General features: G+C 40.8%; 3 protein-coding genes across 5 annotated transcripts; 2 read left to right on the forward strand and 1 right to left on the reverse strand.

The window, feature by feature from the left end:
* The first annotated feature begins 20,226 nt into the window (after nt 1-20,226).
* On the forward strand, nt 20,227-21,830 carry C1GALT1C1 (C1GALT1 specific chaperone 1). Its single transcript, XM_069867354.1, has 2 exons — nt 20,227-20,369; nt 20,442-21,830. The coding sequence occupies exon 2, from the start codon at nt 20,447-20,449 to the stop codon at nt 21,401-21,403; it is 957 nt and encodes a 318-aa protein (XP_069723455.1). The 5' UTR covers nt 20,227-20,369; nt 20,442-20,446; the 3' UTR covers nt 21,404-21,830.
* A 1,896-nt stretch (nt 21,831-23,726) lies between these two features.
* MCTS1 (MCTS1 re-initiation and release factor) lies at nt 23,727-31,155 on the reverse strand. The gene is made up of 6 exons (XM_069867355.1): nt 30,991-31,155; nt 29,410-29,562; nt 28,867-28,964; nt 27,630-27,763; nt 26,540-26,607; nt 23,727-24,839 (listed from the first exon to the last, which is right to left on the reverse strand). The coding sequence occupies exons 1-6, from the start codon at nt 30,999-31,001 to the stop codon at nt 24,758-24,760; spliced, it is 546 nt and encodes a 181-aa protein (XP_069723456.1). The 5' UTR covers nt 31,002-31,155; the 3' UTR covers nt 23,727-24,757.
* Nucleotides 31,156-36,200: 5,045 nt separating this feature from the next.
* On the forward strand, nt 36,201-59,286 carry CUL4B (cullin 4B). 3 transcript variants are annotated; one of them, XM_069867994.1, is made up of 20 exons: nt 36,205-37,329; nt 40,000-40,115; nt 43,122-43,224; nt 44,105-44,187; nt 44,663-44,736; nt 45,769-45,931; nt 46,029-46,118; nt 46,393-46,475; nt 47,584-47,651; nt 48,753-48,871; nt 49,656-49,848; nt 50,926-51,030; nt 51,330-51,440; nt 52,175-52,260; nt 53,069-53,176; nt 53,424-53,537; nt 54,493-54,598; nt 54,675-54,847; nt 55,382-55,534; nt 56,630-59,286. In XM_069867994.1, the coding sequence occupies exons 1-20, from the start codon at nt 36,798-36,800 to the stop codon at nt 56,723-56,725; spliced, it is 2,676 nt and encodes an 891-aa protein (XP_069724095.1). In that variant the 5' UTR covers nt 36,205-36,797; the 3' UTR covers nt 56,726-59,286. The 3 variants fall into 3 exon arrangements, 2 of the variants coding, with proteins under 2 accessions (XP_069724095.1, XP_069724096.1); XM_069867995.1 differs by having other exon boundaries at nt 36,206-37,329; nt 43,122-43,225; nt 44,118-44,187; XR_011338428.1 differs by lacking the exons at nt 55,382-55,534; nt 56,630-59,286 and having other exon boundaries at nt 36,201-37,329; nt 53,424-53,548; nt 54,503-54,598; nt 54,675-54,805.
* Nucleotides 59,287-60,948: the final 1,662 nt, after the last annotated feature.

Consider the following 60,948-nt stretch of genomic DNA (forward strand, 5'->3'; position numbering starts at 1 on the left):
AATCCCAGCAGCTGTATGAAGCCAGGCAAGTCACTTAATCATACTGTGCCTCCATATTCTCATCGGAATAATGCACAGCTACTTCACTGGGGTAATGCCAAGATGATTTCATTAGCATTCACAAACTGTTCCCTACCCAGCAGAGGAAAGTATTAGGGAAATGCTAAGAATCTCTGCTGCTGGGCTTCTCTAAACCAGCTCCTTTCATACATTATGTCCTACTAAGCATGCAAAAGTTTCTTGAAACCTTCTTAATCAAGAAAGCAAATGTACCCTCATTTGCCAAACACAGGCTTGTAATTACGTGGGAATGAAGCAGAAACAGCACATACGTGCATAAACATCAACATGATCAAGAGATAACATCATCATTAACATATCGTCTTGGAAATGACAGTTTGCAGCCAGACAAACAACTGGAAAATCACAAGTGGAGCTCATTAAACATTTTCTTTTGCAAGATTAATGAAACAAAGAGAAGGCTTAAAGAATGCTGCAGTAACTCAAGGGAGAAAAGGAACAGTGGTACTCAAGTGTGCTAAATACAATGTAAACTATCCATCCAACAGACGGATGGACCTCAGGTAGCTAGGGCAGGCATTTAATGGACTGCTGGGCAGCTGTAAATAACCAGCTGACCTTGGACAAGCTGTTTCACGTGCTTCAGGCAGAAAAAATCTCAGTCAGTAAAGATATAAAAGCACATGCTCCTCAGTAATTCATGCTAGCATCCAGAAATGGTAAAGCATCAGGAAGGTGAGCAGCAGAACTGGGCACAGGAACAGAGCAGTCCATAAAATACTTGCTCTTACAATACAGGTAAACTGAAAGAAAGCACAGGGGAAACACGTGGATCTGTGTTAGAATCCAGTGTAAAGTCAAGGTAAAATATATTCCACTGTTGATACGTAATATAGAAGTCATTCTTACTCTTTACATAGCACCGATACATAAACAACTCTAAACTGTGCTGCCATATCCTGATTTAGTTACTTTTTAATTCTTTTTTCTATTTTTTTTTTAATTAAAATAGGTTTAGCTTTCCAATTATCATTATTCAGCATCACAAGTCAGCATTCTAGCTCCCATTATTTTCAATTATGTTTACACTGGGAAATACAGAAACAATCCTACAGTTGTTTCTCTACTTCCAGACTCCATGAAAAGTAGCCTGACATATATTGATCCAGGCACAAATGATTTTGCTCTACATACGGCCAAGTCAAATGCCTTCAAGTCATTTCAGTGGCTACAGATGGTCAAGAGATTATATGTATATTAGTACTACCAGAGATAATAAATATTAGTTCAAGAGTTAAAGACCCAGCTCCAGTCTCAAAAATCATATTGACACAGAATAATTTGAGTTGGAAGAGTCCTCCTGAGGTCTTGCTCAGAGCAGGGTGAATTAGAGCAGGTTTCTCAGGGACCAGTCTGGCTGAGGCTTGAACATCTCCAAGAAGAGAGATCCCACAATCTCTCTAAGCACCACTGCGGCAAAGAAGATTTTCCTTATAATTAACCAGAATTCCCAATGTTCCAGATTGTAACCATTGTCTCCCATCCCCATGCACCTGCCTCTTCCATGTTGTCCAATGAGGCAGTTGCACACAGCAATAAGGTCTCCCCTGAACCTTCTTTTCCTGCAAATATTTCAGCCAATGAACAGTGCTTTTTAAACTACACGAACCCATATGAAAGAAGGTGGTCTTCTCATTGTTCTTGTTACTATTGTATACACAAGTGACCATTCTCTTCGAAAAGCTACGTATTTGGTAGATCTTTCTCTGTGTGTCATGCAAGACAGAGCCCTTTCATTTTAGCAGTACTTAAGACTGGATTAGGTTAAACAGATGCAAAGCATATAGATCTTTATCTAAAACAAATTAAGGATTTAATACACTTTATTAGGTCTGGGAAATATGGGATATTTCTCTAGACCAAAAGCTATATTGCCTCTGTTCCATGATATTGCTACAGCTCAGGTGCTCAGAATTTGTATCAGCACCTTCCAATATCTTTAAAGTTCCAACATGTTGTAAACTAAAGCTTTAATTATCTTCTTGTCATTTTACTGTTGTTGATCTGCTACCTCTATTGCTGTATTAAGTCACAGAACAGTGACATGACATGGGCAAATACTACTGATGGGAATTTGGTGAAAAAATCCCCTTAGTTACATTAATAAGCTTTCCCCATAAGGCGAACTCAGCTCAGGCTGCTGCAGGCTTAATTTCTAATTTGTCTGGAATCTGTTTTGATTTTCTGTCTCCTGTTAAATATAATTCTCTCTGGGCTCTGTTTTATGCATTGATTTTTGCAATTGCATCCATATTACATTGGGACCCAAATCCACAGTTCTCTAATTCAGGTTACACAGAAAAGTTTAGACAAAATAATCCCTTTTTTTTTTTTTTAAGAGAAATACTTTGCCTCTTTGAACAAGAAAGGGACTCAGACTCGTTACAGAACCATTTGTTCCCACAGTCAAGACTATACATCAGGAAGGGATGAACTGTGGACTTTTTAAGAGCATGCTAAAAGAAATTTCTCTCTGGATTATACTTTGCATTTGAGAAACTTACAGTTTAATGAAATCATCAAACTCTTATTTTAAATAGCTGTGCTCCAGAATAGCCATCAGTGCTGCACGGAGAGAGAATACAGAGAAACTCCTAAAACCCCCTTCTGCCCAGACCTCCACTCTAATGCAGCACATGATGACTTTTTCCTCTTAAATAATCACAAGTGAGTCTGGCATTTTTATTTCAAGCAAGGTAATTTTTACTGATTTTTATGGCTACTAGATTAGTTTTAGCATGTATTCATCTCAAAAATTCACGCAGAGAGTCAAAAGATCATTACCACCATGCAGATCTGGTTTCTATTCCTGGCAAGTCATTGAGGGCTTTCTGAAAAATGCAGGTGCAGACAGAGGCAAAGCCTCCTACTCCTGTTCTCGGCTCAGTAGCATCACTGCTGAAGGCAGTACCTGTGTCAGCACAGCACCATACCCAACCTAATCCAGTCATTTCCTCTCTTACATGAAGCTCCACCAGTTACCCTTGTCTTCAACTGAAACAGTAAATAAGCAAGAGCCTTGAGGATTACAATTAAAAACTAACTGGTCTTGAGACCATCCCATTTGTAAGGAGCAAACATTATTAACTACACGTTGGTGTTTTCCAAGCTGAAGTTACTCAGAGCTTGTGGAAGTACTTGGTGGGTACAAAACAGAGGATAATGTGTAAACATTGAGATCTATTAAAGTGGTAGAGATCTTGATTTATATAAAAGCAAATAAGAATTCTAGCTAGAAGCTGACAATTTCTGCTGCTATAGGAAATGCTGTTTCAAAGACAATGAAATCTTCATACCCAAACGCTCTTTCCTCACCCCGTTTACTCGAAGGATATGATAAATAGTTTTGATCCTCTCTTGAATTCAGTTTAAATAAATATTCTCAGTCACAAAATTATTTTATAGAAAACAAGAATACCATCAAGGACAACAGCCTCCCTTCTGTTTCTCCTCTCCCCTCCACAGTTTCTTCCTACAATGAATACACCACAAGATAGAGATGCCTATGCTATTCCACTAATAGTAAGAGATTTGGTTTCCATTCTGTTAAAAACCAGCCTATTAAAGTTAGATGCACACTAGATTACTTGTTTTCAAAATGACAAAAATATAGCCCAACGGGTGCTTGGGGCTTGGTTTTGGTGCAGATTTTTTGAGCATAAGCTAGGGCTCCCTTCTCACCCCTCCTGAAGCAGAGCATCATCTGTATGTTTTTCTGACATACCACTCATTGTCTAAGTTTACTCATTGCATTGATCAAGAAGTCTGGAGTAGTTTAAGTACCCTCACTGTGTTCTCAATTTCATTTCAGAGGTTGCCTTCTTCTTCCCATCATCTCAGATGGAAGAAAGCAGAGCGGTCACTGTGATACGCCTCCCTGTCACTGCACCAACCAGTCACATAGGAAAAGAAGCTTTGGACATTTCTTGAGAAGACCGAGTTGTCTATTGCTCCACCACTGTGATAATTTTTGTGTCTCATTATTTCAAAGCCTTTCCACTTCATTATAAAATTTGCTAGAGCTAAGGTAACTAGCAAAACAGTATTTCAAGGCAGTGAGAATTAATCAATACAGCCTTTACAGCTGAGAAGCACAATGTCACTCTCACCGGGAAGGTGTGGGTTTCATTTCAAGCTGCTCTCCACCCTCCTAATTAAGCACTTTATAAAATCTTATACAAAAAGTCTCAGCTTCCAGCTATGAAAACAAACATCTCTGTTCAGAAACAGATGTGCAAATAACTAGAGTCAAAACAAAACAACCAATATGCAGGAGGAAAAGAAGAAAGAAAGAAAAAATTAGTGAAACATGATAGTCCCTACTCCATCTAGAGTAGTTAGGTTTGACCCACATACACCTGCTGTTTTCTGTACAGCCCTCCCAAGTCTCAGGGTCACTTGTTTGATCTGGCAAAACAAAATGAGGCAAGAGCCAAGAGAGGTTTCCTATCCATACTTTTCACTGCCTAACATCCCATCCCATTGTCAAAGGGCACTTGTTCTGGTACTGGGGTGCTGCTAGAGCACACAGCATGCAGCCTGGCATTCACTAGAAGTCAAAAAGACAGGCTTTTATTTCTAAGGCCACTATTGAAACCAGGAAGCTGTTAAGAGTTAAGGCTCATAATGTTATTTCAGCTTCACTGAGTGACCTGTATCGGCTCTACATCAAACATTCGGTCCATTAGCTGTACTTACAGAAATTTGACTTTCATCCTTGAAATAGGATACTGTGTTCCACTGTGCCTTGCAACTGGGGACAATTTCCACCACATCCCAACCCACACAGAACTAACCAAACCAGTGGGAGCCAGCAGAACCCTGGGATAAACACACTAGAAGCTGCTTGCCAGACTCCTGCACAGCCCTACCGTGCAGTAACCCTATGTCACTCAAAGCCCCTCTATTCATGCAGCTTGCAACTCAGCCTCTAGAATTGAAAGACGCGTCTTACAGCAAGACAACTGGCCCTGATCCTTTCCACTTCCATCTCTTCCACTTGCAAGGGATCACGTCAAGATGTAGAAGAGGCCAGGCTCAAGAACTGCAGTCTAATGGAGGGAACTGAGCCCTGCATGCAAAGCCCTCCTGTGAGACTGCTCCACCTTGCACTATGGGCACAACTGCCCTGTCTTTGGTTAGCCAAGCCAGTCTGCATTTCAGCTTGAGAAGGGTCAGAGCCCACAGTGACACGTCCTCCCTCTGTGCTAGGCTCATTGTCCATACACACACCCCTGACATCGCCTAAGCAAAGTGCTTTGCTCTGCAAACACAGAAGAGTAGCTTCTTCAGCTGAGGAAAACGTGCTGGGCTCACTGTAGAGCTGAAGCAGCGCAGGCAGGCGTAAATTTGGTGGCTGCCTGCCAGCACACAGAACAGCAACTGCAAATGCACAGCACTGTCCTCCCACGGCCGAGATGGCAGAGTTACACACCAAAGGCAGAGAGCAGGAGGGGGCTGGTATCAGGAGAGCCCGTTTGGTCTGAGAAGAGCTCACAGAGGGATACTATGCAGCCTTCAAGCTGCAGTCTGAACAATCCTGCCCTAAAAATAGGAAGCATCTATGTAGTGCATTAATACTCAAGGACACATAGGCACACACCAGGCAAGATATCTATCCTGCTAGCAACATGCTACCTGATGCTAGACAACATGAGAGTTACTAAGCTGAAATCCAATTTTAATCCTGTTGTGGAGTGAGTTCATGTAAGTTCAAAAGGGAGCTCTCTATCATTGTTATAGATCTCATCTCCTGAGACAACGTGAAGCAAGTAAATCAACAGAAGTATCGTTACTAAACCATAGGAGAAATGGGTATAGTGAGGTTGAGTTGGTTTTCTAACTACAGCTTTGATTCAGCTGTTTTTCTCAAGCCTGTCTCATCTGTCATGCTTTCTGAACCGGTACCATTTCAATGCCTAGTTGAGCTACACACTTTCCTCTATTCCTCATTCAGCTTAATGTAGCACTCACATCTTTATGCTAAAAACTGTAGCACGACATGGAGAGAACAGATACGTTTAAGTTTAATGCTCACTATAGCTAACAGTCATTTGTGTTATTAGACAAGTTTGTATCTTGCAATTAATCCTCCTCTGGGATGTTTTCTTGGAGGCATAAATCAGGACAGATTTTTATTTCCCTAACGATTTAGAACACTCTTCTTTCTCAGATACTAAGAATGCAGAGAAAGACAATCACAAGCAATTGAATTACCATATCCTAATGAACTATCATTTGTCAGCTAAGCCAGAGTGACTTTTTCCTTGCGTGTAGCGGGTAAACATCAGAAAGGTTTGAGGAAGGTGATTGAAGCCAGTATGTTTAATTCTGCATTTCCTGAGAGAGCACTGTCAACCACTCACAGCAACTTGCTTACAAATCTCCAACAACTGCATTCTCTTCTCCTTACTCCACATTTTTATTTCAGCCTTTTCCAGATCTCCCAAGACCGGCTACTCTAGCCAGATCCTGCTGAATTTCCCACTGACCTCTGACTGCTGGAGGGAGCCCTAATGCTGAGCAATTCAGCTTTCTGGACCACCAGCACAGGAAGGGGAAGAGGCTTGCCTGGTGTCCCAATAAGACAGAGGGCAGCTCTATAAAAGACATTTTGACATTTTTTTATGCCTCCTTTTTCTAGTTGAGGAATTGCGAATAACTTTGCAAAATATCCTGAGATCCTTCGTGAGAGAATACGATTTAACACTCTGGGAGAAGGAGATGCCCAAATGTGACATCTTGAGTGACTGCAGCATACGTACATTGGTAACCTCAGCTACTAAAAGAAAAAAAAAACCAAAAAAACAACAAAAAAAATCATTCTCTCCTATCCAATAAAGAGTTAAGGGCTCAAAAGAAATACTTTTGGCAATTTTGGGTGCAATATTAGCTCAGATACATGAGTTGAATCCATATGGCATATTAACGATTCCCAGCAAGGAAACAATTTCAGGAGCTATTCATTTAAGCAATAGTTTTCATTACATCTAAATACTGGAAGCAATAAAGGCTCCTACACCCCCAGTAAAACAGATGAGGAAATGGCATAGTATGAAAATCAGAGAACAGGGGACAGATGTCAGACCTCCAAGGAATAGAAAGTAATATTTTTATTTTTCCTATTCCAGCTTTGTGCACATGAAGGGGTACAAACAGGACCTGCTTTGGTTTCTAACACAATATGCAAAGACAGGAGCTTGTATTCCCCCCAGGAGAATACAAGTTGGAAAAGGAAGGTGTTTCCAACAGAGGTGGTGATTCAGAGCACGAAAGATTCCATGCCTAAATGAGGGAAAGGGTGAATAATCTGCTCACCTGGAAAACAGCTGGACTTGCCTCAGCACTGACCCTTTAGATACTCTGCTACTGTTTTGAAACTCCATAATAAATATGAGAGAAACCTTAGTACAAGCAAACTTCCCTATGTGCAGCATGGGAAAGGCAGCGCGTGCTTCACCAGTCTGTCCCTCCTAATGCCCTGCAGCAGTGGGTCCACGGGGGGTCCATGGGTCCCCTATCCCTCTTCTTGCAGAGACCTGACCTCAAAAACAGCTGAGGACTACAGGATGGCTCAAGCAGCCTCTGGCTGCTCCACACAAGAAATATCTTAAGGCTGTGGAGCATAAGTCACAGAACATACATTTCTCCAGACATTGAATTTTTCCTAATAAGATGTGATCATCTTCTGGTTTTGCTGATGTCTGTGAAGACAATAAACAAGTAGCACCACATACTTCAGCAAAACACACTAAGGATCTGATCTTTATTTCTAGAAATATGCATTATATATAGAAAATTTTGTGAGTCTTTTTGAATCACGTTAATTAGAACTGGATCAAACCCAGAATGAAGGACAAATTCTCCACTGAGGCAAAGGGCAACAGTGACCTGGAGCCCTTTCATCTCATTGCCATCAGACCATCCCACTGGTTACATCAGCACTGCACAGAGACTGAGGTTTTGTCGTGCCTCCTGTCACCCTGCATTTGAGTAGATTCAAATCCTGCAGCAGCATTTCCAAAAAAGGGATAGTCTATCACAGGCAGGAACAATCACTTCTCTCTCTCTCCAGGAGGATGCATGCAGATTGCTGGGAAGTCATAAAGGAAATACATCCCAGAACTACTGTAAAATCAGTGAAATCAGTAAAGACTTTGTTCAACTAGCTGTTGAACCAGCCTGTTTGGTGGCATATGGAGGCAGGATAGTACCTACTCTTCAAGGAATTTATATCTACCAAATTTCTTCAAAAGGAATAGTAACAAGACTTCAAATATCCAAAAACGTGGAGGTGTTCAGGAAGCCTACAATGCATCTTGCACTGCTCTCTGAATGCAGCACTGCTAGTGCTCTGCCATGTCCTCTGTCCTGATCCATCAGATGTGTTGAGTGTACTCACCTGAGCTGTGCTTTGAATACCAGCTATTTCTGACATCATCTTAGATATAATATTTTTCTTGTTCAAGCAATTCTGCAGCAATGTTACCCTCAACTATTTCAGCCTTGCTGCCATCTAATCAGACTAAACAGATCAGTACTTGGTTTCCCCGGAGCCTGTAGAAATGGAGCTTATTCTAAGAGAATGCTAAGGGCTTTTGATAACAGCTGAAGTCTCCTCTGCCATCAACCTCAGGAGGGATTAAGAGCGTTGAACATCTGTCATAAATCATTCAGACACTAAGTTCTGGGGTAAGACACACACACGTCATATGCAAAAGCCTAATAATTTGTTTGCAATGTCTTTAATATCATCATTGTAGGGGAGAAAGAATATTTTATCAGAGCAACAAAAGTATCTTTTTTCAACAAATAAACCTACCCAGAGCCACTGAAAGGCTTTCCTTCAGGAGCCACGAAGATCTTCAACATTTCTTTGAGGCTATAAGAGCTTTCTGCAGTGCTACTTTCCTGTCCTATTTTCCAACATCTATGCACTGCCCTTTCCTTCTGGGCACTGCCCTTTCCTTCTGTTCCCAAGTCTGCTTCTGTTCTGCTTCCCTTCTCCAGATCTGGGTCCTCTTTGAACAGCCTTTCTGTTCTAGCAGCTGTGAAAGGAAAAACACACTCCTCTCATCTTTTCTCCTTCCCCATCAGAAGTCCTTTCCTTTCTGCCCAGCACATTGCCAGCGTGGAGCTGCCCTGTGTGGCTGGGGGAACTGCTGCTCTGGATGGCATGTCCCGTACCTAGGGTCAGTGGGAGAGAACAGGAGTACCAGTGCTTCCTCAGGCTGCTTCACACGCCTACCTCCAGCACAAGCCAAGAACACGTCCTGAAACCTTGGTAAAAGCAGAGCAGCAGGGGCTAAATGCAATTCAGAAGGAAAGTCCTAACACCCTGTCTGAAAGGTCGAAAAATATCATCACTGCTAGTGAGATGGTGTTGCTTTTGTGGGAAATTCAGGTGACATCACCTGTCACCATGCAGTGAATGGGCAGCTCAAATGTGCACACACTTATTGCTCTACAAACTGTTTGCATTTCTGCAGAGTATGAAATTCAGGAAGAATAAACAAGCGAGGAAAATTAAGACCTGTTGACTTGTGGTATTGTCAACATTATGGTTCTGCTACAAGTCCGGCAAATTTGGCTGCATACAAAGCATGCTCCATCATGCTGACATATCACAGAATCACAGAATGGTAGAGATAGGAAGACATCTCTGGAGAGCACCCAGTCCAACCCCCCTGCTAAAGCAAGTTCTCCTGAGCCTAGCAAACAGACTATCCAAAGCAAAGGCTACCTATATACCTGCAATGCTAAATCCTGCAACCTGCAACTTGCCATCCTTAGCTGGCAGTTAGAGGAATGTTGTCGGTATATTCTTGGTAAGATGTCCAACCCTGACCACAACAAGAAAAGACAAAGGACATTGCCAGAGAAAATCTGACCTTTCTGAGACTCTGACATATCATGACTACTGTAGGTGTTGGATGGTTCTGCTCCTAAACACTCCTGAAACTGGCCTTTAAATATTGAACAATAAATCCAACGTAGACGCACTGCCCTACACTGAAAGTTTTGCCTATGCCTTAGAGATCCTAGAGCAAAGTTACAACAGGGAGAACTGAGGCCACCATTCTACAAAGACACATTTCCATTAACCAGAATTATAGGGCCACCATTGACAAATAAAGCAAATCTGTTAGCAGAAAGTTAGGTGACCTTGAAGGAAACATCACCTTCTAAGAAACTCCTTCCCATAAGAATAAAATTAGTGTGGTTAAAAGGCCTCACAGGCTTCGTGTCCTTGGCTGCTTCCTTTGAGCCAAGTCATGCATGGCAATGAAGCTCTGGGCACATTAAGTTCCGTGAAACTCACTGTCCTGACTACAGTTCTTCATGATTTGAGTAATTTCTTAGAACTGTTATTCTTTAGTGATTATGATCTTGCAGGAACCTGGGCATAAGGCTGAAGGGACCTCGTGGATCACTGAATCCAGCCTCTTGAAATTCTGCCATATAGTCCCATTCATAAGACTTGCAAATTCAGTCTTTAAACTAGCAATGTAGCTTGTTCCCAGTGTTCTCTGGGTATGGTTTTTCAACGTAGTGTCCTGATGCTTAACCGGTTCTGCTGCATTTTTAGCAAGTTTTATATAATACTTACTCTCTTTACAGTTCTACCTACAAAATACTTCGAAAAAATTCTCTGTTAAGACTACCACAGTAAACCTGCTGACTCCATAATACAAATTCAAAGTAATTCCAGGTCAAACCTTTAATCAAAGAGACCTCCCTAAGCTTCTTCTCACCCTTATTAAAGAGATTTACAAAACCGTGAAGGAGGTTGGAGAGTTAATGATGTGCCATTTTAAAAGGTTCCATTAAGATTTGGGTATTTTTATCTTTTAGAAAAAAAGCATTTGCAGATTATAACTCTAAGGAGACAATTATAAGAGCATTCTGAGACTCTTTTCACTTGATCTATAAGGGGGAGAAATGGTACAGCAGAGTATAGGAAAGAAAATATACTGCCTAAGCCTTTTTCTTGAATAGGATCTAACTAGCCACATTGCAGCTGCAGTGAAGTGTCTTATGTTCCTGGATTTATTACTATAAGGGCCACATCATCTGCCAAAGTGTGCTTGTAAGAAATTAAATGGTTTCCAAAGGAAACATTAGAATAAGGCAGATTTCAGTTTTGCATTTTTACCCTGATTAGTGTCTGTGAAGCTCCTTTGAAAACTTTTGTATCAAACACAAATACAAAATCATTGCCAAATGCAGTTTGAATTTGGGAAGGTTTTAGGAAGGAAGCCCAGTTACCCACGGAAATGGATGAAGAGACTGTGAGAATGCAGAACTGGACTGAAAGAGAAAGGAAGTGGCAATCTTCCAGCATGCTGCGCCTTGGACCAAATTGTTTTCTGTCTAACATGATGAGTTGTTCACAGGCCTGAGTTATTCTGTTACCCTTTTAGCTCGACCTTGGACACTAAGCTTCAAATCAAATGTAAGTAACAAATTAAGGGCTTGATCCTGCACTCCGACCTCCCTTTCACTTCCAGTTGAGGAGGGGCAGTGGTATTAAGACCTACATTAATGTTGGTCATGGTGGTTTTCCTGATGGACTTCCAACCAGAAAAGTTATCAGAAGAGAAAACTCACACAATTAGCCTAAGTCCTGCTGACAGACCATTTGGGATCATAGCGGCAGTATTTCCTTTGATCCCAACAGCATCCGTGAACCTCATAGTCAGTCTTTCAAGATATTCATTTGCATATGAGCATTTCTGCCAACTTCTATTGATTTCTCAATTTCAAAGGGAAAGAAATTCAATCTTTAAGTATTTCTTCCTAGTTCTAAGACTGCTCTGTTGTCCTGTTGTAAGTCAGGAAAACTGAGTGCAATTGTGAAGAAGTCCTAATACTTCTGTCATTAAAATGTTGGGAACATACAATATGTGTCTATTGCGCTGTTTTAATTTTCATTAAGGGATGGAAAGAGGCAAAACAAAACACAGATACATAGAAAAGGAAAAATATGTCATAATCTAAACAAACTGGTAAACTATAACTCTGGGTATTCTGTCACGAATGCACAGAAGGTTACTTTTACTAACCAGCCAAATAAGCCACTTGGTCAGTATCAACCTGACTCATGTAAAAAACATCACAACACTGGCAGTGAGAAAGGACTGACACCTTGCTGGCCTAAAGAGGTGACTTGATTTTCAGGTGTGTTAGGAAGTTGCTCCTGGCAAATTACTGTTGTCCCAAATAACATGCATTCCGTAACATAAGTGCTAACTTTAGTTTTCTAGAATAGGAATCAAAAAGCACAAACAGCTGCCATGATACTGGGGAAAAAAAACCAGCTTTCATGGCTAATACCATAGAGGAAAATTCTCCCCTGAGTTTATATAGTCTTTAGATGAGATGTAAAAGATCCCAGAAAATAATCAGATGCATGAACAGCTGGAAATATGCGGCTTATCATGAAAAGAGAAGGGTTTTTTTATCTGCATTACTCCTAGAAAAGTTTTGCAGAGTTTCTGCAAAGGATTGTTTCTAACTTTGAATTTGCAATAGCAGCTGTAACCAATAGCACCTCCCTATAAGCCATGGACATCTCCACCAACATTCAAAAAGCACGAGTTGCACCACTTCAATCAGTTTGCTTTATTACCAGTCTAGAAAAGGATGACCCGTAACTGTTCAGTCTTCCTCCTGTTTACTTTTCTCATTTCATGGTCAAAACAAGTGTTTCACCTAAACTACTGCACGTTTCCTTGGGGAGACAGGATGATATTATGATGAAGCCCATTGGATTTGTTTTAGGACTACAAAATGTCAAGATCAGCTCATCAAGAATCCTTCCAAGTATATGGTGTAGTTGTCTTCCTATACATTAGTTCTACAATCCCATTCTAATTACCATGTTCCAAAGCCTTTTCCTTATGCAGAGAAGCCAGGCAACACATGAGAACCCACTGAAAACATTTCTGACAGTTTGAGAAATGTTCAAGACATGCTGTTGGCAGTACATTTTTTAACTGCTTAGGATTAATAACTAAAAATGATTCAGCACTGAGAATCTTCTAACTTTGTTCTGATCAGGAAAAATCATGTTCAACTAGGAGATGACTAGTATCATTAAAATTCTATTTCAGAGAACTGCTGTTAAGTGATGATTTTGCTCTTCAAATCAGGAGAGAGGATTAATAATTGAATCCAAAGACTTAGTAATATATTTTGGTGGGTTTGTTTCCTAATAAGAAGAATGACTTGAGCAGAAATCCATTAAAAATGTTACTATTCCCATGCTACTCTGATTCTAAGCTTTTCCATTAAGTAGCACAGTCATAATGGCATTAAACCATTTAAGCAGCAAAACCAGCACATAATTATCACTTTTAATTCAATCTTTTAGAGTGTGAATAGATCCTGTACATCACTGACAAGTCACCCTCCTAAACAGATTTTTCTATTCCTTCATAGCAGCTTCACAGCCTCTTGTACTGAGATTACTGACCCAAACATGTATGGTTTTTTTCCTCAAGAAAAATTCCTCAGAAGGATGGGATAGCAAAATTAAGCCAGATGAAAGGAGTAAAAATCAGCTACTGCATTATTCTTACCTTAATGTAGATGTATAGATACGAGTGGGAACTAGGGCACCATAATCTATGTACCAGTATATCAACATCTGAAACTATGAGAGTGATCTCAGAATTATGGGTGCATTAGAAAGCGTATATATACAAAAGAAAAATAAATCCCACATAGAGAGTACAAAGTACATGGCAGCTCTATAGAAATAAGGGAAAACAGAAAAGGCTGCAGCATGTAGCTTCCCCTCCTTGCCTCTCAACAGTATTACAATATTTACCTCCTGAGACCACTTTCCCTTGGGAATTAGGAAGTGTGATATCTTATCTGTGCTCATTTCCCCAAGCAGCAGTGACAACAGCTTGTCCTCTGCCATCAAAGTGCTTCTGGGAGGTGCAGCTGGTGTGAACGGAACCAATATTTGCCTGGCACCACTGCCATCATCTATGCCAGGCAGGCAGCCAGGAGGAACATCGAGCACTGTAGGGTCAGGGATGCCCCAGGTGCCTTTCTTCTGGTGCCCCCTCCCATACAATTAAGCTTCTGGCACACTGTAGATACTGCCATAGTGCCAAGGAGCAGTGGCATCTTTGCATATTTGTATATGGAATCCATAAAGGTCAATAAAAGGCAGCACACAGGAGCACTGTGCTTTAGTTGTCAGCAGCAGCGCCTCTGCTAAAGGCTGCAGTGCAGTAGCTGCAGTAACCAAAGGCTGTGAGTCAGGAGTCTAAATACAGCCCACTATTTACAAACTGAACTGAAATAAACAGGACAGCACACTAGGACTGGCCAAGCTGAGCCCCTGTGAACAATACAACACTGTCACATTTGAAAGAGGTTAAAATCTGACACGTCGACTGATCTCAAATGCAGCAACATTGTGAGACCCTATATGCTCCCCTCCTTTGACTGCAGTCTGTGCTACTCCCTGCTCATATGCACACGTTATTAGCACTGCTTACATTCCTGCTTCCCCAGAAAGCATAAAGTTTCTATATCTGACCACAGTGCCAGCATCCCCTCCTACACAGAACAAGCTCTCTCTTTCATGGGTCCTCAGCCAGCAGGTGAAACTTCCCCCACCCCAGGACCAGGCATACAATGTTTGTGGTACATCTCTTCTCTACTAAATCATAGGCTCACAGTTAGAATCATAGAATCATAGAATCACCAGGTTGGAAGAGACCCACCGGATCATTGAGTCCAACCATTTCCACCAGTCTCTAAACCATGCTCCTCAGTACCTCATCCACCCGCACCTTAAACACCTCCAGGGAAGGCGAGTCAACCCCCTCCCTGGGCAGACCGTTCCATTGCCTAATGACCCTTTCAGTGAAGGATTTTTTCCTTATGTCGAGCCTGAACCTCCCCTGGCAGAGCTTGAGGCCATTCCCTCTTGTCCTGTCCCCTGTCACTTGGGAGAAGAAGCCAGCTCCCTCCTCTCCACAACCTCCTTTCAAGCAGTTGTAGAGAGCAATGAGGTCTCCCCTCAGCCTCCTCTTCTCCGGGCTAAACACCCCCAGCTCTCTCAGTTGCTCCTCCTAAGACTTGTTCTCCAGCCCCTTCACCAGCTCTGTCGCTCTTCTCTGGACTCGCTCCAGAGTTGCCGTGAGTGCCCTGACTTGCTGCTCTATCACTGTCAGTAATTCCATATTCTATTCATTTTGCTTCTGCACACGCAGCTCATGAGTCTCTTATTTCAACATCAGTATAGGAAAGCAAATGTCTGCTAGGAGACTGATACTTCAAAACTTCCCTTTCCTTGGCAAAGTGAAGGGATGTCAACATTTGGTACAGGAAAGCATCTCATGGAATCTACTGACATTTATTACCCTCCCTCCTCTTCCTCCTCTTCTCTTAATGGACCAACATTAACAGAATGTCACAGATTTTTCCATCTAGTAACAATAACTGCTTACTCACCACCACCCCCTTTACAATAAATACCATGCCAGAAGCTTTTGTGTATCTCCAGGCTGCAGGTAACCAAAGTGAGGAAATATCTAAAGATTTGCTCAGACACTGGACCAGAATTCCTGTAAACCAAAACACAAACCTAATCCTGTGCTCAGGCTCCACAAACTGTAAATCCTGTCAAGATGGTGCCTGAAGAGCAAGATTCCCTTTCTGGCTCCTCTGTGTGCCACAAGGCTGTCTGTGTCACTGCTGCTCGCAATGGTGCTTCTTACCTATGCAATCTGAGCCTGAAAGCCATCATTTGAGGCCATAATTTTCTGCAGAAGCCCTTTATCAAATATCCTTAGACTGACAAAAGCAAGCTCCTTAAACATGCAGCAAAATCTCTTCATCAGTGTTTCATGCATTTAATTTTAAAGGACTATTAAGAACTCATTCTTTCTGATAGAATTCTATTTTAATCTCCACTATTTTTTCTGTTGGGAGCTTGAAAAATGAGATTTCTCTACCTCTGCCTTTCTTTTTTTTTCATGTCTTTCTCTTTGATCAATAAAGATTCTTTTTTTCCTGTGTTTCTAAGAGAGTTGACATTAAAATGCCTAGTTCCTATTCTCTTTCTGTTGTATTTGTGCATCGGAGCCATTCACAATGATGTCAGCTCAGCTACAGGCATTGTCTCTGCCAGTTCAATTCCAGCAGAATTACTGGAGCTAGCAGGACATTAGCATTCACTTGATTGATCTAGCATACTCAGTGAATAAGATAAGCTTTGCATTCAGCTATAGACATTAAAAACTGAAGAAATTATAAAGCAGTCCAAAGTTGGAAAGTTCTTTTGGAGTCACACCTCTTGCTTCTCTTGTATCTTCCTGTGTTTAAGGGCACCATATAAATAATGGCTGTTTCAATGCCAAGCCCTTCCTTGACAGTGCTCATGGATGACAGAGGAGAGAAAAGTGATTTAAAACTATTGTTTAACATAGATAATCAATTTCAACAGCTTTCAAGGCTAAAAGGTCATACTATGCATTATCTCCTATGAAATGTGAGCTATGCAATTTCATTCTGTAATTCCAGCATTTTGTCCAACAACTGGAGAAAATACTTTTTCAGAGGCGAACATAATACTTCTACTTGGATTTTGAAATTAGTATTGAAAATATAACACTGCATCTCTTATTTGTTTTAAAACTTTCTTCCTTTGTCCAGTGCCTAATCATGTGATGAGCTCTTGATGTCATATGTGGCTGTACGCACTTGCTTAAGATGCACATGACCTATGAAGAGTCCGTGTCTTTCCAAATGCCAGATTTTCAGTGTGGAACTAAAGTGAAGAAGGGGCATGGCAACATTTTCAGAAGAGAAGGATGAAGTTTGGCTCCAGAATCCATCCTCCTCCAAAAGAAACGCTGAGCTGAGCAGCTCTCTGTGAAGCTAATGAAAAAAAATCTGGCTTTACGTACCTGTGAACTAGTACCTCCACCTCACTATTTTATGACATTAGAACAAGAGATTCCCAAACCTTTTCCAATAACAAGATTGAAGACCTCAGCAGATATGTTTGTTCAATTATGGGCTGAATGAAACAATGGAAGTACCAGGCATGTAAAAGAACAGTAATAGCTGGGCTCTTCATAAAAGCCCTTTTCCTGGGCTGGCTCTCTTGGCTTCAATGGAAGTTCAGCTGTTCAAGAAGAGAGTTTTCAACCTTCACACTACAACTGCACTTGACTCCCTCTTCTGGTGGAGTCAGATGGATGGGTAGAACTTCTGTTTTCCAGTAGCTTCAGCATTCTAAATGTATGGGTGATGTAACAGCAAAGTCATCTGCCTCAGTTCAACCATCCCTCTTGATTAGGGGTTCTTTCTATATAGCATATAGCTCAACTGGTGTTTTAACTGCACAGAAACGTCTGCAGTAGCTCCCCTCTAGCTTCAGTTACCTGTTCGGAATGCTACTGCACTGCTCTAGCCCAGCCTCCCTGCTGCACACTTACATAACAGAGAGATGCTTCCAAGAGAGTGGACGGTCATTTGTGATCATTAACAAGCAGTCACTGTAAAAGATGACAACTCATGTGTCAGCTGAAACATTTCACATTAATTGGAACAAAGTTCTTATCAAATATGTTTTGATAATAGCCAATCTCTCATGGACATTTTGGACCATGCTGTGAGAACATAATGTTTGATGTCTTTGCTTGGAGCCAAGAAATAGCCTCAGAAGGCAAACGCAGCTGCAGCCAGCGAGGAAAGACAAACAGAACACAGCAGGCATTCAGCTGTCTGTCGAGACAAGCAACAAGCTGTGGAGCTTGTCAGCTCTGTCAGCAGTTTAGACGCCAGCACAGGCCTGGAGGTTTCAAAAGCTACTGTTGTTTGAAAGTATGATACAGACACTACAAAAGATCAGTAGCAAATAAGGGGTGAAGCTGCAGCTAAAGAACATCTCAATGGACAGCAAGTCACTACTCAAAGCAGAAATCTAGCTGACACTCTGTGTGCGTACATGACTACGTTTGTTGATATAAAACTAGTGCACAGCTGTTTCCAGTGATCTTAGAGGAGCCAGTTCTCCCGTTCAGAGTTGGAACAGACTGTCCAGGGGATTGATTGAGTCATGATCCCTGGAGGTATTTTTAAAAGACACACAGATGTGGTGCTTAGGGACATGGTTTAGTGGTGGATTTGGCAGTGTTAGGTTAAGTTTTGAACTTGATGACCTTAAAGGTCTTTTCTGACCTAAATGATTCTATGATTCCTGACACGTGTCTGAGCAACTGCCTTGGCTTTCCTCACTTAACTTCCATCTTAGAGGTGACTCTTTCCTGGTTATGATATTTGGCTGGTTTTCAGCCCATGACAGAATGACTTTGAACAATGATATCCTGCAGATCTTAAAAACAGTTTCTTACAGCAATTTGAGATGGAGTATACAGGAGTACACGTGTCTAAATGTGTTCCAATACAGCTCCAGAATATTTAGCAATGGCTGTTGTGAGATCTTATGCATCACTATGCCATTTTAGTCCTTTCAACATGAAGCAAAAATTTCAAGCCACACAGAAGCCAGAAGAGCCTCTTCAGGTTTATAGCACGCTTTAAATGCTGCTTAAACTTTCTCTTCACTGATCTGCTGCTGGATAAAAGCCATGCTGAAAACATATTAAAGCGACAGTCGAGATCTGTAGCTACACTAATCATTCTGTCAGAGCCTTGGAAAGAATCTCACTGAAGTCAAGCAGGAAAGCAATTTGTTGAAGCATCAGCTGAAGCAGTGAGTTGCAACTCATTCAAATCTCTCCAACATACATGATCAAGCAACTGCTGAAGCACCGAAAGCCACAATTGATTCTGCAAGCAAGAGATACGTAAAACAAACTTTGAACTGACCTCCAATCTCTGGTATGTGATAACCACCTGAGTGCCCACCCATTTATTCCTTAAGAGCAGCCAGGTGGGAAAAGACAGGATGAGTGATGTTCCCTTGATGTAGTAACAGATGTTCCCTTGATGTGGTAACCCCAACATACAAACTGACAGTATTTTCCTGTCACAGTGTGTAAATGGAGTTCAGTTCTGCAGAAAGGAGCCATTCCGGACATACACGGATCCAGCCAAAATCACTGTTTTGTAACATTTCTAACAGCCAGTGGGCTGAGACCAATGGCAGGAGGTTTAACAAGGCCAAGTGCCGGGTCCTGCACTTGGGGCACAACAACCCTGAGCAGCTACAGACTAGGAGAAGTCTGGCTGGAAACTGCCTGGAGGAGAGGGACCTGGGGGTGTTGGTTGACAGCGACTGAACATGAGCCAGCAGCGGCCCAGGTGGCCAAGAAGGCCAATGGCATCTTGGCTTGGATCAGAAACTACCTGAAAGGACGTTGTAGAGAGGAGGGAGCTGGGCTCTTCTCCCAAGTGACAGGGGACAGGACAAGAGGGAATGGCCTCAAGCTCCACCAGGGGAGGTTCAGGCTTGACATCAGGGAAAAAAAATTTATGGAAAGCATCATCGGGCACTGGCAGAGGCTGCCCAGGGAGGGGGTTGAGTCACCTTCCCTGGAGGTGTTTAAGGCACGGGTGGATGAGGTGCTGAGGGACATGGTTTAGTGTTTGATAGGAATGGTTGGACTCGATGATCTGGTGGGTCTCTTCCAACCTGGTGATTCTATGATTCTAAACCACGCTCCTGCACACCAGGTGTCATCTCAGTTCGTGAGAGGCGATGTGTAGCAGGTGGCTCTGACAGATTGCTTTCCATTTGGAGCTCAGGAAGGAAAAACAAAGTTATGGAAGTAGAAAACTGTTTGGGCTTTAGTCTTTAGATAGTAACTAAATGCGCGCGCGTGCGCTGCGCTCGACGCTGGGGGAAGGAAAAGCAGCAAGCGTGTTTGCAGCACAGTTTGCTGCTGTGGTTCGGCGATGCAGGGAGTGCGCCTGATCCCCAGCGGCGGGTCTGACGCTGGATCTGGTTTGATGCAGGTTCTGCCTCCCCTTCGCCATCGAGAGGGAGAGGGGGGAGAGGGGAGGGCGCGCCGCGAGGTGGCGCTCGCGCGGGCGGGAGGAGGCGCGCGGCACCAACGAGCGCGAGGCGCCTAGAGCGGCCGCGCGGCGCTTCCGGCGGGGACCGGAAGGGGTGGGTGTCGGCGACGGGGCCGCGCCGGGCAGCGGGAGGGGAGCACCGGCACCTCTGAGGGGTCGCGCCGGTTTGTGGCACCGTTAGCGTCACGAGAGCCGGGATCGGGGACGGGCTGTGCCGCCGGCCGCGTCCCGGCGCGCCAGGGAACTGCAGCCGAGTTTAGGAGTCGAAGAAGGTATTAAAACCGTGCGGAACCCGCGGTAACAAACGCGTTGCTGCGAGTTCTGACCGCGTGTCTTCTCTCTAGGAAAAATGATTGCCGAAAGCAGCTCCTTCGTGAAGGGCGTGGTGCTCGGAGGAGCCTTCTGCATGTTGGTGACGCTCCTCGGACACATTAAGGTGGGCCACGGGACTAAAGCGCATCACCACGAGCACCATCACATCCAGGCTCCCAACAAAGAAGATGTCTTAAACCTTTCAGAAGGTGAACGCGCGGAGCTCAGTACAAGTGTCCGCGTTTATTGTATCATCCTTGTGAAGCCGAAAGATCTGGGGCAGTGGGCTGCAGTGAAAGAAACGTGGAGCAAGCACTGTGACAGGGCGGAATTCTACAGCTCGGAAAACGTCAAAGTGTTTGATTCTGTGCCCCTCAACACAAATGATATGTGGGTGATGATGAGAAAAGCTTACAAAATAACTTATGAGCACTATAAAGATGAATTCAACTGGTTTTTTCTCGCATATCCAAAAACGTTTGCTATTATTGAAAATCTCAAGTATTTCTTACTGAAAAAGGACCCCTCGCAGCCTTTTTATATTGGCCATACCGTGAAGTCTGGTGACCTTGAGTACGTAAACGGGGAGGGAGGAATAGTGTTAAGCATTGAATCACTAAGACGATTCTCCCACATTCTAGAAGACTCTGACAAGTGTCCAGAGCAGGGAGGTATGATCTGGAAAGTTGCTGAGGATAAGCAGCTTGCAATCTGCCTGAAGTATACCGGAGTCTTTGCCGAAAACGCGGAAGATTCAGAAGGAAAAGACATCTTTAACACTAAGTCTGTCGGTGCGCTCATTAAGGAAGCAATGTCCAGTCACCCTCAGCAGGTGGTGGATGGCTGCTGCTCGGACATGGCTGTCACATTCAGTGGGCTGGCCCCCAATCAAATGCACGTGATGATGTACGGCGTTTACAGGCTGAGACCCTACGGCCACACGTACAACGATGCACTCGTCTTTCTTCCGCCTCCAGGCTCGGACAATGACTGAGGTCTCTTGAGAGAAGGCCTGGAACTGTGGAGGCTGCTTTTCTCATGGCAAGCATTTGTACTGACAGATTTGGGGTTTTTACCTGGTGGCACTGGTGTACAATTTTTTTTGCACAATGCAGTTCAGTAAGGCATTTGACTTCAAAAGTGGAAGGAGAACATTTTTCTAGATCTTTTATACATAAATGCTTCTGGCTTTGACGGTGCTGGAATGAAATGATGAAGAAGTTGTTAATGTTTATCATAAAAAGAAACTAAGTTTATATGGGGAGGGTTGTATATGTAAATATTTATTAATGAAAATGCAAATGAACTTTAGTCTACTGTTAAAAATATATTTTTGCAGATTTTTATTCTTTCAACTCTTCCAGGCATTTCTAGAATGTCTTTATATCTTTCTAAGAGGTACTAATAAAACTGACTACAGATTTGGTCTCAGACTAACTTTAGGCTATTTCCTTTCCTCTGAACTAGACAAGTTTGAGCCGTGCTCTTCATGCAGCACCTGTCGCTGTATGTACAGCCTCCTGCGATTAAGGGGTTAGCAGGAAGCAAGATCATGAGATCTGTTAGGAAGTTGTAGCTGAGTGATACTCAGTGACCTTTGGACTGCTGTTCTTAAGCAGACAAAAGAAAGAGATAACCATATTTGAGTAAGTATTAACGCGGTCAAGTGGCCTGTTAGCACAAGAGTAATTACTCATTTTAAATCTCCATTCATACAGAAGTGTATTAGAAGGTTCTGTATTCTCACTCCTGTTATCAGAGCTGATATTGACAAGGAAGAAGCTGGTGATCTGTCAGTACACATGTAACAGATGCATTTACAGCTGTTTTTTTAACACCAAGATACAGAAAGAGCAACACCTGCTTGCACTTCCAGCTTTTTTCGGGTACTATGTAAACAACAAAGTGATAAGCAGAGCACTCCTATCTTGGCTGGTGGGGTTGTGTGGCAAGTTTTGGCTTTGTTTGCGTTTTGTTTGTTGGGGTTTTCTTACAGTGGGGTGCACTTGTAGTCAGTTTTGCAAGTTACCAGGCCACACTCCCTTCCACTCACAACAAGAGCGAAGAAGCAGTCCTTCAATGACTTACCTCATTTAGAATTCACTGATCTGACATGGATGTTTCGGGAGATGAGACAGGTACAACCTCCAGGACTGCCACAGGTTTTGCTACAGTATCCCTAGAAGACGTGAGAAGACACCACCTTACCTGGCCTTTCTTCAACAGGCCATTTGTTATTCCTCATCCTCTCTTGAGCTGCAAAGGGACAGACAGGGAAGCAGAAGAGCTGCTTCAGCGCTGGTGAAAATACCCACACGTTTTTTGTTTTAAGCATCAGGTCCTTCATTTTTGAGAAGAACAGCAAGACTACTGCTCGCAGCTACCACAGCTCAGCTGCTCAGGAAGGGGCAGTGTCTCACCTGTTGCACATCTCCATGTCAGTCAGAACTCTGCTGACACATCTCTGACTGCTGCCAAAAACCTGGTTAACATTTCAGTTAGCATTTTTGACAACTTTTAGCGAACTGGTATACAAATTTATTTAAGCATAATTTAACTTCACACAGGATCATTTTTAGAAGGTTAAAATACTCTGACAGAGCCAGACAAAGCAAGGAAAACTTTGATTTCAGTGGTGTTTGGTATTAAAAACAGTTCTGACCTCACTGCAACACCAGCAGTCACAGGGCAAGTCCAGGAGCTGGAATGGGAGTTAATTCAAACCAGAATAAACCTCACACATCACGGATTTGAGATACAGTGAAACGTAACAGGAGGCAAGACAAAAGTGGAAAAGGCAGTCACATAAGTCAACTACCTTGTTTGAGGGAAAAAAGAACCACTGAAGCATAAATTGATTTACCGTATCACCAACAAGAAATTAGTATTTTTATAGTGGTATTTAAGGTGCATAAAAATGCCCATTAGCATTATGAAGGGAAGGTCTGAGGTTTGACAAAACTCTTTTTCTGCAACGCTGCTGTAAACATCATCTTAATTTTTGTCTTCCTACATTAATAAATAGTTTCAGATTTACCCTGTCATTGTCAGAAGTACGATCCTGTAACTAATTTTACAGACGTTTAAAAGTAGCACCTATTAGTTAACACATTCCATCTCCCATGTCTTAATTTGACTTAGATCAGACAGAGAACACCTCTGCCACTGTCTTCTATAAAGGTCCCAGAGACGGGAAACCAAATATGCAGAACAGCCCTGAGACAAGGCACTTGCACACAAAATTCCATTCTGTCATTATAAAATACAACTGTTGGAACAGAAACTTAAAATATTAATAAATGCTTCCAGAGACAGAGTTCTGAGCGGGAGACCTTGAAGTTTCCTTAGTTTATTAAACGATTCCATGGCACAGGCTGTTTTTCATAGGCATAGCTTTGGGAGTGCAGTTGCTGAACAGAGTTAGGTTTTCCAGACAAATACACAGTGCTCTTTAACCCGTTCTTTGATACGCATACATGTGGCAGTGTGCACAAGCTGAGATCTCTTTTCAAGTTCCACCCATAGAAGCTGCTCCTGGCTACAGTGATAACCACATTTTGCTATCATGCCTTTGCTAAACAGTGATTTTGTTTCTGCTCCTAAAATAAGGCGGCAAGTAGGGAGTAGAGCATGAGGCACCAAGTTGGCAAACACTCCATTTGGAGTATGCCCACCATGACTATAAACTCCACTATAAGGAGACTGATATCAAACAGTGCTGGCAGGTAGAAATTTGAACATATATTCTTCAGATATGACCTGGCATAAAAGAATTTCTAGTTCACATACCAGTCTAAGTTCATAAATCCTATACAGATAAATGCATATTAAAAAGAGAAAAACTTTAAGTAAAATACTGAAGTTAATGCTGTTAATAAATTAAGTTAAAAAATAAATGTCAAAAAAACTGGTTTCTCAAGAAACAGGTAGACTAACAAGATGTTAATCAGAAGAAAAAAATCTGAAATGTTTCAGAGGTTTTATAAACTGTATTAATTGTATTTCACATATGCTTTATTACTCTCAGAAGAGCATAAAAATGTAAACATTTCTTGGCTTTTTCCTCCTTTTTGTTTCAAACAGTCTACTCACAGTCCATGCAGAATCTTTCCATCAGATAGCTTCAGTCACTGAAGACTTGGGTTTAAGACAAAACAAAAGAACTGCAATAAAAAGAAATCTAGAAAACTATTGTAGCCTAACAGTACTTTCGCATTCACTTGATTTATTTAGCATAGCCACAGAACAAAATAATTTGTACATTCAGTCACATTAAAAACAAGGAATTACAAAGCAGTCCACATTTAATCTAAGTGCATTCCTTTGGAGTAACACAGTTCCTTTTGTTTCACTTGTACGTCTTCATATGCCAAAGGCCATCATTTAAATAATGGATATTTTCAATACCAATCCCTTTGTTGACCTTCTCACTGTAGAAGGAGGAAAAAAGTACAGAAGTATTAGCTAGGCTAAATGTTAGAGCAATACAAAATACAGTATCACCTACAAAGTCATGATCTTCAACAGCAAGTGGACAAGAAACAATATTTGTTACTACACGTACCCACACTGCTGAATAACAGGACAATATTTGCTATCCACATCTGTCAACAACCTTCCCCAACATCTTTAACTACTTCTTTTGATAGGAATGGTTGGACTCGATGATCCGGTGGGTCTCTTCCAACCTGGTTATTCTATGATTCTTTGTGGGAGGCAGTTTTTCAGACAACTCTTCTGCTACTTCTATTTTTAACACTTCTCTATCCAAGCAGCACAGAAGCTGTAAGTGACTCTCCCCTCCAACACCAGAGGTTGTGTAACAGGGCTGCAATGGGGAACTGACAAGTTCTGGTTCCAAGTGTGCCACTAACACAAGCAAGTGCAGTTAAGCCTCTTTGCTGCTAGTTCCAGGGTATCAACCCACTAATACAGAATTATAAATGCTAAACTGAAGTGCCAAGGACTTGCAGTGTTACAGACATTCTATCCCTCTCTATATTTTAAGTCATGTCATCTTTTAAAAATAATTGTTTTGTGTGACTGCATTGGATTTGTGTTGGTCTTTTTTTCCAGTACATTCCTCCACGGAAAAATCTAGTTATGTCACAATAAATAAGACAAATCTCATCACTCTTAGACTGAAAACAAATTTAATTCCCCTGGAGAATATAATTTACTGTATTTCCATTGAGTGTTCCTTTACTTATACTTGTCCAAAAGTAACAAAGAAAGGAAATGCTGCTATGTTAATTGCATTAAAACGTCACGTATCATAATCACACCGAGTGACTGAAATCACTGTTTCACAATCTTCTGGTTTAAACAATATCATACAAACAGCTGTACAGATCGGTATCATAGCAGTTTCCTCTCCAGTTCACACTGCTTCTCACAGGAACAGGATATTCAGCTGCAAGACTGCTGAGTTTGAAATTAGGATTAGGAATACAGACAATCTTGATTTGCAGTGATCACAGTATATCACTGCAGACACAGGACCAGGACAAAAGTAGCTAGTCTTTCCATCTACTCTTGGAGTCTTTTGAAGGCATTACAAGGAATTCTGAGGAATATAATTTCTCATCAGCTACAGCAGGTCCAAATCCAGGTTGCTGCACTCCCACTCGATCCGTGTCCCCTGTAACACAACACATTGCCACCCCTCTCCTTTGTGCTACAATTACAACTTCAGTCTCTGCTGTCCCTGCAGACAAAAATCACTTCAGCTTTTTCAATCCCCTCAAATTCAAATTACGCCTCTTTCCCAGCCCGGGCACTAAGTACCCTATACAAATATTTCTTTGTTCAGCAAGACCTGTGCGAAAGTATGATGAGAGGGCAAAAAATACCGGCATTCAATGGCACTACTAATGTCGTGCATCTTAAAGTCCATATTCATACGAAAAGAACTATTTTGATTCTATGTGGTAAACAAAGGAAAGAGATTCCCCGCCTCCATTTCCTTCCCTGAATATCAATCAACAAAATGAAATCTTAAAACTTTCTGTACTTGAACAACATACACTGCAAGAGGGATGCAGTAACCTTGACAGTGGTGCTTATATTCCAAACTAACACAGGAATAGCAATGCAGGACAGGTTGTATTTCAAATTTTAAAACACTTACATGTCATCAGCTGACATCTTCATTACTCCCACACATAATGCGTGTTGTTTTCCCTCTGCCATTATTGCCTACAAATCACCGCTAAGGAAAGCTGATTTATCTATTTTTAAAACCATTTCAGAAAATTAAAAGCAATACAAGTAAACAACTTAACAAAATTTTCAAAATGCCACATTGAACTTCTACCCTTTTAGTAATTCTAGGGCTCTAGCTCTTAACTTAAGCAAAAGCATGCACTGCATTTAACTAATTGAATCAGAGTGTGTAAAACAAAGCATGCATTTATGAACTTTGAACAGCAATTACCAAAAAAGATCTCCCAGCTCTACCCTCCATTTCTTCCTTTGTGCCTAACATTGGGAGAGGACAGTCTTGCTTCTCCTGCAACAAAACTGCACATTTGTGGGGCCATTTTGGATTCCAAGGTACTGAATAATTTAGAAAAATAGTACTGAAAACAGATGTGTCCTTATCAAAGCTTAGCAACATGTGACACTAACTGATCTTTTTCTATAGCATTTAACTAAGAACAAGAACACAGCTCATTATTATTAATGCTGTATTCGCTCAGGGTTCCTTGCTCAGTAATATAATGAGCAGCAGTGAATTAGCATACTTTCCTCATTTTACATATGGTAATTTCATCAGACACGTAGAGCAAGCCCTGACTAGAGCAAAGCTGATCCTAACCATCTTTCCAAAATTCCCTGGAGCAAATTTTTCTGTAACTGAGGGTGACACAAGACAAGGAGACAGCGGACAAATTACACTGTACCTCATGTACTTTTGCAGTTCTGCATTAAATCACAAAGAAGCTCAACTTATCAATTTGATTAATGGAACATTATTAATCCCACTCAATAGTACAGCAGGAATAGTTATTTTTTGGAAAATCACAGCAAGTAAAAAAAAAAAAAAAAGAGAGAACAATTTTAACTTTGCCAAACAACATCTGAACCTCTGCAGCTCTTTGTTATTCCATCAAATACCATTAAAATCCAAAGTAATTCAGAGTCTGATCAGCTGAGAACACAAGAACAGAAATGTAACTCATCTCTGCAAGCAGTAGTTCATCGTTAAAGAAGGATACAACAACAGTATCAACAGCAGCAGGGTAAAGTTTTGCTCCAGGAGACGTCAGGCCAGGGCACATTATATTAGCTCCACTTAGTACAAATTTAATGGCGCCTTTATCAACCTGCTGATGCGGTAAAATAAATGGGTCTAGGAGGGAAAAGATACAGTATTACAATTAATACGGTAAGATGAAAACATGCATAACTCATTATCAAGTCAGTTTAGATGGGGCAATTAGATGTATAGGGCACTGCAAGGGCAGGAAGTTTGAGAAACAATTACAGGAGCTCCTGCTGGGATGGAAGGACGCAAGCATTGTTCACCCACACCACATCTTTTATCTGAGAACCAAAGGGTAAGCCTATGCCTCTTGCATACTCACATACTCATGTGCTGAGTGACAATTTTAACAAGCACCCACAGTGAAAGCAATCATGCAAGTGCCTACATGCCAAGAGGTCTTAAACCAAGGAGTCTTAAATCCCTTAAATTACATGTATAACCTGACACATGAAAAAAAAGCAAAGTTTAATGTTAACAGGAAAAAAAATGCAGAGATGGGCAAAATTAATGAAGGCTGTCAGCCCTCCAAGCCCCCAAGCCATCCTTCAAGCACGCACACCTTCTTGAAATATCTGAAAGATTGAGATTTGACCAAATAACATTTTTAGAGACTTCTATGCTCATCCAAATCATAGTAACACAATCAAGCAGAACAGAGAGAACAGCAAGAAAAATAATGCAAGTAAATTGTTAAAAAGTAAAAAGCATGCAGCACAAGTTCTTTACAGGAGACAAGTATACATTACACAATTAAACTCCTGATTAAAGAAAGCTTTTCAAGTAAGAACCTACAAGTATTTGGAAGGAAGCAAAAAGAGTTTAAAGGAAAAACTTTAGAGAACAAAGATAGGGACTAACAACAGGAAGGGTCCCAGGGAAACCTATCTCAAGATTTCTGCAGAGCTTTGCGCTATTTAGCTCTTAGACATCAAAGCTCAGATTCTTAAAATAGTTAAGATTTCTTAACTTAGCTACATTAATTATGGGGGAAGCTATCCATACAGACATCTGAAATAGCAAAGGAATACATTACAGCTGAGAAAGCATAGTATATCTTTAAGATCTGTTGTGGAATATATACTTATGCATGTAAGTACTAAGTTCTTTCTAATCCCGTTCTACAGAAATCCTGTGGAATCACATGCTCACCATTCTCTCCCCACTACCACCATCCTCAGGAAACTCACATTTGTGAAGCAACCTTAGTGTCGGGTAAAAAATCCCCTCTCTTTGTCTGAAGAACAGCAACTCCCCATTCACAGTGAGGATTTCTATATGTTCATGACTGCAAGATCAAAGCAAAAAAAACCATTATTCCAACAGCTACCTAAGCCTTCCACAATTTAAATGAAGTATTTCACTTCACAAAGTCAATTCACTCAAGCTCAAAATAGTACAAGTGCTACTGCAAGCTATCAAAAAGTTTGAGCTTTCACATCCATAATGCTGAATTTTTGCCTTCAAACATTAAGCTGATCCTTAGAGAGTCCCTAAATATGCTGCATGTTAACTGCTGGGCAGCATTTTTATTTTCCTCCAATACCCTACCAGCACACCTTCAAAAGTACGATGAGCACACACAAACTTTCTGATCTGGACATAACATGGACTATTATCTATTAAAACACGGTAGATGCTGTTCAAAACCACAAGGTTTGACTATTATACAAAACAAACACATAAAGGAAGCAATCCGAGCACCTTGGAAGCAAAGTTTAAAAGAAACTTACCATCTTACTATTTTGACTGGGTCTTTCTTTGGCATAATTTGGTTTAGCCATGGTTCAATAACAGGAAACTGGTCTATCAGCTGATTTTTAATGCCTTTAATAACCGATGTCTTCAGCTGGATGCAGTTTGATACATTCTCCTTTTCATCAAATCTGTCAAGCAAGTGAAAGTACATCAGAAATGTTCGCTGTGCTGTCCCAGAGGTGCTGTATCTTAGAATGGTTTGGACTGGAATGGACCTTAAAGATCATCCAGTTCCAACACCCCTGCCATCGGTAAGGACACCTCCCACAAAGGTATCCCAGAAGCCTCTTCAGAGAGGCCAACAAACTCGCCATAAAACCTTGCTACTTTCGCAGCAATCGAACTTCCAAACCTGAGATTTCACAAGGCTCACAGCTGTCCTCTGCAACCCCTGGGCTGGGGAGGGCAGGGAGTCCTCACCGAGACGCTCCTTTGTCCCAAAACTCTGTGTGACCCATGTGGCGTGCTTTGAGCCCCACAGATACCCCTGGCATTACAGCTTTTGGTACAGGCTCTGCTGGGCACCTAATGCTGTGAGCCCTCACCCGAACCACGCTGTCCCACCCCACAGCTCCACCACTCGTTCATGTCACTCCTTAGGTTGCTCCCCTTCAGTGAGCATGAACCCAAGCAGTGCAGGCCAGCATTTCTTTGGTCCCCGGCCTCAACACCATTCCCCCTTCCTTCAGCCCCATTCCCCCTGCCTCGCTCTCCCTTCCTCCAGCCCCGGTTCCTCAGCCACGGTTCCTTTTCCCCATTCCCCTTACCCCTTTCCCCAGCCCTTCTCCTTTTCCCCCTTTCCCTCGGCCCTTTTCCCTTCTCCCTTTCCCTCGACTCTTCTACCTTTCCCCGAACCCTTCTCCCTTTCCCCATTTCCCCCCAGCCCTTCTCCCATTCCCCTTCCCACTGGCCCTTTCCCCTTTCCTCCTTCCCCCGGCCCTTCCTCCTTTCCCCCCTTCCTTCTCCCTTTCCCCTGGCCCTTCCCCCTTTCCCCCCTTCCTTCCCCCTTTCCCCTGGCCTTTCTTCCTTTCTTCCTTTCCCCTTCTCCCTTTCCCCTGGCCCTTCCCCCTTTCCCCCCTTCCTTCCCCCTTTCCCCTGGCCTTTCTTCCTTTCCCCCTTTTCCCTTCCCCCTTTCCCCTGGCCTTTCTTCCTTTCCCCCTTTTCCCTTCCCCCTTTCCCCTGGCCCTTCCTCCTTTCCCCCGGCCCTTCCCCCTTTCCCCCCTTCCTTCCCCCTTTCCCCTGGCCTTTCTTCCTTTCCCCCTTTTCCCTTCCCCCTTTCCCCTGGCCCTTCCTCCTTTCCCCCGGCCCTTCCCCCTTTCCCCTGGCCTTTCTTCCTTTCCCCCTTTCCCCTTCCCCCTTTCCCCTTCTCCCTTTCCCCTGGCCCTTCCCCCTTTCCCCCCTTCCTTCTCCCTTGCCCCTGGCCCTTCCCCCTTCTCCCTTTCCCCCTTCTCCCTCTCCCCCTCTCCCCTCCTGCTTCTCCCTTTCCCCCTTCCCCCGGCCCTTCTCCCTTTCCTCCACTCCCCGGCCCTGCTCCCCTTCTCCCCGTCCCCGCTCACTTCTTGAACATCCTGGGGGCGGGGGCGCGGGGGACCGGCGCGGGCACGGCGGCCTCGGCGCTCGCTCACACGCGGCTGCCGGCGCTGCGCTCCCTCCCCTCCCTCCCCTCCGCGCCAGCCGGAAGCGCCGCGCTTTGCGGCCTGTCGTGCGGCCTGTCGCGCGGCCGGGGGTCGCGGGGGTCCTGCTGCCGCCGCCGCCCTCCTTGGTAACCGGTCGCCGTTCGTCCAAACGAGCCCTCTCGGAGGCGATCGCCGCGCTAACGAGTCACCGGCGTCGTTAAAGGCGGGAGGAAGCGCGGCCGCGAGGCGGCGGGCAGGGAGTCACCCCGTCTGACCGGGACGCGGGATCCTGGGACACAGGAAGGCTGGGGAGGGGCTGTTCACAAAGGCTTGAGGTGGTAGGACGGGGAAAAGGGCTATAAACTGGAGAGGGGCGGATTTAGACCAGACATAAAGAGGAGTTTCTTCACCGTGACAGTCGTGAGGCCCTGGAACAGGTTGCCCAGGGAAGCTGTGGATGGGCCTTGGGCAGCCTGTTCCAGTGGGAGGTGTCCCTGCCCGTGGCAGGGTGTTGAAATTAGATGATCTTTAAGGTCCCTGCCAACTCAAACCAGTCTATGATTCCATGATCCAGTTGGCAGCATCCTGAAGGAAAAGGCTTTTTGTACTGGAGCAGGCCAGGGTGAGGGAGCCACGTCCCTTGTGCAGAAGGAGCAGAAGAAACATGGCCTGCAGCGAAGATCCCAGCCGCCAGGCAGCAGGACCGGCTCCGGTGAAGACGAGGACGCTGCACAGTGTTTATTGGAATCAAACTAGGTTTGGCTTGGTGATGGCTGCAGTAGTTGTTAATGTTAATAGGGAAGCATGGACACATGGAATTTACCACTCTGCTTTTTGACCCTGCAGAGCGCACACACAGTTTTGTTCTTTAAGGGGGGGGGTTGCCACGGACACACACATACAGGCGACTGCCCCGTTCCTTATTAGGGAATGGAGATGTTACAACTGGCATAAAGAGGAGAAGGGAGTCATATAAAAAATGCCGGCAAATAAAACTCTCTTGGAGACTTGACTTGTTGATAAAGACTTGTTACAGAGTTTTAGAAAGTGAGCATCCTGTATCAAGCCTAGGCAACATGTGGGAGTGATCTCCATCAATTGTGTGCAGTGAGACAAAGGCTGGTTACAGAATATATTTCCCACTTACAGGCATATGTATAAATTTTCCCAGAAGTTTTATGCAAATTCTGTTACTTTCCAAGGTCTAATTTTAATGTTAAGAAACTTCGCAACAGTCAAAACTTGCTAATTTGGAGCTGGCTCCAGCTCTGCCTGACCTTGCCTTTTAAGATAAACTCCAAACAGAGACGATTAGAAAAGAACAGACATCTGTTCAGCACATATTACACTTCACACAGAGTGTTATCATCTTCAAAGAACAAATGACATCCAGAAAACACCATTTTAAAGAAAATTTGCTACCAGGGGGATGTTCTGTCTAACTTCCAAAAAAAACCACAACTGCTTAGATGAAATTTAACTATACTTCAGCTTAAATCAAAATATTCCACTTTGAAATATTCTGCATATTGTATCAGGAGAGGACGCAGAACACAAGGTCATCATTCATGCTAACTCTCAAATTCTTTTTCCCATACAAAACAAATTAATCAGCTTTGACACTCTGACAACTAATTAAAATCTAATGGATACATCAGTCACACACAAGCCTTTATACATAGTATCATTTATTCAAACAGTGAAATGTAGACTCGGGGACACACTAGTAACTTCTAAAAAGGATAGGCAGGAACTATGGCATTATATAAATACTCACACATTTAACTCATGAACACCACCTCCACCTACTCTGTGGCATCACTAAAAATACTGATCTATAATCAAGAATTCAATTTTAACTGAAACACAGCAACATTGCTCATGCCCAGATTAGAAAGTGAGCATGGGAGTTTATCACACCAACAAATTATTCCAGACATTTCTGTGCTCCTCAGAATACGTTTTATTAAATAATACTTTGCTGATTAAACAATCCTTGCAGGTATGCTCACATCTTTAAAAACCGCAGTGGAAAATGTTAGAAACAGGAGGTAAACGCTCACCTTTGATGACCCCAGTAAATACAGTACATCCCACTGAAGCCATGTGAACCCCTTTTTCATGCTAGCCTAAAACAAAATGATTTGTTGACAAGATTTGTCAATGGGAGCTCTTACCACCGTTCTGCTGCCCGGGAGCACTGCCTCCCTTCAGGGCTGAGCTAACCTTGAGTCTGCTCTCAGTATCTTCCTCTTCTCTTCCAAATGATTTTTGTTGGTGCAGCTGCAAAGACTTCAAGGCCAGCTAACTGCATGCCCAATCCAGATTTGCTTTTACAATGGATTATTTAAGAAGGGTCCGAGCACCCAGCCTAGAATTTTGTAATACAGCTCCTGTTATTATTGTTCATGCTCACCACCAAAAAGGCTGGGAAGCTTTGCTCTGGTTGCGGCGTCACGTGTAAGTAGCAGAAGTTTAAAAGCATGGTACCTGGGGAAGACCAATAAAGCAAGGAGCACATCCAGCAAACAGCTGACAGAAACTACCCTTCAGGATCACATGCTATAAATCAGAAGAATTTAGAATCTCTTCCCCTGAATGCTTCAGTGGAAAAAAAAAGGAAAAATCTTGCTTCCTCCTGGGTCCCCAACACTTTGCGTTGCCTTCACCTGCTCTCCCACATATCCCAGACTGTGACCGGTCAGGAGCTATGTGTACTGACTGATCAGACAGAGTCACTGACTGCATGGACAGGGCAACCCTCCTGCTTCACCAGGAAAAGGGACTCTCACTCACATCTCCTCTGCTATAAGTCTAATCCTTTTCATAAATTAAAAATCTGTAGAAATTTAAGATCTCTTAATCTCTACCCCTTACCTAATTTAGATTCACTGAATATGACAGTTACTGGGAGCAGACGAAAAGCCTGTTTATTTCTGTTACATCTGACATAGAGTGTAACTTACTAGTACTTGGGAAGGATACAATCTGTTCTAAGAACAGACTGAAGCTTTGTTTTATTTTAAAAGCAGGAGAAAGTACTTTTCTACACAGCACTAGCATTACATTTCAGGCCTCAGGAGGTGCCAGCCAGTTACTCAGACAGAAAATGTGCTCCAGAAAAACCTCAGTAAAATTACATTCATATCTCTTTGACCCACAGTTCCTGTCAAGACAAGTTAGTGCATCTCTTTCTACCAAATATGCAACTGTTGACAGCCTTCCCTGAGGAGCTCTGCTGTCAGGAGGGCAGGGGCAGGCTCTTGGCTGGAATCCTTGGAGAATCTCGTCTGGAACAAAACCTCACTGTTACTTTTTATGTAGCTTTCTCAATAGTGATTGACTCCTAACAATGCTCTCGGAGAGCTCATGTTTCCTTTGGTAACAGACACACCAGCATCATAGAAGAGCCAGTAATCGTCTATGATGTCCATTTTTTCTTCCAAATGTTTAAAAGAAAACAAAACCCTAGGCCTTACCCAAATCCAAGTCCATTATGAGACAAACAACAGTACATTCCTAAATTTAAGTTCAACATAAGAAAGTTCATTAATGGTTCAAAGGATATAATTTAGTGTTCCAAGTTTCTATTATGTAAGCGCTTCTGTGTTTTATGCTTGGCAGGGCACTAAAATTTCACTGAAGAAATGGCCATTAGATTTCAAACACACAGTCTTCATATGAAATCCCTTCTCAGGCACAACTGCAAGATGTGGTTTTTGAAATTGGCTTTTATTTTGCAGCATAACAGAATAACCAGTATAATATTTCTCCAACCCAACCTACATATGTCTAAAAACTCAGGCAAAGTTCAACACACCTACATTTTTATTGACGGGTTTGTCAGAATGTAGGCAATTCAGAGCTATGGTAAACACAGGCAAGACTGTATAAAGAAGATGACACTGAATAATTAGGTATGAATAAATGTAAGAAAACCCTTCTCCAAACAAGCTAAGAGGCTGCAGCCTCCCACCTGACTGCAGGTTCAGCGCAGAGCCCTGAGCCCCTATCAATACTGAAAATTATAGAACCATAGAATGGTTTGGGTTGGAAAGGACCTTAAAGATCATCCAGTTTCAACCCCCTGCCATGGGCAGGGACACCTCCCACTAGATCAGGCTGTTCAGGGCCCCATTCAACCTGGCCTTGAACACCTCCAGGGATGGGGCAGCTGCAACTTCCCTGGGCAACCTGGGCCAGTGCCTCACCACTCTCATCGTGAAGAAATTCCTCCTTGTATCTAGTCTAAATCTGACCCTCTCCATTTCATAGCAAATAGTCTCTTAAGACTCGTTTTGGAGTTTTAGAAAGCGAGCATCCTTTCTCAGGGCTGGGCAGCACAATGCAGTGATTTCCATCAATAAGTGCAGCCAGACAGGAGCTGGGACAGAAAGGATTTCCCACCTACAGGCATATGGATAAATCTTCCCAGAATTCTCATGCATATTCTATTACTTTCCAGAGACTAATTTTAATGTTATGAACTTCACAAGAGTTGAAGCTCTTGCTAATTTGGAGCTGGCTCCAATTTTGCCTGACCTTGTATTAGAAATGGGGAAACACTGCAAACAAAGAGGATCACAGGACATATACCTGTTCGGCACGGATCAGACTGAGCCCACATCATTACCATCTCGAAAGAAGGAGCAGTGCCTAAAAAAACACTGTTTAAAAAATCATAGAACGGTTTGGATTGGAAGGGACCTTAAAGCAAACACGCTGTCAGAGGGTCCTTCAGTCTACCTTTCAGGAATACAATTATTTAGATGAAGCTGAACTCTCCTTTAGTTTAAATCAAAAATATTCCGCTTCTTGTTACAGTTACGACTTGTTTCCCTCTGCGAACCAAACCCCCGCTGGTACCGCCTTCACCTCGGCCTCGAGGCCCCGCAGCAGGGGGGAAACAGGGCTTGGCCTTCGGCTTCGCACACGGCGCTGAGCGGAGACACCGGGGCCGCGCCCCGGCCCCACGGAGGGCGGCACCCCGGTCACTTCCGCTTCCGGTGGCGCGCGGTCACCGCCGCTTCCGGTAGGTGAGAGAGAGGCGGAGGGAGCGCGGCCGCCGCGCGGGAGAGGGGGCGGGGCCCGGCCCGGCCGCGTTTCCGGCTCGGCCGCGGCCCAGCATGCACGGCGACCGGAAGTGCCGCCATCTTTAGGCTGCCTCTCCGCCGTGTATTGACAATAACAAGCGCCGGGCCGGGCCGTCCCCCCCTCGGGAAACGCGAGCAGGAGGCGGCGAGGGGGGAGGCCGAGGAGAGCGGGGCCGCGGGGGGAGAGCTGGGGCCGGGCGGCGGCGAGGGAGGCGCGTGCAGGGCGAGGGGGCCGAGGCGTGAGGGAGCCGCGCTCAGTCCTCCCCGCTGCTGCTCGGTGAGACGAGGCGGGCGGAGCAGGAGGGGAGCGGGCAGCCCCGGGGCAGGACTGGTGCTGGAGAGGAGAACTGGAAGAAAGCGCCGCGTGGCGTGAGGCGGGAGCGGAGACCTGCCGAGGAAGGAGTGGAAGCAGGAAAGCGGAGACAAACTACGAGAAGAAACAAAGTGATAAAGGAAGGAGGAAGAGACAAAGTGATTCCTCCGAGAAAGAAGAAAGTGAAGGAGGGGGTATATAGAAGGACTCCACTGATGAGAGAGCAGAGCTGAAAGACGCCCCCCCGGAGAGACACCAGACAGAGACTGACTCTAAAACTCTCCCTCTTTGCCCCATCACAAGGATTTGATGCCCCTCAGCCTGCTCACTTCTGTGTGTTCATGTTTCCCACAGGTTTCTCTTCCCCCAACCCCCCAGCTGCAGCCCAGGAGGTCAGACCTGCCACTGATGGTAACACCAGCAGCAGCTCCTCCTGCAAGAAGAGAAAGTTAAATAATAGCAGCAACAGCAATTCTGAAAGAGAAGAATTTGATTCCATTTCTTCTTGCGCCTCTTCTCCTTCCAAAAACACCTCTTCTTCATCCTCTGTCATCACCACCACCTCCTCCTGCTCCTCCTCGGGGGTTGCCTCCTCCAACCATCACCTCCAGAAGAAGCTGCGCTTTGAGGACTCCTTGGATTTCATTGGACTCGATGTGAAGATGGCTGAAGAGTCGTCTTCCTCCTCCTCTCCAGCTGCCTCTTCTCAACAGCAGCACCAACAACAACTCAAAAATAAAAGCCTTTTAATTTCATCCGTGGCTGTGGGGCACCATGCAAATGGCCTGACCAAAGCTGCCTCATCTACTGTTTCCAGTTTCGCCAACAGTAAACCTGGCTCTGCTAAGAAATTAGTGATCAAGAACTTTAAAGGTAACAGGCCACCATTTGTCACAACCTATGGGGAGCTGATGCTCAACTCTGTGTTTCTATTCAACTTGAAAACCGTTTGGCTGTCAAATAGTTCCAGGTTTTACAGGGATGTGCTTCTCTGTGGTGAATGTTTCTGTCCTTATATAAAGGGGAAATGATATTTTATGATGCATACTTGTCCAGTCATGTGCACTTCCTGAGCTACACTTCGCTTCCTGGGATTTTTTTTTTCAGACTTGTTTTGCTCTGTCATTTGAGAAGGCCTTAACTTGTATGTTAGACAGAAGATTTTACTACATAACTCTGTAAATTGCCTCTCTGCAAACTTTTTAACATTTGATATCTCTTTTAGTAATCCTGATTCAGGCCTTAGTGTATATTTTAGCTCAGTTTATGTTAATACTTTCTACAGAATGTGGGGTTGTTTTATATTAGGCTTGAATCTGTGTGTCTTGCTTCTATCCACATTGTTTATAGGTTAATCTGCCTGTGCTTAGTTTTAAATGGTGAAACTAAGGTGATTATCAGGCTATTATGGCGGATTTCCTTTCTGGTTTCCCCACTTGCCTTTAAAGGAGGTAGTTCAGATTTTTGCTTAGCGTTTTCTTTGCAATATCTTTGCTGTAATTTTTGTTGTTAAACTTAGTCTTTCTCTGTCTTAACATACGTAACTCACTTTACAAGCTTACAATATTTTATGGAATTTCTCCAAAGATGCGTTTCAGACTAGAGAGCTGCTGAAGCAGAGACATGAAACTTTGTTCTGTGATGCTGCTTCATTTTCTAGTCAACAAAAATGTAAATAGGTGTAGGCAGAAAGCTTATCTTAAAATGCTGTTATTTTTTTCCCTTTTAAGATGGGGAGATTGTGGGCTTTTGTTATTTCCTGCCTCTTGCTGTCTTCTAAAATAGTCCAATACCTTGCTTTCTTGGGTTGTTTTTCCTTTTTTGTTGGGAGAGTATAAAAGATACTACGGACATTAAAATTATTTTCTAAATACACAACTGATAGAAGTGTTTTGAAGAGGTGTCACAGCAGGTGAGGATTAGGATTATTTTAGTCACTGTAATGTTTTACAACAATCCATGATCACAGTGTAACTTTTTCCTTCAAGGTTCAAAAATGTTCTCTCTCTGCCAACACGTCATGATCATTAGACTGATTATTTTAATGTTTATGCTTGTGATGCATGATAGGGAGAAATAAATGCCACTCTTCTGTTGTTTCTGCACTGATATCTCTAAGGGAAGTCAACTTTTCATGTCCAAAGTGCTCGTTAAATGTCATGGATTGCACAGTGCTGTGCTTGTCGTTGCTTACAAATTGTTACATGAATCACTTACCTAAAAAGGATGTCTCAAGAATCTGCCAGCTTTGCTGTTTATTTACTCTGATGCTAAACTGAAGAATACATAAAGATTATGGTCTTTATTTTCGTGTGCTAGCAATAACATCCCTTACAACTTAAATAACTTCCTAAAATCTAGAATCTTGGTATTTACTGCTGAGTAGTGCACTTGTCAGTTGCTGGTGAAAACAGGAATCTCGTGTGTAGTTGTCTCCCCTTTGATATAGCTAATAGTGGGATATTGTCCGTATTGCAGGGAAATGCTTGGGAGGACAAAAAATTATTTGTCTGTGCTATATATTTAGACAAACCATAAAGCTTTACAGTTTTGATTTTTACCTTTGGGTATTTAAAAGGCAATTTTAATAGAGTATAAGCTCTGGGCCTGTTTCACGTGTTGGTGGCATGGATGTGCATTTGACTTCCTCCCTAAGTTGTCTCCTCCTTCCATCTCCATTTGGAAATGTCCTTATTAGAACAAAACTAGATTCTACCTAGTTATGAGAACACACAGAATTTTAAAATAATTCTGGTATTCTGGGGGTGTGACTTGAAGAATCTCTCTTAGCTTGTTGTAGATGCTTTATCCTTGTTGAAGATGCTGTGTCCCAGGGGCATCTTTAGAAACAAGGCTGAAAAAAATAGTAGGAAGAGTCAAATCTGCAAAGCTTGAGCTTTGAAAATCTAAAGAAGGCTTAATTCTAACAAATATCCACTTGCAAACTCAAGAGATATAAATGCATTGCTTCAGTATAGGAAGGTTTTATTGCTATCATAAAGCCTGTATCATAATTACAGTATTTCCATGTATGTTTCTTGATGGTTTCTTTCCAACTGTTAATACAGAGTAGAATTAATGAGCTGTAAATTAAAAAAAAACCCTAACCTATACACAGCTTTGTCTCTTTTAACCCATCACTTTCAGCTTTAATGTTCACTTTCTTTTAGCTGTGCTGTCCTGGTATTGAAAAACAGTGTAAAAAAGGTATACATCGTGCTTGCTGGTTTTAGCTTTTTATCCCATCTTGATCTGCTTGACACAGTATTGTGGTTTCTATGTATCGCATGTACTGTTTGGGCTAAAGTGCTGCTATGCCTATGTAAAGAGCAATGCTGAATTTTTAGAAAGCATTAATATTTCATATGTAAATAAGACACTGCCTTTACACAAAAGCTTTCTTTTCACGTAAGTATAAATTAAAACGTAGAGCATCAGCTCATACCTCTTTTCTCTCAAAGCTACTACTTTCATTTCTGTAAAAGGTAAAAAGTTCTGCTTTTGCTAAGGTTTTTCTCAAACTTGATATAATTTCTTTTCAAGATAAACCCAAATTGCCTGAAAACTACACAGATGAAACCTGGCAAAAACTGAAGGAAGCTGTAGAAGCTATCCAGAACAGTACTTCAATTAAGTACAATTTAGAAGAGCTGTACCAGGTAAGTGCTTTAAGTAAAAGTGATTGGGGTGGGGTGTTTTTGTGTTGTCATTGGATTTGGTTTTTTCTTAAAACACTTTTGATACAGTGCTAACAATATGCTGTTTTGTTTGATAGTTTTTGTCATTGAAAAACTTACATCAAATAGATTCTCACATAAAAATTTCACAAGACCCGACGTTGAACTGAAAATTTTTTTTTACTTATCACAGCTTAATAAAAGGAGTTTTCCTTTGTAGCAGTTGTCAAGAATTAAATAAGGCAAGGAGCTGTATTCTCTTTATTTTTGGGAGGGGGTTTATGGTGTGTAGCTGTTGAAAAAGAAATTTCAGATCCTAATGTGTTGGTATTTAGGTAAGAAAAACATGGTTTATATTAAAATATAATCCTTTTTCTGAAGTCAGCATCTGTTCATGATTTAGGATCACAGATCATTTAAAAACTGGAACATTTTATTTGACTTCTTAAAAGTAAATAGAATACTATTTTTCTTCATTAATTCTTTTTTTGTTGTTTGATTGTTTTTTTTTTATTGTTCAGCTTTCTGTCTATTCTAACAACTGAGAACCAAAATATATTCCTAGCATCAGCTCTGATTGTTTTGGCCTAAGTGTTTTAGGAAGTGACCAGACTTGAACTACACTTCCTAACTTTTTATATAAGCTCTACTTCTGCTTTTTCAGCTGAATATGTTGGGGAGACTTCTTCCCCTCCTCACCTTTTCCCTACTGACATTGTGGTACTTGTGGTTTTAGTGGCCTAGCAACAGTGCTGCTTGAGCTCAGTATTAAGAGGCACTGACACTTTTTACTCTGCTACTAGTCTTTATTAACTGGTTAGCTGTTTGATTGGTTTATGTGTGTGATTAGCCTTCTCTCCATCTGTTTTTACTGGCTCTTCTTCCCCTGCCTTCCCCTTTTCAATAAAACTTGCACTGGGATCTAACTGATTTCTGTGAAAAGTTGGGGAGAATTTGCACAAGGTTTGGGGACAGATTTAGGGAAGGATAAATTGCCATTCCTTGTGGAACTGAGAACCTCACCATACAACTTCCTCAGTGCAGTTTTAAGCTCATTATAATCTTTCATAATGTTCGTTTAATCTAAAAATAGAGCCTTTTTTTTTTAACAGTGTGTCAGGAAATATGTAGTGTTGCTAATGTAACAATAGTATTGTTACATTTGCAAAGCTTGATTAAAAATAATAAATTACTATCCAGTATATTGGCTGGTATTGTAAATAATTTACTCTGGACTGAAGAACAGCACAAATAACTGTTCATTAAATGCGTGAAGGATATCCAAAATAGTTTAAAAATACAAAGCTCTATTGAAAGCCTTGCTTCTGCTTCACAGTTATCCCTTACATTTCTCCTGGCTTTTAACACAGGATGAATTTAATTTTACTTCTGCTCATAAAGCCAAAAAATGCTTTTTTTCTTTTAAATATCAGTTATAACATTGTAATAACTCTAGATACTTTTCAGTGAAATAGTGTGCAATCATGTATGAATTTTTTCTTTTTATTTTGGTAAATCTAAAAATAAAAGTATTGATTTAAAAATAGCAATAGGATTCACTAGTGTTTTTAAATACTAACTAAACTAGTGTTGTTTCTGAACAGCTGCTTGGTAAATGGATCTGATGCCAAATATGCCTTGGCAGACACCATTGTCCGAGTATAGAGGCAAATTGCAAAAGAGTCTGCAAAAGTTCTGTTGCACACATCAAAATAAGATACTACTTTTAATGTAGTTAAGTTTCTTTAACTCTTGTCTGTATTGGAAGAATCCCACTGAGGAAAACTTATGAGGCTCCACCAGCTTTGTACTTGCTTTGTTCCTCCCCAGCAAGAGAAATGACTCCCACCTTTGAGTATCTGAAGCGCTACAGAGTTGAAAGCTGAAATCCAGTTAGTGGTTGTTTTCTGGTTTGCTGCTGTTTCATTTGGAGCTTGACCTTGTGGGTACAAGAGCAGCATAGAGTTGAGCAGTGTCTGTGACCATTCTCTTGCTTTACCTGTTTGTTTTCTGAGAGTAAGCTTGTGCTGGTGAGGTTTTCCTTAGTTGTGATTGTTGTGTGGGGTGGTTTCATTTTTGGTTTTGGGTTTTTTTTTGGTGGATGTTTCTGTTTGGTTGACTTTTTAACTCCTCTATGTCCTAAAGCCAGTATTAGCTGTAGTGCACTTCATTCTTTGGATCAATGGTAAGGGTTGTTTTTGATATCCTAGGATAATTGATATGAATTGTGGATAAGTCTAATCAGGGTTATCTTTATGGATTTAAGAGTACGTGTTTGACTGACCAATCTCCAAGACACATCCCCATTAAGCTTCCTTTCACTTCTCACCATGAAACACAGCAACAATTCTAATACTTGATGATGATCCAGAAATGTGAGATTTGTTCCTGTAAACATTGGGAATGTAGTCTTACTGCTAGAAATTGTTCAGGATTGTAACCAAACTTCAGGCAAGGGGTTGATGGATGGATATAGATGTACAGTTATAGGTGAAATATGTGTATGTATGCACTTCTGGGGATGAGGGAAGCTTAATCAAAGAAAGGACTACAAAAGGAAAGAACACTAGCAGTGCTTTTCTTTTACTATTAGTGTGGCGTTAGAGTATAGCAGTTAATAAAATTAAGACAGTAAGTGTCTGCTTCAAAGTATGAAACCCGTTAAGGTCCTGGAACATATTAAACTAACAGCCTTGTTCTTAGAGATGCAAGTCCCGCGGTTGTTTATGAGATACTGGTATTCCAACTGAAATTAATGAACTGTAAGCTGTTGAGGGCATGGCCTTCCTTTGTCTCTCCTTGCCATTTTAGTGCCACATCCCTCTCCTTCTCTGGTGTTTTGCATGCAACTGTTTACTGTGTTACAATAAAGGTTGGTATTTTTGAGTGAGAAGCAGAAGAATTACGTGTCGCTCCCCCCCTCTCCCCGCTTTCCTTGTAAAACCACATATAAGAATACAATGAGGTTTCCGTTTCTCTTTACTTCAGGCTGTTGAAAATCTCTGCTCCTACAAGATTTCTGCAAACTTGTACAAACAATTGAGACAGATCTGTGAAGACCACATTAAAGCACAAATTCACCAATTCAGAGAATATCCTTTTTAGCTGTTGACATGCTGTAATGTTTTTACCTGCCAGTATATGGCGATGGATTTATTTGACCAGTTCATGACAGTAGGCTGTGGTAATCTGAATTCCTAGTTTTTGGTAATTGGTTTTGTTTTCATTTTTTTGTGGTACCTCAGAGACTGCTACCAGTTCCTTTATGTCTGTAACCATTTGGAAAGTTTCATTGGTATTTATGAAACACTTTTAACATCTTGCAGAAGCACATATTAGAGTTCTAACAGGGTTTTAAAAGGCTATATTGGATGTTTTCACTTCAGGTTTTTTACATGCTGATCTTGCCATGCTCAGGTAAACAGAAAATACTTCTGATAAGTAGTTCTTGTTTTCTTTCTGGAAAACACTGATGGCAGCGTACAATGATAGAGGTTCTGAGGAGCAAAATGTTTTATTTTAAAATTTTTGAGTTGCATCAGATCAAGATCCTGTTAAGTGAATATTAATTGGTACCAGAGGTATGCAGTCAATGAAATACAAATTCAAGAACTAAATTTATCTCTGAAGATTATCTTTTAATAAGAACTGAAATTATAGTGTCTGTGCAGTGGTGGGTGGCAGTTTTTGAGGTATGGGGATCTATATTTCTTCCATGCCCCAGGGATGAAGAACTAGACCAAATATTCAAAAGTATTTAGATCCTGGTTTTTAAAAATCGTTCAGATAATTTTGGTTTGTTGCTAGTAACACAAGGACACTCATTAAAAATAAAAATAAACACGTTGCAAGAAGTTAACTGATTCTTTTTGAGAGTAGGTGAGTTTTTGCTCTCTGTTAAGTGTCTTGGGGGGAAAAAACGTGTTGATTCATTTCATTGCGAACACTACCTATTAATCATAACTTTCTTAATGATTTCTTCATGGATTCATTGGATAGTGTCCTTTTTCTAAAGAAAATAGATAAATGTTGGCAAGATCACTGCAGACAAATGGTAAGTGTTTATCTTTTTAAAGAAAAATGGTTGCCTGGTCAGCCTGTGTTTTGCTTAACTTCATTCCTTGACAAACATATTGTACTTCTGAAATGTTGTCTTCAATTTATGTAAATGCAACTGTATCTAGTTGGTTAGAAACAGAGCCTTTAAAATACTGCTCTGTAGTGTTTCTTGACACATTGGTCCGGTCTTGGACATACACCCCCACGCACACCATCAACTCGTAACTGTTGTTTCCATGCAAACTATTCTCCTTTTATACTTATTATGAAAGGAGCTATTCTTCTGTACAGAAAGATGCTAAATATGGCATTGATCGTCTCACTGAGATTGGTAGAACATTTTAAACACATGAACGTGGTCTAGTAAAGCACTGCCCAAAGCTTGTCAGATTTTTTTTGGTTTTGAACATACTTTCTGCTGCTCTTCAAGAATAAAATGATTGTGACTTTTTTATTCCGTCTCACAACAGATTATGATTAGAAGTATCTTTTTGTTCTTGGATCGAACTTACGTACTTCAAAATTCAATGCTGCCATCTATTTGGTAAGGGCACAAAGAATAAAATAACTTGGGGTATATTATTGCGTATATCTTGCTGATTTCTTGTGGGGGGAGGGGTAATGTAAGTCTTATAGTGACCTATAAATTACATGGTGAATGCACGCATGCTTGTTGTAAAGGGAAATTTCACTTTTTAATTTGCTGTGAATTACAGGATTCTTCTAGAATAGCTGTGATAGCAAATTTCAACTAAATAGGTGTAGGTATCAACCTCCTCTTCATACAGTAAGAGAAGAAGGCCTGTTCAGCAGCTGAAGTGTGAGTGTTTGGGTTGCCCAGTAACTGGCTTTAACATTTGTGTTACTCAAAGTTTCATAAGTATTTTTGAGGGAAGAAGTTACTTAAAATAAAAGCAAGTTATTCTCTTTAAGTCTTCAACACCCGCATCCCCAGTATTTTATTAATAAGTAAATACCCTGCGGTGCCTTTGGCACTACCTGAATTACTGTGCCAGAGATTGAAGGAGAGGTGGATTGAGAAGCCTGGCTTTCCCTAGAACTGTCCAGACCCATGGTTTCAAATTCATGGAAGGTTTTAAGTGGGATGTCCAAAGCAGAGATTCTTGTCTTTCACATCACCAAGTTCTTCTAGGCTCTGCCTAAGAACTAGAGATTAGAAAGTGATGGACAAAAAAAAAAAAGTATTGTCCAACAGCCTAACCATGGGATTGGGACGTTCTCTTTTTCTTATGAAGGCTGCTGTTAATTCAGTTTCCATTATTCTACCAACTGAGTGAGAAATAAAGACGCTGCGGAAGTTATTGCAGAGAGAACACATGCTTTGATCTTGAAAGTCTGTAGCTTATTGTCAGTGCTTTGTCATGGTTTATTTTATAAATACAGATTATATTGCGTTTGTGTTGCTTGTTCATGTTGAGCGATTTTGAGGATAGAGGAATGAGGAATTTAAAGAATGCTAGTATTGGCCTCTCTTTGGTCTAGATCAAATTTTATTAATAGAGAATATTTGGTGTTGATTCTTATGCAATTTATTGAACAGTTAATTTCTTTTCAGGGATATGGGGCTAGAATTGTTCAGAACTCATATAATCAGTGATCAGAAAGTTCAGAACAAAACTATTGATGGCATTCTTCTGCTGATTGAGAGGGAAAGAAATGGTGAGGCTATTGACAGGAGTTTACTGCGAAGCCTTCTAAGCATGCTTTCTGACCTGCAGGTGAGTAAATTTGTTTCACCTTTAAACCAATAAACAGCTCAGATTTTTTAGTGCTCAGTAAGCTTTATCCTCAACTGCTATTGTGTTGTTTCTCTAGATTTATCAAGACTCTTTCGAACACAGATTCTTGGAAGAGACGAATCGCCTGTATGCAGCAGAGGGACAGAGGCTTATGCAGGAACGAGAGGTATTTTGAATGTTTAACAATATTTGTTATGTTTAATGATGAAGCATTTGTCAGGGAGAGGAACTATTCTGCTGCCTTAGCCGGGATACTGGGCAATAATGTGGCCTTTTTGTTTTATAGTCCTGTGAAAATCAAATTCACGTGCAGTTGCCTTCAGTCCCTGTGCTAATGATTTCTGCTTATAACTGGAGCTATTGCTGCTGTCAGACCAGTTGTCTTCCCCGCTGCTGCCTTGATTATTTTAAAACACACAAAATTGCTCTGGCATTTTCAGGTTCCAGAATATCTTCACCATGTCAACAAGCGCTTGGAAGAAGAAGCAGACAGGATAATCACTTATTTAGATCAGAGCACACAGTAAGTGCCATCTCTCTTTGCTTGGTATTATTAGCTGTTTGGCTCTTTTGTTGAGGGCCATCTAGTAACTACAATGTATTTCAGTTATTGACTGACCATCAAATGCTCCTCACTTCCCACAATTCCTTGTTTACAATGAAGCACTGTCTTCACTCACAGAGCTAATATCCTTTTCTCTTAAGCCAGTATTTTTTTGCAATAAACATTGAGCATTTGGTTGGAGAAAAATAGGCTGCCACCCTCAGTCCAAACATCTCTTTCTCACTGAAATGCAGCTAATCAACCATTGTCCTATCTGAAAAAGACAGGACCTAAGACAGGGACTTCTCAAGCTAAAGAGTCTGAATAGTTACATACGAATAGTTGCATATTCTTCATGGAGTCTAAGAAATTACTGACTAACGTCAATCTTCAATCTCTTCTACTTAGAGGCAGGATTTCCTCAAATACAATCAAGTCAAGATCATGACTGGTAGGACAGGAGAAATATTCTAACATAAAGCCACAGCTTTCATGTCTGAGAGAAAATACAGGTCACGAATAGAACAAAACTGTTCAAGCAAATGGTAGCAACTACTTGAAGTACAGAGTATGTGAGGAAGGTGTTTTCATTACTACTGTCATACATATTTATTTCCTTCCTCATTCAGTGGCTAAAACATTTAGCTTGTTCAGTGGCTTCCTTCTTCCACACCATTATTAGTGGCCAATTCCCTATTTTGTTTTAATACCTTGACTCATGAAGTGTGTTTTTTTTTCTTCTCCTTGGTTGTCTTCCAAGGACAAATCTCCTCCTACAAAGTAAGAGAACATATATATTCTTTGACAGATTCTTGTCCAGTTTCTCCACTGATGAAATCATTGTCCAGCTGCCTAGAGGTCACATACAACAGGCTTATTGTGTGAATTAAATGCTCAATCAGCAGACAGAATAAAGATTGCTTACTGGGGAGGAAATAGGATAAATGTGTATAATCATTTTAGGTCCTTGGCCACAGATAATTAGAGTACTCCCAAAGACAAGTGTAGTTAACGTAATCTCAGAAAAACTATTTAAAACTGTCAGTAATGGAAAAAGGAAAAGTAATTCTAAACATTTTTTCTATAGGAAGCCACTAATTGCTACTGTAGAAAAGCAACTTCTAGGTGAACATTTAACAGCCATTCTTCAGAAAGGTAATCTTTCTTCCTTATAGAAATGTTTCTAATTACTGCTTTGGGGCTTTCAATTCCTGTGCTGAAAAAGAAAGTGACAGATTGAGGTGCTGGGGGAGTACACAAGGCACATCATTCTTTAATGCCCTTTGCTACTCAGTTCGTGAAGTAGCACTGACTGTTTTGCAAGAAGGCAAGTACTCCTTGGCAGAGGTAAGGAGGTGCAATGTTGTCTTCAGATATGCAGCAAAGCCAAAGGAAAAGTAGAATAGGGACTCTTGAGTTGTGTGTTAAATAGCATTTTGAAGACTTGGAGGTAAAGGAGCAGTCTTCAAATTATGGCCGTACTAGGAAGGGGAAACATTGGTTTTAATAATTTAGCACAATTTGAGCAATTAAGTACATTGCCTCAGTTCTGCAATAGTCTCTGTGGAGTCAAGTGACCCTCTGTTGCTCTTGAGGGATAGTCTGGAAACAGATATGGGTACAGCACAAGTTGAATAACAAAAAAAAATTATCAAGTCCTTACTAAAGAGGTTCTGGATGAAACAAATGTGGGAGCATCTTCCTGCACATCTGTAACAGACTCTTTATTGAGAGCATTCAGTTTGCAATTTATCCGTCTGCTTTCTAAGAGCCTTGCTGTGGAGCATCAGGCCTTCTCTGCCAAAAAGATAAAAGGGAAAAGTGGCAATATTTTTGGAAACTGCTTGCCTTCAAACATCTGTAAAATTTATTTTACAGCTAAAACTGAGCCTTGGAGCTCTGTGTTGCCAAGGAACCTTTCCTACAGATCAGTGGAACGTAAAACTTTTCAATTCTTTAGGGACTGGTAAAGCAGAAGTAAGCATAAGTGATAAGTAAGTTTTGTAAAGTACCTGTAGCTTAAGTTATCCAGTGCTATTAAGTTTTTAAGGTTTGAGCCATTTCAGGTAGCCATTGTGCATTTTGCTGTTAAATTAGATAGCTTAAAAAAGCTTAACCAAAACAACAACAGAAAACTACTACTAATTGCTTGATTGAAAAATACTACCTTTGAAGAGGTCCCTTACTGTCAGATTACACTGCACTTTCTTTAGATTACTTTGGTTTTCATTTCTATTGAAATTCTCTCATTTGCAGGTTTAAACCACCTTCTCGATGAAAACCGAATTCAAGACCTATCTCTTCTGTATCAGTTATTCAGTCGTGTGAGAGGCGGAGTACAGGTTCTCTTGCAACACTGGATTGAGTACATAAAGGTACTGTTCCTAGAACTCTGGAACAGATGCCACTGTTGTATTGATGGGGTTTATACTCAGATATTTGAGTCATCTTTAAGCTACTGCATTTTTCTAAGAATTAAAATTACTTGCTTATAAACATATTTAATGGACAGCTTTGGAAACTGTACTAGGGAAAGTACAGGAACTAGCCCTGTTGAACAAAATATTGAATGTTCAGTTGAATATTGAACTCCAAATAAATTTGGAGGTTGTCTTGCTTATAGTTAGCTGTGGGCGACAACTATATTTCTCCAGTAGACGTTTTGGTAATGGCAGAACATTTTGCTCTTCTCTCTGCTAAAGTTTCATGTCAGAGTGAGTGTTAGCTTAAGTGACCAGTCAACTGAAATTCAAAAAGCACTATGAATATCATATTAAGATAGATATATGTGTATATGTGTGTATATATATATTAACATAGGATTAGTTACATAAAATTGAGTTTAACTGGAGCTTTACCTGTGTAAAACTTGAGGATGTAGATGTTTTAGAAGTATGTGTTAATTTTGTCATGCTTAAGTTTATTTCTTCAGACAAGTTCTGAATCTGTTCATTTATTCATGGCTTGGTGTTGAATCAACTTACAAGGTCTAGAAAATATTATATAGTAAATATTTCATAATGCTATTGCTTCTGTTGCATTACTGGAACAAATATGAATACCAGAAGTGAGACTTTACAAAGATAACTTAGGCTTTTAGAAGTCTTGTCATTTAAATTTGTTATTCAGGCTAATTGAAGGATATGTTTTATTTTGCAGGCATTTGGTAGCACCATAGTAATTAATCCAGAAAAAGACAAAACCATGGTCCAAGAACTACTTGATTTTAAAGACAAAGTCGACCATATTATTGATGTTTGCTTTCTCAAGAATGAGAAGTTTGTAAATGCCATGAAAGAAGCCTTTGAAACATTCATTAACAAAAGACCAAATAAACCAGCTGAACTCATAGGTATTTTTCTTCACTTTCTTCCCATGTGGGAATTTGGGTGGGAGACGAGGAGCTGCTGATGCGGCTTACAGATGCGATATGATGGAATTGTGTGTCAAAAGATACTATGCACAATGCATTTTCAAACTGGGGATCTACTGTCCCTTCTTATGCAAGTGAATTATTTCATATGATAGCATTACACACAAAGAATAGGTTCTATTCTTCAGTCCGCTGGCTAGGCCAGTGAAGTGAAGAACATTAGGCCTTGGGCACTCCAGCAATTGACTGCTGTCCAGATCTGAGAACATTACTAATAATTAGGCTGTTTCAGCAGCTTATGTAACTATGTCACCAACACGAGCACAGAATTATTAGGGGTTCTACACAGACATCTATTCTTTAACGTGTAGAAGTGAAGAGATGAAGATGCACCATACCTCTCGTGTTGTGGGGACAGAGACTCTTTAGTTTGTAAAGAACATTATGTACAGATTTGTGCGTTACAAGCCTGGCTCTCTGCAATTTTGAATACCTTAATCGTTTCCCCACACAGTGAATAACACCTGCTTTGCAATCTGTTCTGCTCTTAGGGTTGTACAGTAATGCTTTCTGCCCTCCTTTTTTATATTAATTCACTAACTGTAATGTGCTTATTAAACCGTTTGAAATTAAAAGAAACGGTAATCTCCTAGAGAAATTCAGCAGTCTAGTCAGCACGTATAAATAACTGGTTTACATATTTTTCTTATCTTTTTGCCTCCTACAGCTATGTCAATTCATATCCATAGCAACTTTTTACTTTGAAATTGTAATACATACCAGGATTTATTACATACACGACCTTTTTTAACATTATGTATGTTAATAAAGTTAAGATGCAGTAATTGGTTATCTGAAAAACGAGAGTGAGCTATAAAGTTTTTGTAACTTTATAGCGTCTGAAAATCTATCAAGCTAGCTGTGGTGAAACTGATTTGAAGGTGATTTCATGATTCTTTACATTTACAAAAGGCTTCACAATATTAGATTTTAAAAAAATGTTATATTGTGATACTAAGCATATGCTAAACTTTTTATTCCTCCATACTCTTTTAGCTAAATACGTAGATTCAAAGCTTCGTGCAGGCAACAAAGAAGCTACTGATGAAGAACTTGAAAAAATGCTGGATAAAATTATGATAATATTTAGATTCATATATGGTAAGTATTGGAATTTTGTGGGGATACAGTTGCTTAATCAGTAGCATAAAGCTTCTTTGAATAAATTTATGCAGTCTGTCTTCATTTTCAAGAGTTCATTCTCTGTAGATGCCATTTGCTGGTGTGGTGCTGTTTAGCTAGTTTGCATTATGCAAAATGCTAATAACAAGACCTGGCTCATTAAAATCTTCATGTTCTTAAAGCCCTTGTTAGGTTTTCTGAGCTTCGAGTTGCCTCATGTAGGTAATGTTTGTTTAAAACAATGATTTGTGATCACTGTCAAATCTCATCTCTTACAGGAAAAGATGTCTTTGAGGCCTTTTATAAAAAAGATCTAGCAAAGAGACTATTAGTTGGAAAGAGTGCATCAGTAGATGCTGAAAAATCTATGCTTTCCAAACTCAAACATGGTAAATGTCTATCAACTTGCTTTCTTTTAAGAATAGTCACTTCATTAGGCCTTCCCAGAACTGCTGTTTGTATTTCCCTGTTACACAGGGGTGGGGGGAACCTCGTGTGCCAGTCTTGTATAGCTGGTAGGTTTTGAGGAAACTTACTGGCTTTTAGTTTTGTAATTAGAGAAGCAATTGGCATAAAACAGGAGCTTAAAGTACGTGGTGTATCTTGGCCTGTGGGATAGCATTGAGGTTCCCCGCTGAATAAATCAGTGATGTGCTCAGAGAACTTGAGGGTGACTTCTGCTTGTTACTCGTTCTGTATGAAGTCTGAAACATGACTCTTCCAGTAAGCAGTCTTTGTTTCACAGGACGGAGTCCTTGGGTGGTAAGAGGAAGATTTTGGGAACTCGATCTTGTTCTACTGTCAAGGGACAGTTTGGCAGGCAGCTGATTGGGATCAGAATTGCTGCCTAAGTGACAGGTTGCCAGTGGAGTCCTAGGATGAACAGTCAGGTCCACATGGAAAAACAATTGGGTTGCAAAATAGCTGCCACATGAAAACATTTTCCCTTTTCTTGTTTATAACCTTATTCTGTATCTTAATTAGAATCTAGGTGTTTATGTAAGAACATATGCTGAAATAGGTCATCTTGCTTCAGAGTACGTTCTGATATTTACAATACCTACTCTGTAGTGTTGAAAACAAACAAGATGAATTTCTAAGATTTATGTTTTCTCTTTTATAGAATGTGGAGCTGCTTTCACCAGCAAACTTGAAGGAATGTTTAAAGATATGGAGCTTTCAAAAGACATAATGATACAATTTAAACAGGTGCTGTGGGAAAGCCTGCATGGCTCTATTATTTACATGCTTTTTGAATGAGTTGTTCTCAGAAAGCCTAATAAGAGAGTGCAGGGTGTCCTCAGTTGTGAACATTTCTATTGTAATTGAGTTAAACTCCTCTTGAATTATTCCAGTTGTCTGTAATATTCTTTCCCTACAGAGAAAAGGACTTTGTAGCTGATGGCTTTCAAAAGCAGTGGTCAAAAGCCCAACTGAGAAAACAGTCCCTACTGAAAATTAGTCAGAACCTATTTCTTAATTCTGTGTTGTCTGTGCTTTTGAAAATTTACTGAATTTATTAATGACTTTCCTAACAGCAAAGAAAAAAGCTGAAACAAGAAGCTTCTTATCCCAAAACAAATCACATCCACAGTTATAAAAGAAGATTTGTAAACTTATAAAACACTTTAATGCTAGTTATAAAATGTTTTTAACACCATTATATTCTGATGGAATTGCTTGGGTTTGCCCATTAGTTCTGGTGGTTCTGTATTGTTTTGCTTACAGGCAAATTTTGACATTCTTTACTTAATTCACACGTAATTAGGTGCATCTCCACATCAGCCTGCTAAAACACGGCTTTTGCTGTTTTCTTCCTGTATGGAAGTGCCTTTGGAACTTCAGAGAAGTGCTTTTTCTTATTCTAGTTTTGTTACATGTAACTGCGGTTCATATAGCAAAGACATCATAAGGTCACTTGTCTGTGCCCACAATGCCTTTTCTAAATAAAGTTTTAGTTCTGCCTGAAATACTTGTAAGAAACATTGCTTTATTTCTGTTTACTTTGTTTTTGCAGTATATGCAAAATCAGAATGTACCTGGCAACATTGAACTAACAGTGAATATTCTGACCATGGGTTACTGGCCAACCTACGTGCCTATGGAGGTCCACCTGCCCCCAGAGGTAATGAAGACAGATGTATTGTACCAACTATCAGTGTATCAGCAATGCATCTTGAGATCAACTGCAGCTTGGTTTTAAAGCCTCTAGAAGAAAATGCTGAAGTGTCTTTTAAAGTTTGTTTTCTTTTCTTGTAATTCTCTTAATCTTCCTAAGCTTTTACCTAAGGCTTATGTGATTGTGGAGGAAGGAAGGATGCTTCTAAAATAGAAACAGACTTTAGTGTTCTGGGTTTTTTCTTTCTTTTTAGATGGTAAAACTGCAGGAGATTTTCAAGACCTTTTATTTAGGAAAACACAGTGGTAGGAAACTTCAGTGGCAGTCAACATTAGGACACTGTGTACTAAAAGCAGAATTTAAAGAGGTGAGTGTATTGTTTCTCTTATACCTGTTGCTGATTCCTTGTCTGAGTTGCACCTTAGGGATACATCGGGAAGCTCTTTGTGCTGCAGTGGAAAACTAAGCACTGTTTTTGTAATTACTTTTAACTTTTTACCTCTCGCTACCATTTCTGGGGTTGGTAGTTTCTGAAATAGATGTATGAAGGTCTTAGAAGATGCCTCCAATTTCTGCATTGGTGGGAAAAAGAAAAGTTGTTGGTTACTGCTTGGGGAAAATATCCAGTGGGTTTATTTCCTTACTAAAAATGGCAGTCATTTTTATACTGGGGAGGGGAAAAAAGGGTCTGTGTACCATGGATGACCTTCCTTCATCTGACAGCTTTACGCATCTCTATAGTAAGGTTTTCACTACTGAAATAAGAAAAGTTATGCATTGTACCAGAATACAGCTGTTTTTAAGGGCTCCCAATTATTTCCCTACAGCATTTATTCAGGGACACAAATATATTTCAAGAAAGTTTCTCTTGGAATAGGTCTTCTTACCACTTCTATTCTTCAGAATATCTTAAGGGTAAAACAAGTATTATCAAACTTGATTATTTCAAAGATCCTATAGTTCCTCATGCTGTATTTCTTAAACTGATTTGTGTTATACGTTGATTTAAAGGCCTTTTCAAATCATAGTTTTAAGTAGTTAGTGCTTTGAGATTTGCCTGTCTTGTGTGAGTGTTGTTACTGGATATAATAGTCCAGCCTTCTGACCCCTGATGTATTCTGCATTTCATAGTAAATACAATGTGACCAGTAACTTATGCTTTCAATTTACCAAATGAATAAAATAACAATCACATCCTTTAGGGGAAATAATTGAACGTGCAACAATGACTTATTCCTTTTAGCCCTCCTCCACCAAAAAAAAACCCAACAAAACAGAAAAACAAACAACTTATTGATGTCTGTTCATTTCCCTTGTGACAGGGCAAAAAAGAACTTCAGGTCTCCTTGTTCCAGACACTGGTGCTGCTTATGTTTAATGAAGGAGAAGAGTTCAGTTTAGAGGAGATAAAGCAGGCCACTGGGATAGGTTGGTATTGAAAACAGCTGACTACTTCCAAGTGTTCTTGCTGAAAAAAAACCTAAACAACTTGTTCCTGCTTTAGAGGACGGAGAGCTGAGGAGGACACTTCAGTCTCTGGCTTGTGGCAAAGCCAGAGTACTGACTAAAAGCCCCAAAGGCAAAGATGTGGAAGACGGTGATAAATTTACATGTAATGATGATTTCAGACATAAGCTCTTCAGGATAAAGATCAACCAAATTCAGATGAAAGAAACGGTATGTTCTTTATAATCTCTGGGGTTCGGATCCTTGGGTTAAGTATGTGGTTGCCTGCCCACTTAAAAGTTGGGGGTGTTTTTCCCCCTCTCAGTTGTAATGTACATTTGTAAAAGTTGGGTGTATAATTTGGATGATAGTACATACCTAACAATGCGGATTTACCTGTGTGCTTACTTACTAACTTGGACACCACTGATGCTAGATATCTCTAAATAAGGTTGCTTAAAAGAAGTTCTGATAAGTGAATGTTCTTTTCACCCTTGATCATTGCCTGAAGCCATACTGAATGGTGTGTGAACATAGAAACAAGTTCACAGTGAATTTTCCCTGACAGCCACCCAGTGTAAAATCTGCAAAGATTTTAATTCCTTGTGCAAGTGTTTTTCTAATAGACAGTCTGCCTTCATATTTGTAAAGGATCTATGTCAAATACTTGATAACAGACATTTTACTTTTTACACTGAGAATCGTCTTACAGATAAGAAGAATAATTGTTCTGACACTTCTAGTGTTCTCTTTAAAACCTTTCAGGTAGAGGAACAGGCAAGCACTACAGAGAGAGTATTCCAGGACCGGCAATACCAGATCGACGCTGCAATTGTACGAATCATGAAGATGCGTAAGACACTGAGTCATAACCTGCTTGTATCAGAGGTGTACAACCAGCTCAAGTTCCCAGTAAAGGTACAGTGCTGATTTTTCTTCTTCTAAAACTTTATTACTCCGTTTTATATTCCCTGGTGTGTCATCATGTAAACACTGCTTCTGTCCAAAACATGCATCTTTTTACTATTAGGAAGGACAAATACTCACTTTCAGGAGTTTTCAAAGTGCCAATTTCATTCATTTATCTGAATATCACCTCAGGCTTTTACTAAGTCAATAAAACCTATTACCAAGGCTTTCAGAACCAATCTCTGTTAGCAGTAATTATGAAGCTAGCTGCTCTTCTGGCATTTAAGTGTTCTAGCAATGCATTCTTGGGGACAAGGGGAAAGTGATTCAGAAATGTAATGCAGAACTGGTTTTGATTGTTAATTTTGTTGGCTATTTTTAAGAAACTAGTTGTCAGTAAATGCACAGTTTTTTTTCCATACAGTTTATACTGGTTTATATACATGCACTGAGTCACATATATGTGTACAAATGGAAATGGATTTTCAAATAGACACTGATGCATCTGAGTGCAAATACACAGTGCTTTCTGTCAATGGAGATGTAAAATAAAAGGTACTGCTATCTCATTCTGCTTTCTTAGCCTGTAAAGTTCCTGCAGGCCTGTAAGTACTGCATAAACTGGAGTTGGGTTTTGCAGGATTATAACAGATTATTTAAATGCTTTTCCTCACTCTTCATCATGAGGTATTTTTATGAAATCTTTCACACGGCAAAATCAGAGTGCTCAAACAATTGCAAATCTCGCTGTCAATAAGATAAAATGAAACTTTTACCATGTAAAAGTCAGAAATAGAAACACTTTGGTATGTAATGTGTGAATTGCAGTTCTTGGAGTTCAGTTTAAAGAGCTATGAATTCCTTTCCCTGATGTAAAAAAAAAAAATAATCTGCTGAGCTGCAGGCGACAAGCTAACTTGGTAATTCAATCTATTATACATTGCAGACTTGAGCTTTGATACTTTGAGGGAATTTTTTTTTTAAACTGTGATTTCTGTTTCCTCAGCCACCTTAGACAGTATGTGAGTTTGCCTTAAGTAGAAAAAAAGAACCAAGAAACATTGACTGCAACGTAATAATCCTGACATCTGCTTTATTTTACAGCCTGCTGACCTTAAGAAGAGAATAGAATCCTTAATTGACAGGGACTACATGGAAAGAGATAAAGAAAACCCTAATCAGTACAACTATATTGCATAAACATACGTTGGCCTTTGTTTTACTGCACACATGGTGTCATACACAGTTGCCAGTGGATAAACTAGCCCGTTGATCCCATTAATTGACTTTTTATACTACCGATGATTGAATGAAAGCAGTGTAATGGAAAAGTATAGTAGAGTGGACTTCTTTCAGTGGTTAACATGCCCATTTAAAGAGTACTATTTACATTTTAAGAAGAATGCTGTTGAACTCTTTGCATGTTATTTAGTAAGATGTGCAGAAAGCTAAAAGAAAGTACCTGGTCTTTGTGATTCCATTTGTCTCTGGGTCTGAAGAGGAGTCCCTTGATATGACTGATGTCTTTTACACCTTTAAATGGAAACAGAAAGTTAATTAATATTAAAAAATAGCCTTTAAAATGCTTAAACTGCATGCAAACTTTTAATTTACTGTACAGAATGCATTTCAGTTATAACATACCATTGGTTTGGTTGATGCCCACACTTGGGTTTTTCCCTTGAGGGAGGGAAAATGGGCAATAAGCCAAGCTATGCTTATTGCTGATGGAAAATATTCTTGGTTGCAGTTAAGGCAAAATGGTACCAATATAAAACAGTGTATAAAGTTTGCAGTGTGGGCATGTATCCTGTATATATATACAAACACCATTCTTAAATAACTGCTACAACAAACAAGTCCAGATCAGACTTATATGGCTTGTCTATAAGACTAGGTGTTCACCTTTAGGAATTTTAAGCATAAAACAGCCATAATGGAAAAAGTGACAGTTTTTACTAGACATGGGTAGGAGGCCTTCACCTCTTGGCAGCAATACTCTAGGAAGGAGAATCTATTTACAGATATCTATGAAAAGCCACACTGTTCTTGTGGTAAAGCTGTAAGAACAAAAATTTCAAATGGATTTTAATACTTGTTTTGCTTTGCAGCATTCTAAACTTGAACTAACCTCAAGGTTTAGACAGGGCAGCTCTTCTAAGACCGCCCTGCTTTGGATTGCTTTAACTTAAAGCTTTAAGAACTCAGCCCTAGATGTGGCAGGCCTCCTAGAACCCAGAAGCCTACCTCTCATATATAAAGTTAAGTATTGCTACAAGGCATCTAAAATATATTTTCTTAGATGACCAGAGAGCATTCTTTGCATCTTTATAAGACATGGGAGAAAAAGTCACTTGAATGTAGAGCTTTGTTTCAACAAAATGCATTTTTTTTAATTGCTATAGCAGCATGTGCCAGGAATATTTTGCGAAAACAAGTGTCAGCATTAAAGGTAACTTCTCCACATAACAGTTCTTCCTTACCCAGCCAGGCTTTAGACTTATGATCAGCTGTGTTGCAGAGCACAATGAAAAACCTCATCCTCTTTCGGGCACTGATAGTCCTGGGAAATACCAGAAATTTCTTGGAAGCAAGATGTTACTTTTTTTTAATGGCAGTGTAACTTAGCTCTCTCTGACCTATAACTTTAATCACTGTGATCCTGCATTCAGGGGTGTGCATGTGCAAGAGAGGAAGAGTGTATGTGTGTATTTTGTATCTGACACATCCCATCCTTACTGCTTTTTTGATCTGCTATTTAATACCGTATTTTCTCCAGCTGTGTTTTCTCTTAAGGTCTTTTATATGCAGTCTTCAGCTGACAGATGAAGCAGAATGTTTTGGGTTTTTTCTCCTACTAAATTATTTGCTGTCACCCTTTACTAACAGTAATACAGCTCTTTGTGATCTGCAGAAAATCTACTTTATCCTTTGACACTATTGCAGCACTACTGGTAGACATCCAGGACCACCCTTGCCTCTAAGAAAAGTACGAACAGTAGAATTATCTGGTAAGAAACTTGAAGACTGCTCCTGCAAATCTTTAAGTATTAGTTCAAATAGAGATCCACTGGGGAGGAAAGAATGCCCCCCCCCAAAAAAAAGCCTTCTGTATTTTGCATTCAGTGTTCCTTTTTCTTGTATGTGTTTTTTATCTTTAGCCAATAAAAGATTCCTTTTAAAAAGATGTTTTGGAGAAAGAGCATAAAACTTCACTCTTTGGGAGACAGGAGATGAATATTGATATTGAACTGGTTCCATTCAGTCTGTTGTAGCAAATAAACCTATAATCTAACACCACTGCAGGTTTAAAATATCTATTCTGCTAAAATCCTCCCTCATTAGACAAGTGTGTTGCATTCAGTCAAACTAACCAGAAAGGTCTGAAGGTTTATTTAACATTTATCCAACCCATTTCAGTAACTTAAATGCAGAAAATATTATATAAAAAATGTCCTCAAATCTCATCAGACTCCCACCATCCGAGGCAGACCCTAAGCAGCAATCTAGTTAAAGCAACCCAAAGAATGGACTTTGAGAACCCTGGTTAGGCTGAGAGAGGGGGTGAGAGATGGCACAGGAGAAGGCTTCTCCTTGTAGCTTCATGTGTTTTCCTCAAGAACTTGTTCATCTCTTCTGCTAAGATCTCACTCATTCCTGGTTAAATGACAAAGCTGCAGCCAAGATTTATCGTCCAGCCGTACAACTCTGCAACTTCTTGCTGGGATCATGTGCCTGCCTATTGAGCCATATATATCTCTTAAGAAAAACAAAAGTGGGCTTGGACCACAACTCATCTGGCTATAACACAGCTTGTCTGTTTGGCCACACGTTTTTAATCTTGACTCTTGCATGCAGTTTATAGCACCTTGTTCATAAGAAATTGCAGTTTATTCTTAGAAATATATATTTTAGGTTTTTTAATCTTTATACCCATAAATGGACTATTTTTTTGTCTTGGCTGGTTTAAAAAGTGACCATTTTGTTTAAATGCTGTAATTGCAAATGTGTTGTAAATGTTGTTTTGTTCTATAGCTTACACAAAGGTGCCAAAGTAACTAGTTAATAAAAGAAAAAAACAAACCCTAGCAAATTAAGTTGCTTTAGCTGTTCTTCATATTTTGTTCTTCATATTTCTTTTTTGTCAGCCTTTCATTTTTCCTAGACATATCATCTGCCCTAATGCTTTCTTTAAAAAAAGTGCATCTAAAGAAATGTTCAAATACCACTTTTTTAGTGATTTCATATAGTAGGAAGAATATTTTCTTTGAAACGTTACACTAAAATTGTAAGAGTACAGCAGCATTCAAAAATGTAATATACTTTTTGTATAACAGTTCCTCAGAGTTTGTCTGGAGTGGGGGAAAAACTAACCCTGTTACTTTCCAGAAGCCTCTTCCCTCGGCTACCAGAATATGAAATTGTGCTTTTTCACTGCATCAAAAAGTTATAGTTTATGCAGACTTGCAAACAGGGCATGTATCACTGTTGCATCCTTCGATGCAAAAAGCAGCAAAACCTTTTTTATGTTTCATAAGTCTGATATGGTTACAGAGAGTCTTTCTTAAGTTGGTAAATAATGTAAATACATGTCCTTTCAGAGAGTGAGTCTGTTATCTAGGTATTTTGTGTCATTTAATAAATATTAAACAGTTTTGTGTTGATAAACTCGTGTGTAAAATGCCTTCTTACTCCAAGTTCTGTATGTTGGACTTACTAATGTTTGTCACTTCTTTAAATTCTTTAGCTTGTGCTTCGATAGCAAAATACTTGTTTGCTACTTGACTATAATAAGTAGTTTCTTCTTCATTAAGTCATTAAAATCCCTTGAGTTTTCTAAGTGGCTTCCATTCCTGAATTATTTTTTTCCCAATCTTCTATGAGGTTGTTGGAGGGGAAGGAAATAACCATCCTTGCCAACTCCGAACCGGGATTAGAATGTGAAGAAATGCCAGAAATGGTACAAAAATACCAAAGGTCGTGGCTTGTTGCTAGCAGAGGAGGCTGTTTGCTGCAGTACTGTTATTGCTTGGCTTCCACTACGGTTAGTAAAACGGCTCTGGTACAGTTATTGAAGTACAAAGGACAGGGCTGGATAGGGAACTCCCTTTTGCAAATGCAAACGGTAGACCAAGCCATTTCTTCATTATCTTCAGCCTTTGGAACCACTGGACTAAATCTGAGCAGAATTTGTCAGGAATATCTTCAGCCCAGCCTTTCAGGTGTCCATGCTGTGAGGACTTAGCAGAGAGGGGAGGTGCTATGTTTCAAGTTTATGTTCTGAGCTTAGGAGGGGTGGCTTGGGAACACAAGTTGCTGTAGCAAAGCCAGTGCTGATCCTCCAGACTGCTCTCTGTTGAAGGTTTGCATGTCCTGCCGAGAAGCTGAGCTCCGCAGCACTGCTACAAGCACAGAATGTTCCC

Source organism: Phaenicophaeus curvirostris, chromosome 13, assembly GCF_032191515.1.
Source record: "Phaenicophaeus curvirostris isolate KB17595 chromosome 13, BPBGC_Pcur_1.0, whole genome shotgun sequence".
Lineage (NCBI taxonomy): Eukaryota > Metazoa > Chordata > Aves > Cuculiformes > Cuculidae > Phaenicophaeus > Phaenicophaeus curvirostris.

Coding starts and splice junctions, on each gene's coding strand:
- C1GALT1C1 (XM_069867354.1), top strand. CDS start 20,447: ATGATTGCCGAAAGCAGCTCCTTCGTGAAGGGCGTGGTGCTCGGAGGA.
- CUL4B (XM_069867994.1), top strand. CDS start 36,798: ATGTTTCCCACAGGTTTCTCTTCCCCCAACCCCCCAGCTGCAGCCCAG. Junction 51,441..52,174: donor GCTTTCCAAACTCAAACATG/GTAAATGTCTAT, acceptor TCTCTTTTATAG/AATGTGGAGCTGCTTTCACC. Junction 54,599..54,674: donor AAAGCAGGCCACTGGGATAG/GTTGGTATTGAA, acceptor TTCCTGCTTTAG/AGGACGGAGAGCTGAGGAGG.
- MCTS1 (XM_069867355.1), bottom strand. Junction 26,608..27,629: donor CTGCTGTTGATACTGTTGTT/GTATCCTTCTTT, acceptor GGTGATTTGTAG/GCAATAATGGCAGAGGGAAA. Junction 24,840..26,539: donor AAGATGTCAGCTGATGACAT/GTAAGTGTTTTA, acceptor CTCCTTCTACAG/TGAGAAGGTCAACAAAGGGA.